Source organism: Arachis hypogaea, chromosome 6 (assembly GCF_003086295.3).
Source record: "Arachis hypogaea cultivar Tifrunner chromosome 6, arahy.Tifrunner.gnm2.J5K5, whole genome shotgun sequence".
Classification (NCBI taxonomy): Eukaryota; Viridiplantae; Streptophyta; class Magnoliopsida; order Fabales; family Fabaceae; genus Arachis; species Arachis hypogaea.
This window is the reverse complement of record NC_092041.1, coordinates 37,175,866-37,247,954: the sequence shown is the minus strand read 5'-3', so window position 1 is coordinate 37,247,954 and position 72,089 is coordinate 37,175,866.

Genomic DNA, 72,089 nt, shown 5'->3' with positions numbered 1-72,089 from the left:
TACGACGCGAGGTAAGGCTTAAATTAATTAGGGTGTTACAGTGCCCTTATTTTTTTTCGACAATCATAGCTTGATTTTCAAAGGTTTATTTGGCTTTTTGTTTATTTGTGGTGGCGTGTTTTCATCGTTTATAAAAGATTTAGGGTTTCATATATTATTCTGTTAGGATATGGGTTTTTGGTGCACGAAATTGTGATCACTACTTTTCACAACTCAAATAATCCCTAGTAATGGCCCCAAAGACTTGGTGCTCAATATCATGGCATAAACACAACTTCGCACAACTAACCAGCAAGTGCACTGGGTCGTCCAAGTAATAAACCTTACGCGAGTAAGGGTCGATCCCACGGAGATTGTTGGTATGAAGCAAGCTATGGTCACCTTGTAAATCTCAGTCAGGCAGACTCAAATGGTTATGGATGATATATGAATAAAACATAAAGATAATGATAGAGGTACTTATGCAATTCATTGGTGAGAATTTCAGATAAGCGTATGAAGATGCTTTGTCCCTTCCGTCTCTCTGCTTTCCTACTGTCTTCATCCAATCCTTCTTATTCCCTTCCATGGCAAGCTGTATGTTGGGCATCACCGTTGTCAATGGCTATAGTCCCGTCCTCTCAGTGGAAATATTCAACGCACCCTGTCACGGCACGGCTATCCAGCTGTTGGTTCTCGATCATGTCGGAATAGAATCCAGTGATTCTTTTGCGTCTGTCACTAACGCCCCACAATCGCGAGTTTGAAGCTCGTCACAGTCATTCAATCATTGAATCCTACTCAGAATACCACAGACAAGGTTTAGACCTTCCGGATTCTCTTGAATGCAGTCATCAATTCTAGCTTATACCACGAAGATTCCGGTTAAAGAACCCAAGAGATATCCACCCAATCTAAGGTAGAACGGAGGTGATTGACGGTCACACGTTCATAGGTGAGAATGATGATGAGTGTCACGGATCATCACATTCATCAAGTTGAAGAACAAGTGATATCTTGGAATAAGAACAAGCTGAATTGAATAGAAGAACAATAGTAATTGCATTAATACTCGAGGTACAGCAGAGCTCCACACCTTAATCTGTGGTGTGTAGAAACTCCACCATTGAAAATACATAAGAACAAGGTCTAGGCATGGTCGTGAGGCCAGCCCCCCAATGATCTAAGAACTAGATGTCCAAAGATGATCCTAAGATCAAAAATGATCCGAAGATGAAAAATACAATAGTAAAAGGTCCTACTTATAGGGAACTAGTAGCTTAAGAATTACAAAGATGAGTAAAAGACATAAAAATCCACTTCTGGGCCCACTTGGTGTGTGCTTGGGCTGAGCATTGAAGCATTTTCGTGTAGAGACTCTTCTTGGAGTTAAACGCCAGCTTTTGTGCCAGTTTGGGCGTTTAACTCCCATTCTTGTGCCAGTTCCAGCGTTTTACGCCAAAATTCTTGAGCTGATTTGGAACGCCGGTTTGGGCCATCAAATCTTGGGCAAAGTATAAACTATTATACATTGCTGGAAAGCCCAGGATGTCTAACTTCCAACGCCGTTGAGAGCGCGCCAATTGGGCTTCTGTAGCTCCAGAAAATCCACTTCGAGTGCAGGGAGGTCAGAATCCAATAGCATCTGCAGTCCTTTTCAGTCTCTGAATCAGATTTTTGCTCAGGACCCTCAATTTCAGCCAGAAAATACCTGAAATCACAGAAAAACACACAAACTCATAGTAAAGTCCAGAAAAGTGAATTTTAACTAAAAACTAATAAAAATATACTAAAAACTAACTAAATCCTACTAAAAACATACTAAAAACAATGCCAAAAAGCGTATAAATTATCCGCTCATCACAACACCAAACTTAAATTGTTGCTTGTCCCCAAGCAACTGAAAATCAAATAAGATAAAAAGAAGAGAATATGCAATGAACTCCAAAAACATCTATGAAGATCAGTATTAATTAGATGAGCGGGGCTTTTAGCTTTTTGCCTCTGAACAGTTTTGGCATCTCACTCTATCTTTTGAAATTCAGAATGATTGGCTTCTTTAGGAACTCAGAATCCAGATAGTGTTATTGATTCTCCTAGTTAAGTATGATGATTCTTGAACACAGCTACTTTATGAGTCTTGGCCGTGGCCCAAAGCACTCTGTCTTCTAGTATTACCACCGGATACATACATGCCACAGACCAATAATTGGGTAAACCTTTTCAGATTGTGACTCAGCTTTGCTAGAGTCCCCAATTAGAGGTGTCCAGGGTTCTTAAGCACACTCCTTTTGCCTTGGATCACAACTTTATTTCTTTCTTTTTCTCTTTTTCCTTTTTTTTTCCGTTTTTCTCCTTCTTTTTTTTCTTTTTTGTATTCACTGCTTTTTCTTGCTTCAAGAATCATTTTTATGATTTTTTAGATCCTCAGTAACATGTCTCCTTTTTCATCATTCTTTCAAGAGCCAACAATTTTAACATTCATGCACAACAGATTCAAAAGACATATGCACTGTTCAAGCATACATTCAAAAAACAAAAGTATTGCCACCACATCAAAATAATTAATCTGTTATAAAATCTGAAATTCATGCAATTCTTCTCTTTTTTTTTCAATTAAGAACATTTTTCATTTAAGAGAGGTGATGGATTCATAGGACATTCATAACTTTAAGGCATAGACACTAAGACACTAATGATCATAAGACACAAACATAGATAAACATAAGCATTAAATTCGAAAAACAAGAAAGTAAAGAACAAGGAGATTAAAGAACGGGTCCACCTTAGTGATGGCGGCTTGTTCTTCCTCTTGAAGATCTTTTGGAGTGCTTGAGCTCCTCAATGTCTCTTCCTTGCCTTTGTTGCTCCTCTCTCATGATTCTTTGATCTTCTTTAATTTCATAGAGGAGAATGGAGTGTTCTTGGTGCTCCACCCTTAGTTGTCCCATGTTGGAACTCAATTCTCTTAGGGAGGTGTTGATTTGCTCCCAATAGTTTTGTGGAGGAAAGTGCATCCCTTGAGGCATCTTAGGGATTTCATGATGAGTGGGATCTCTTGTTTGCTCCATCCTTTTCTTAGTGATGGGCTTGTCCTCATCAATGAGGATGTCTCCTTCTATGTCCACTCCAACTGAATAACAGAGGTGACAAATGAGATGAGGAAAGGCTAACCTTGCCAAGGTAGAGGACTTGTCCGCCACCTTATAGAGTTCTTGGGCTATAACCTCATGAACTTCCACTTCCTCTCCAATCATGATACTATGAATCATGATGGCCCGGTCTATAGTAACTTCGGACCGGTTGCTAGTGGGAATGATTGAGCGTTGGATAAACTCCAACCATCCTCTAGCCACGGGTTTGAGGTCATGCCTTCTCAGTTGAACCGGCTTCCCTCTTGAATCTCTCTTCCATTGAGTGCCCTCTTCATAAATGTCTGTGAGGACTTGGTCCAACCTTTGATCAAAGTTGACCCTTCTAGTGTAAGGATGTTCATCTCCTTGCATTATGGGCAAGTTGAATGCCATCCTTACCCTTTCCGGACTAAAATCTAAGTATTTCCCCCGAACCATTGTAAGCCAATTCTTTGGGTCCGGGTTTACACTTTGATCATGGTTCTTGGTGATCCATGCATTGGCATAGAACTCTTGAACCATTAAGATTCCGATTTGTTGAATGGGGTTGGTAAGAACTTCCCAACCTCTTCTTCTAATCTCATGTCGGATCTCTGGATATTCACTCTTTTTGAGTTTGAAAGGGACCTCGGGGATCACCTTCTTCAAGGCCACAACTTCATAGAAGTGGTCTTGATGCACCCTTGAGATGAATCTCTCCATCTCCCATAACTCAGAGGTGGAAGCTTTTGCATTCCCTTTCCTCTTTCTAGAGGTTTCTCCGGCCTTGGATGCCATAAATGTTTATGGAAAAACAAAAAGCAATGCTTCTACCACACCAAACTTAAAAGGTTTGCTCGTCCTCGAGCAAAAGAAGAAAGAAGAGAGTAGAAAAAGAAGAAATGGAGGAGATGGAGGTGGCTTTGTGGTTCGGCCAAAGGGTAGAGAAGTAGTGTTTAGGGTGTGTGAAAAGAAGGAGTGGAGATGGGTTTATATAGGGGTGGAGAGAGGGGTAGGGTTCGGTTATGAATGGGTGGGTTTGGGAGGGGAAGTGGTTTGAATTTGAATGGTGAGGTAGGTGGGGTTTTATGAAGGATGGATGTGAGTGGTGAAGAGAAAGATGGGATTTGATAGGTGAGGGGTTTTTGGGGAAGAGAGGTTGGGGTGATTGGTGAATGGGTGAAGAAGAAGAGAGAGGGTGGTGGGGTAGGTGGGGATCCTGTGGGGTCCACAGATCCTGAGGTGTCAAGGAAAATTCAACCCTGCACCAAGTGTTGTGCAAAAATGCACCCTTTGCCAATTCTGGCGTTAAACGCCGGGCTGGTGCCCATTTCTGGCATTTAACGCCAGTCTGGTGCCCCTTTCTGGCGTTAAACGCCCAGAATGGTGCCAGACTAGGCGTTAAACGCCCATTTGCTCCCTTGCAAGGTCTTCCTCCAGGGTGTGCTGTTTTTCTTTTTGTTTTTCATTCTGTTTTTGATTTTTCAATTGATTTTGTGACTTCTCATGATCATCAACCTACAGAAAACATAAAATAGCAAAAGAAATAGATAAAATATAATATTGGGTTGCCTCCCAACAAGCGCTTCTTTAATGTCAGTAGCTTGACAGTGGGCTCTCATGGAGCCTCACAGATACTCAGAGCAATGTTGGAACCTCCCAACACCAAACTTAGAGTTTGAATGTGGGGGTTCAACACCAAACTTAGAATTTGGTTGTGGCCTCCCAACACCAAACTTAGAGTTTGACTGTGGGGGCTCTTTTTGACTCTGTTTTGAGAGAAGCTCTTCATGCTTCCTCTCCATGGTGACAGAGGGGTATCCTTGAGCCTTAAACACAAAGGATTCTTCATTCACTTGAATGATCAATTCTCCTCTATCCACATCAATCACAGCCTTTGCTGTGGCTAGGAAGGGTCTGCCAAGGATGATGGATTCATCTATGCACTTCCCAGACTCTAGGACTATGAAATCAGCAGGGATGTAATGGTCTTCAACCTTTACCAGAACATCCTCTACAAGTCCATAAGCTTGTTTCTTTGAATTGTCTGCCATCTCTAGTGAGATTCTTGCAGCTTGTACCTCAAAGATCCCTAGCTTCTCCATTACAGAGAGAGGCATGAGGTTTACACTTGACCCTAAGTCACACAGAGCCTTCTTGAAGGTCATGGTGCCTATGGTACAAGGTATTGAAAACTTCCCAGGATCTTGTCTCTTTTGAGGTAATTTCTGCCTAGACAAGTCATCCAGTTCTTTGGTGAGCAAAGGAGGTTCGTTCTCCCAAGTCTCATTACCAAATAACTTGTCATTTAGCTTAATGATTGCTCCAAGGTATTTAGCAACTTGCTCTTCAGTGACATACTCATCCTCTTCAGAGGAAGAATACTCATCAGAGCTCATGAATGGCAGAAGTAAATCTATTGGAAACTCTATGGTCTCAGTATGAGCCTCAGATTCCCATGGTTCCTCTTTACAGAACTCATTGGAGGCCAGTGGACGTCCATTGAGGTCTTCTTCAGTGGCGTTCACTGCCTCTCCCTCCTCTCCAAGTTCGGCCATATTGATGGCCTTGCACTCTCCTTTTGGATTTTCTTCTGTATTGCTTGGAAGAGTACTAGGAGGGAGTTCAGTAATTTTCTTGCTCAGCTGTCCCACTTGTGCCTCCAAGTTTTTAATGGAGGACCTTGTTTCAGTTATGAAACTTTGAGTGGTTTTGATTAGATCAGAGACCATGGTGGCTAAGTCAGAGTGGTTCTGCTTAGAATTCTCTGTCTGTTGCTGAGAAGATGATAGAAAAGGCTTGCCATTGCTAAACCTATTTCTTCCACCATTATTGTTGTTGAAACCTTGTTGAGGTCTCTGTTGATCCTTCCATGAAAGATTTGGATGATTTCTCCATGAAGAATTATAGGTGTTTCCATAGGGTTCTCCCATGTAATTCACCTCTTCCATTGAAGGGTTCTCAGGATCATAAGCTTCTTCTTCAGATGAAGCATCCTTAGTACTGCCTGGTGCATTTTGCATTCCAGACAGACTTTAAGAAATCAAATTGACTTGCTGAGTCAATATTTTATTCTGAGCCAGTATGGCATTCAGGGTTTCAATCTCAAGAACTCCTTTCTTCTGATTTGTCCCACTATTCACAGGATTCCTTTCAGAAGTGTACATGAATTGGTTATTTGCAACCATTTCAATTAGTTCCTGAGCTTCTGTAGGCGTCTTCTTCAGATGAAGAGATCCTCCAGCAGAGCTATCCAAAGACATCTTGGATAGTTCAGAGAGACCATCATAGAAAATACCTATGATGCTCCATTCAGAAAGCATGTCAGAAGGACATTTTCTGATCAATTATTTGTTTCTTTCCCAAGCTTCATAGAGGGATTCTCCTTCCTTTTGTCTGAAGGTTTGGACTTCCACTCTAAGCTTACTCAATTTTTGAGGTGGAAAGAACTTTGCCAAGAAGGCATTGACTAGCTTTTCCCAAGAGTTCAGGCTTTCTTTAGGTTGTGAGTCCAACCATATTCTAGCTCTGTCTCTTACAACAAAAGGGAATAGCATAAGTCTGTAGACCTCAGGGTCAACCCCATTAGTCTTGACAGTGTAACAGATTTGCAAGAATTTAGCTAAAAAACTGATGAGGATCTTCCAATGGAAGTCCATGGAACATGCAATTCTGTTGCATTCGAGAAACTAACTAAGGCTTAAGCTCAAAGTTGTTTGCTCCAATGGCAGGGATAGAGATGCTTCTCCCATGGAAGTCGGGAGTAGGTGCAGTAAAGTCACCTAGCACCTTCCTTGCATTGTTGGCATTGTTGTTGTTTTTGGCTGCCATGGGTTCTTCTTCTCTGAAGAATTCTGTTAGATTCTCTACAGAGAGTTGTGCCTTAGCTTCTCTTAGCTTTTGCTTCAAGGTCCTTTCAGGTTCAAGGTCAGCTTCCACAAGAATGCCTTTGTCTTTGTTCCTGCTCATATGAAAGAGAAGAGAACAAGAAAATGTGAAATCCTCTATGTCACAATATAGAGATTCCTTGAGGTGTCAGAGGAACAGAAAAATAGAAGGAAGAGGTAGAAGAATTCTAACTTAGTGAGATAGAGTTCGAATTGTGCATCGAGGAGGAGTGGTACTTCATAAATAGAAGGATGTGAGAAGAGGGGAAAAGATTTTGAAGAAGATATGATTGAAAACTTTTTTGAAAAAGATGTGATTAAAAAGATATGATTGAAAAAGATATGATTTGAAAAACAATTTTAAAAAGATTTGATTTTAAAAAATAATGACTTGGCTAACAAGGAAAGATATGATTCAAACATTAAACCTTTCTCAACAGAAAAGGCAACATACTTGAAATGTTGAATCAAATCATTAATTGTTAGCAAGTATTTTTGAAAAAGGAAAGAAATTGATTTTGAAAAAGATTTGATTGAAAAGATATGATTTGAAAAAGATTTGATTTTGAAAAATTTTGAAAACCTGAAAAAAAATTTGATTTGAAAATAGAATCTTCCCTCTTGTGCCATCCTGGCGTTAAACGCCCAGAATGGTATCCATTATGGCGTTTAACGCCCAAAGCACTACCCTTTTGGGCGTTAAACGCCCAGCCAGGCACCCTGGCTGGCGTTTAAACGCCAATTTTTCCTTCTTCACTGGGCATTTTGAATGCCCAGCTTTTTCTGTGTAATTCCTCTGCTGCATGTACTGAATCTTCAGTTCCTTGTATTATTGACTTGAAAATAGAACCAAGATCAAATAAACAATGCATGTAAGACACCAAACTTAAAATGAGACTAGTGTCTCAATAAGAAACATAACATATTTTTGCTTTTTATGATTTTGTAAATTTTTTTTGTGCTTTTTCGAAAATTATATGAAAAAAGAAAATAAAGGTTTCAGAATTCTTAATGAGAATTCTAGGAATCATTGCAATGCTAGTCTAAGACTCCGGTCCAGGAATTAGACATGGCTTCACAGCCAGCCAAGCTTTCAAAGAAAGCTCCGGTCCAAAACACTAGATATGGCCAATGGCCAGCCAACCCTCAGCAGATCATTGCTCCAACAGCAAGATTGATAGAAATCAACAAGCTCTTGTGATGATAAGTTGAAACCTCGGTCCAATAAGATTAGACATGGCTTCACAGCCAGCCAGATTTCAACAGATCATCATGAAACTCTAGAATTAATTCTTAAAGAAATTCTGAAAAAAAATACCTAATCTAAGCAACAAGATGAACCGTCAGTTGTCCAAACTCAACAATCCCCGGCAATGGCGCCAAAAACTTGGTGCACGAAATTGTGATCACTACTTTTCACAACTCAAATAATCCCTAGTAATGGCCCCAAAGACTTGGTGCTCAATACCATGGCATAAACACAACTTCGCACAACTAACCAGCAAGTGCACTGGGTCGTCCAAGTAATAAACCTTACGCGAGTAAGGGTCGATCCCACGGAGATTGTTGGTATGAAGCAAGCTATGGTCACCTTGTAAATCTCAGTCAGGCAGACTCAAATGGTTATGGATGATATATGAATAAAACATAAAGATAATGATAGAGATACTTATGCAATTCATTGGTGAGAATTTCAGATAAGCGTATGAAGATGCTTTGTCCCTTCCGTCTCTCTGCTTTCCTACTGTCTTCATCCAATCCTTCTTACTCCCTTCCATGGCAAGCTGTATGTTGGGCATCACTGTTGTCAATGGCTACAGTCCCATCCTCTCAGTGGAAATATTCAACGCACCCTGTCATGGCACGGCTATCCAGCAGTTGGTTCTCGATCATGTCGGAATAGAATCCAGTGATTCTTTTGCGTCTGTCACTAACGCCCCACAATCGCGAGTTTGAAGCTCGTCACAGTCATTCAATCATTGAATCCTACTCAGAATACCACAGACAAGGTTTAGACCTTCCGGATTCTCTTGAATGCAGTCATCAATTCTAGCTTATACCACGAAGATTCCGGTTAAAGAACCCAAGAGATATCCACCCAATCTAAGGTAGAACGGAGGTGATTGACGGTCACATGTTCATAGGTGAGAATGATGATGAGTGTCACGGATCATCACATTCATCAAGTTAAAGAACAAGTGATATCTTGGAATAAGAACAAGCTGAATTAAATAGAAGAACAATAGTAATTGCATTAATACTCGAGGTACAGCAGAGCTCCACACCTTAATCTATGGTGTGTAGAAACTCCACCGTTGAAAATACATAAGAACAAGGTCTAGGCATGGCCGTGAGGCCAGCCCCCCAATAATCTAAGAACTAGATGTCCAAAGATGATCCTAAGATCAAAAATGATCCGAAGATGAAAAATACAATAGTAAAAGGTCCTACTTATAGGGAACTAGTAGCTTAAGAATTACAAAGATGAGTAAAAGACATAAAAATCCACTTCTGGGCCCACTTGGTGTGTGCTTGGGCTGAGCATTGAAGCATTTTCGTGTAGAGACTCTTCTTGGAGTTAAACGCCAGCTTTTGTGCCAGTTTGGGCGTTTAACTCCCATTCTTGTGCCAGTTCCGGCGTTTTACGCCAGAATTCTTGAGCTGATTTGAAACGCCGGTTTGGGCCATCAAATCTTGGGCAAAGTATGGACTATTATACATTGCTGGAAAGCCCAGGATGTCTAACTTCCAACGCCGTTGAGAGCGCGCCAATTGGGCTTCTGTAGCTCCAGAAAATCCACTTCGAGTGCAGGGAGGTCAGAATCCAACAGCATCTGCAGTCCTTTTCAGTCTCTGAATCAGATTTTTGCTCAGGACCCTCAATTTCAGCCAGAAAATACCTGAAATCACAGAAAAACACACAAACTCATAGTAAAGTCCAGAAAAGTGAATTTTAACTAAAAACTAATAAAAATATACTAAAAACTAACTAAATCCTACTAAAAACATACTAAAAACAATGCCAAAAAGCGTATAAATTATCCACTCATCAGTTTTAAACATGCTCTGTTTTTGCCTAATGAAACAAGGGAAAGTTATTTTTTTTACCATCCATGAAATGCAATCTATTTATTTTTGGGTTTTGACCATGTTCATTGAGTTAATGTGTACAATTTTTATTTCTGATGCAGATGGAAAATGTAATTGACATTATGTTCCATCATGGGGGTATCTTTAAGAAAATGAAGAAGAAAAGATGGTTTATTCTCCTGATAAGAAAAGTTGTTTAGGTGATATTGATGAAAATACATTAGATATTTTCTATATTAGGAATTACCATAAAGAGCTTGGGTATGATAAGATGAAGGAATGTTGGTGGCTTGTTCCGGGTAGGAGTCTAGAGGTTGTACTCAAGAGGTTAAACAATGAAGGAGAGTTAAAGGAGATGTGTTTCTTTGCTAAGAAAAATAATTGTCTGGTTGATGTGTTCATGGAGCATGAAGTGTCAACACCTGAGTTTCTGGAAGGAAAAAGGGTTGTGGTATATGTTGATGATCAAGTAGGAGATGTTGGTAAGGAAGCCAGGGTCATTCCAAACACTTCTACCCATACTTATCATAACTTGTCCCCTCCAGTTGCTGATCCTAAGCCCTGTGCTGATCCGAAACCAATTGTGGAGCCCAACCTTAAGTCCAAGAGCATATATTCTGTTCCTAAGAATCAAGAACCCACCAAAGCCAAAACTAATCCTAAGCCTGAGATAATCCCAAAACCCACACATAAATCAACACAATCCAAAACCAATCTGTCTAGGAAGTATTATCTGAGGTCTACTACCGTGAGCGTGAGACACTGTAGAAGATCTGTTGCAAAAGATAAGTCAGTAAAGGTTCCTGAAATTGTTCTATCTTCTGATGAAGACTTCTCTGATAACTATAAAAGTGCTAAAGATGAAGGTTATAATCCAGTTGGGGATGACAGCTCCTCTGATTCGATAGATTTGGTTAATGTTTCTTCCTCAAGAAGGAAGGATGTGAAATTAAGGAATGGTCCTACAGGTGCATCTGATAAGGGTAAGAAGAAGATAATAGTTGATGATGATGCATTTGTGGAAGATGTTTCAGATCAATAAGTTGATTTTGGGTTTGTGGTGGATGCAACCTTTGAAGACTATGATGCTTGTGATTCGGGAGCTGATTCTGATGGTGCAAATTCATGGCATTCGTTGGAGATAATAATCCAGCCAAACTCTGAAGATGAGCTGGATGAAGACGATGATTCTAATGAAGTTTTTCCAGTGTTTAGGGAGGGTGCAAGGTTTGGTGAATTGTACTTAGAAGTCGGAATGAAATATAATACCAAATGGGAACTATGGAGTCTTACAAGATTTGCCCAGAGGGAGGGTGCAAGGTTTGGTGAATTTACCTAAAGAACTTTTGCCATAAATGATTAACTATGGAGTCTTAAAAGATCACCTACAGCCACCATATAAGCCCTATTCCTGGCCAACCTTTATGAGAACATTCAGAACATAATAGGTCATTAGCACCCATGGTAAAAAGGAAGGCAGGGAACTAGGGAAGCTTCAAACAAAAAGGAGGAAGGATGCAGACAAAGGTAGTGCATCTAACAAGAAATCCAAGGCAAGCACTACATTGAAAAGACAATTAAGGCCATTTACTTGCAAATACTGTTTGCAAAAAGGTCAAACAAAGAGATGATGTCACAGAAAGAGAGCTGTAGATGCTAAAGCAGTTGCTGCAGTAGCAACAAAGGCTGCACAAGATTCTAAGGGTGCTAAGGATGCTGATCCCACTCCTATTATCAAAGATCTGCAAGCTAAGGTAGGAGCTGCCTTGGTTGAAATTGAAGTCCAACCCACTGAGATTGATCTCTCTCAGCCAACATACTCTGAACCCGAAGACACTCAAAAGGTGGGACTACATTTTCTCCAACTATCTTGATTACTTTATGTAACATTCATGTGTATCATAATTTATTTATTTACTATTTGCTTTATAGTGCTCATGTGTATCAGTATTTATTTATTTACTTATTGCATTACTGGTGCGCGAAATTGTGAACAATACTTTTTCACAACTCTCATAATCCCCGGTCATGAACCCCAAAAACTTGGTAGCTCAATACCATGGCATTACACAACTTCGCACAACTAACCAGCAAGTGCACTGGGTCGTCCAAGTAATAAACCTTACGCGAGTAAGGGTCGATCCCACGGAGATTGTTAGTATGAAGCAAGCTATGGTCATCTTGTAAATCTTAGTCAGGCAAACTCAAATGGATATGGTGATGAATGAAATAAACATAAAGATAAAGATAGAGATACTTATGTAATTCATTGGTAGGAACTTCAGATAAGCGCATGAAGATGCCTTCCCTTCCGTCTCTCTGCTTTCCTACTGTCTTCATCCAATCCTTCTTATTCCTTTCCATGGCAAGCTTAAGCAAGGGTTTCACCGTTGTCAGTGGCTACCTCCCATCCTCTCAGTGAAAGCGATTGCATATGCTCTGTCACAGCATAGCGGAATTCATCTGTTGGTTCTCAATCAGGCCGGAATAGAATCCAGTGATTCTTTTGCGTCTGTCACTAACGCCCCGCCTTCAAGAGTTTGAAGCACGTCACAGTCATTCAGTCATTGAATCCTACTCAGAACACCACAGACAAGGTTAGACCTTCCGGATTCTCTTGAATGCTGCCATCAGTTCTCGCCTATACCACGAAGATTCCGATTAAAGAATCCAAGAGATATTCACTAGAGCCTTGGTTACTTGTAGAACAGAAGTGGTTGTCAGTCACCTTGTTCATGGGTGAGAATGATGATGAGTGTCACGAATCATCACATTCATCAAGTTGAAGAACAAGTGATATCTTAGAACAAGAACAAGCGGAATTGAATGGAAGAACAATAGTAATTGCATTAATACTCGAGGTACAGCAGAGCTCCACACCTTAATCTATGGTGTGTAGAAACTCCACCGTTGAAAATACATAAGAACAAAAGTGATCATTGGTTTCGGCCCCGGAGAGGGAACCAGAAGAACCAAGATGAAAATACAATAGTAAAAGGTCCTACTTATAGAAAACTAGTAGCCTAAGGATTTACAAAGATGAGTAAATGACATAAAAATCCACTTCCGGGCCCACTTGGTGTGTGCTTGGGCTGAGCAATGAAGCATTTTCGTGTAGAGACTCTTCTTGGAGTTAAACGCCAGCTTTTATGCCAGTTTGGGCGTTTAACTCCCATTTTGGTGCCAGTTCCGGCGTTTAACGCTGGAATTTCTGAGGGTGACTTTGAACGCCGGTTTGGGCCATCAAATCTTGGGCAAAGTATGAACTATCATATATTTCTGGAAAGCCCAGGATGTCTACTTTCCAACGCCGTTGAGAGCGCGCCAATTGGGCTTCTGTAGCTCCAGAAAATCCACTTCGAGTGCAGGGAGGTCAGAATCCAACAACATCTGCAGTCCTTTTCAGTCTCTGAATCAGATTTTTGCTCAGGTCCCTCAATTTCAGCCAGAAAATACCTGAAATCACAGAAAAACACACGAACTCATAGTAAAGTCCAGAAAAGTGAATTTTAACTAAAAACTAATAAAAATATACTAAAAACTAACTAGATCATACTAAAAACATACTAAAAACAATGCCAAAAAGCGTACAAATTATCCGCTCATCACAACACCAAACTTAAATCGTTGCTTGTCCTCAAGCAACTGAAAATCAAATAAGATAAAAGAAGAGAATATACTATAGACTCCAAATTATCAATGAAACTTAGCTCCAAATTATATGAGCGGGACTAGTAGCTTTTTGCCTCCGAACAGTTTTGGCATCTCACTTTATCCTTTGAAATTCAGAATGATCGACTTCTTTAGGAACTCAGAATCCAGATAGTGTTATTGATTCTCCTAGTTAAGTATGATGATTCTTGAACATAGCTACTTATTGAGTCTTGGCTGTGGCCCAAAGCACTCTGTCTTCCAGTATTACCACCGGATACATACATGCCACAGACACATAATTGGGTGAACCTTTTCAGATTGTGACTCAGCTTTGCTAAAGTCCCCAATTAGAGGTGTCCAGGGTTCTTAAGCACACTCTTATTTTCCTTGGATCACAACTCTTATTATATATTTTTCGTTTTTCTTCTTTTTTTTTCCGTTTTTCACAGTTTTTTTTTGTATTCACTGCTTTTTCTTGCTTCAAGAATCATTTTTATGATTTTTCAGATCCTCAGTAACATGTCTCCTTTTTCATCATTCTTTCAAGAGCCAACAATTTTAACATTCATGAACAACAAATTCAAAAGACATATGCACTGTTTAAGCATACATTCAGAAAACAAAAAGTATTGTCACCACATCAAACTAATTAAGCTAGTTTTAAAGATGAATTTGAGATCCTGTACTTCTTGTTCTTTTGTGATAAAAACAGTTTTCATTCAAGAGAGGTGATGGATTCATAGGACATTCATAACTTTAAGGCATAGACACTAAGACACTAATGATCATAAGACACAAACATAGACAAACATAAGCATGAAAATTTCGAAAAACAAGAAAATAAAGAACAAGGAGATTAAAGAACGGGTCCACCTCAGTGATGGCGGCTTGTTCTTCCTCTTGAAGGTCTTATGGAGTGCTTGAGCTCCTCAATGTCTCTTCCTTGTCTTTGTTGCTCCTCTCTCATGATTCTTTGATCTTCTCTAATTTCATGGAGGAGAATGGAATGTTCTTGGTGCTCCACCCTTAGTTGTCCCATGTTGGAACTTAATTCTCCTAGGGAGGTGTTCAGTTGCTCCCAATAGTTTTGTGGAGGAAAGTGCATCCCTTAAGATGAATCTCTCCATCTCCCATGACTCGGAGGTGAAAGCTTTTGCCTTCCCTTTCCTCTTTCTAGAGGTTTCTCCGGCCTTGGATGCCATAAATGGTTATGGAAAAACGAAAAGCAACGCTTTTTACCACACCAAACTTAAAAGGTTTGCTCGTCCTCGAGCAAAAGAAGAAAGAAGAGAGTAGAAGAAGAAGAAATGGAGGAGAGGGAGATGGCTTTGTGGTTCGGCCAAAAGGGGAAAAAGTAGTGTTTAGGGTGTGTGAAAATGAAGGAGTGAAGAGGATAGTGGGATTTGATAGGTGGGGGGTTTTTGGGAGAGAGGTGTTGAGGTGATTGGTGATGATCCTGTGGGGTCCACAGATCCTTAGGGGTCAAGGAAAAGTCATCCCTGCACCAAATGGCATTCAAAAACACGTTTTGAGCCAATTCTGGCGTTAAACGCTGGGCTGGTGCCCATTTCTGGCGTTTAACGCCAGGTTCTTGCCCTTTCCTGGCGTTTAACGCCAGTCTGGTGCCCCTTTCCGGCGTTAAACGCCCAGAATGGTGCCAGACTGAGCGTTAAATGCCCAACTGCTAGCCTTACTGGCGTTTAAACGCCAGTGAGTTCTTCCTCCAGGGTGTGCTGTTTTTCTTTCTGTTTTTCATTCTGTTTTTGCTTTTTTCATTAATTTTGTGACTTCTTATGATCATCAACCTACAAAAGACATAAAATAACAAAAGAAAATAGTTAATTATAAAACATTGGGTTGCCTCCCAACAAGCGCTTCTTTATTGTCATTAGCTTGACAGAGGACTCTCATGGAGCCTCACAGATTCTCAGAGCCGTGTTGGAACCTCCCAACACCAAACTTAGAGTTTGAATGTGGGGGTTCAACACCAAACTTAGAGTTTGGTTGTGGCCTCCCAACACCAAACTTAGAGTTTGACTGTGGGGGCTCAATTTGGCACTGTTTTGAGAGAAGCTCTTCATGCTTCCTCTCCATGATGACAGAGGGATATCCTTGGGCCTTAAACACCAAGGATTCTTCATTCACTTGAATGATCAACTCTCCTCTATCAACATCAATCACAGCCTTTGCTGTGGCTAGGAGGGGTCTGCCAAGGATGATGGATTCATCCATGCACTTCCCAGTCTCTAGGACTATGAAATCAGTAGGGATGTAATGGTCTTCAATTTTAACCAGAACATCCTCTACAAGTCCATAGGCTTGTTTTCTTGAGTTGTCTGCCATCTCTAGTGAGATTTTTGCAGCTTGCACCTCAAAGATCCCTAGCCTCTCCATTACAGAGAGGGGCATGAGGTTTACACTTGACCCTAAGTCACACAAGGCCTTCTTGAAGGTCATGGTGCCTATGGTACAAGGTATAGAAAACTTCCCAGGATCTTGCCTCTTTTGAGGCAGTTTCTGCCTAGACAAGTCGTTCAGTTCTTTGGTGAGCAAAGGGGGTTCATCCTCCCAAGTCTCATTTCCAAATAACTTGTCATTTAGCTTCATGATTGCTCCAAGGTATTTAGCAACTTGCTCTTCAGTGACATACTCATCCTCTTCAGAGGAAGAATACTCATCAGAGCTCATGAATGGCAGAAGTAAGTCCAATGGAATCTCTAGGGTCTCATTTTGAGCCTCGGATTCCCATGGTTCCTCATTGGGGAATTCATTGGAGGTCAGTGGACGCCCAGTGAGGTCTTCCTCAGTGGCGTTCACTGCCTCTTCTTCATCCCAGAATTCGGCCATGTTGATGGCCTTGCACTCTCCTTTTGGATTTTCTTCTGTATTGCTTGGGAGAGTACTAGGAGGGAGTTCAGTAATTTTCTTGCTCAGCTGACCCACTTGTCCTTCCAAATTTCTGATGGAGGACCTTGTTTCAGTCATGAAACTTTGAGTGGTTTTGATTAGATCAGAGACCATTGTTGCTAAGTCAGAGGTATTCTACTTAGAGCTCTCTGTCTGTTGCTGAGAAGATGATGGAAAAGGCTTGCCATTGCTAAACCTATTTCTTCCACCATTATTATTGTTGAAACCTTGTTGAGGTCTCTGTTGATCTTTCCATGAAAGATTTGGATGATTCCTCCATGAGGGATTATAGGTGTTTCCATAGGGTTCTCCCATGTAATTCACCTCCTCTATTGAAGGGTTCTCAGGATCATAAGCTTCTTCCTCAGATGAAGCTTCCTTAGTACTGCATGGTGCATTTTGCATTCCAGACAGACTTTGAGAAATCATATTGACTTGTTGAGTCAATATTTTGTTCTGAGCCAATATGGCATTCAGAGTGTCAATCTCAAGAACTCCTTTCTTCTTACTAGTCCCATTGTTCACAGGATTTCTTTCAGAGGTGTACATGAATTGGTTATTTGTAACCATTTCAATCAGTTCTTGAGCTTCTGCAAGCGTCTTCTTCAAATGAAGAGAGCCTCCAGCAGAGCTATCCAAAGACATCTTGGACAGTTCAGAGAGACCATCATAGAAAATACCTATGATGCTCCATTCAGAAAGCATGTCAGAGGGACACTTTCTGATTAATTGTTTGTATCTTTCCCAAGCTTCATAGAGGGATTCTCCTTCCTTCTGTTTGAAGGTTTGGACTTCCACTCTAAGCTTACTCAATTTTTGAGGTGGAAAGAACTTTGCCAAGAAGGCATTCACTAGCTTTTCCCAAGAGTCCAGGCTTTCTTTAGGTTGTGAGTCCAACCATGTTCTAGCTCTGTCTCTTACAGCAAAAGGGAATAGCATAAGTCTATAGACCTCAGGGTCAACCCCATTAGTCTTGACAGTGTCACAGATTTGCAAGAATTCAGCTAAAAACTGATGAGGATCTTCCAGTGGAAGTCCATGGAACTTGCAATTCTGTTGCATTAGAGAAACTAATTGAGGCTTAAGCTCAAAGTTGTTTGCTCCAATGGCAGGGATAGAGATGCTTCTCCCATAGAAGTCGGGAGTAGGTGCAGTAAAGTCACCCAGCACCTTCCTTGCATTGTTGGCATTGTTGTTTTCGGCTGCCATGTGTTCTTCTTCCTTGAAGAATTCGGTCAGGTCCTCTAAAGAGAGTTGTGCTTTAGCTTCTCTTAACTTTCTCTTCAAGGTCCTTTCAGGTTCAGGATCAGGCTCAACAAGAATGCCTTTGTTTTTGCTCCTGCTCATAAGAAAGAGAGGATAACAAGAAAATGTGGAATCCTCTATGTCACAGTATAGAGATTCCTTGAGGTGTCAGAAGAAAAGAAAAATAGAAAACAGAAGGAGAAGAATTCGAACTTAATTAGATGGAGTTCGAATTGTGCATTGAGAAGGAGTGGTACTCCAATAATAGAAGGATGTGAGAAGAAGGGAGGTGATTTTCGAAAATTAAGTCAAAGATTTTGAAAACATTTTTGAAAAGCATTACTTAATTTTCGAAAATGAAAGTGGAAAAGAAATCAAGTGATTTTTGAAAAAGATTTTGAAATTAGAAATCAAAAAGATTTGATTGAAAACTATTTTGAAAAAGATGTGGTTAAGAAGATATGATTGGTTTTGAAAAAAAAATGTGATTGAGAAGATATGATTTGAAAAACATTTTAAAAGATTTGATTTGAAAAATTAATGACTTGCTTAACAAGAAAAGATATGATTCAAACATTAAACCTTTCTCAACAGAAAAGGCAACATACTTAAAATGTTCAATCAAATCATTAATTGTTAGTAAGTATCTTTGAAAAAGGAAAGAAATTGATTTTGAAAACATTTGATTGAAAAGATTTGATTTGAAAAAGATTTGATTTTGAAAAACTTTGAAAACTTGAAAAAAATTGATTTGAAAACAAAATCCTCCCTCTTGTGCCATCCTGGCGTTAAACGCCCAGAATGGTGCACATTCTGGCGTTTAACGCCCAATGCACTACCTTTTTGGGCGTTAAACGCCCAACCAGGCACCTTGGCTGGCGTTTAAACGCCAGTCTGTCCTTCTTCACTGGGCGTTTTGAACGCCCAGCTTTTTCTGTGTAATTCCTCTGCTGTATGTTATGAGTCTTCAATTCTCTGTATTATTGACTTGAAAAGACACAAATTAAAAATATTTTTGGATTTTTAATAATAAGGAATAATCAAAATGCAACTAAAATCAAATAACAATGCATGCAAGACACCAAACTTAGCAGTTTGTATACTGCTGACACTTAATAAAATGTGAATGCATATGAGACACATAAACGCTCAAGTCAAGAGAATTAAAAATCATAGTAATAAAATCATCAAGAACAACTTGAAGATTAATGAAGACACATGCATGAATGCAAAAAGAGCAGAAACATGCAATTGACACTAAACTTAAGATGAGACTCTAAACAAGAAATATTTTTGGATTTTATGATTTTATACTTTTTTTTTGTGTTTTTTTTTTCGAAAATTATGCAGAAAAAGAAAATAAAGGTATCAAAATTCTTAATGAGAATTCCAGGAATCATGCAATGTTAGTCTAAAGCTTTAGTCTAAAGAAATTAGACATGGCCGGCCAAGCTTCAGCAGGACATTGCACTCAAGAGCTAAATTGATGAAGATCAATCAGCTTTGGTGATGATAAGAACATCACCTTGAAACACTAGAATTCATTCTTAAGAACTCTGAAGAAAAATACCTAATCTAAGCAACAAGATGAACCGTCAGTTGTCCAAACTGAACAATCCCCGGCAACGGCGCCAAAAACTTGGTGCGCGAAATTGTGAACAATACTTTTTCACAACTCTCATAATCCCCGGTCATGAACCCCAAAAACTTGGTAGCTCAATACCATGGCATTACACAACTTCGCACAACTAACCAGCAAGTGCACTGGGTCGTCCAACTAATAAACCTTACGCGAGTAAGGGTCGATCCCACGGAGATTGTTAGTATGAAGCAAGCTATGGTCATCTTGTAAATCTTAGTCAGGAAAACTCAAATGGATATGGTGATGAACGAAATAAACATAAAGATAAAGATAGAGATACTTATGTAATTCATTGGTAGGAACTTCAGATAAGCGCATGAAGATGCCTTCCCTTCCGTCTCTCTGCTTTCCTACTGTCTTCATCCAATCCTTCTTATTCCTTTCCATGGCAAGCTTAAGCAAGGGTTTCACCGTTGTCAGTGGCTACCTCCCATCCTCTCAGTGAAAGCGATTGCATATGCTCTGTCACAGCATAGCGGAATTCATCTGTCGGTTCTCAATCAGGCCGGAATAGAATCCAGTGATTCTTTTGCGTCTGTCACTAACGCCCCGCCTTCAGGAGTTTGAAGCACGTCACAGTCATTCAGTCATTGAATCCTACTCAGAACACCACAGACAAGGTTAGACCTTCCGGATTCTCTTGAATGCTGCCATCAGTTCTCGCCTATACCACGAAAATTCCGATTAAAGAATCCAAGAGATATTCACTAGAGCCTTGGTTACTTGTAGAACAGAAGTGGTTGTCAGTCACCTTGTTCATGGGTGAGAATGATGATGAGTGTCACGAATCATCACATTCATCAAGTTGAAGAACAAGTGATATCTTAGAACAAGAACAAGCGGAATTGAATGGAAGAACAATAGTAATTGCATTAATACTCGAGGTACAGCAGAGCTCCACACCTTAATCTATGGTGTGTAGAAACTCCACCGTTGAAAATACATAAGAACAAAAGTGATCATTGGTTTCGGCCCCAGAGAGGGAACCAGAAGAACCAAGATGAAAATACAATAGTAAAAGGTCCTACTTATAGAAAACTAGTAGCCTAAGGATTTACAAAGATGAGTAAATGACATAAAAATCCACTTCCGGGCCCACTTGGTGTGTGCTTGGGCTGAGCAATGAAGCATTTTCGTGTAGAGACTCTTCTTGGAGTTAAACGCCAGCTTTTATGCCAGTTTGGGCGTTTAACTCCCATTTTGGTGCCAGTTCCGGCGTTTAACGCTGGAATTTCTGAGGGTGACTTTGAACGCCGGTTTGGGCCATTAAATTATGGGCAAAGTATGGACTATCATATATTGCTGGAAAGCCCAAGATGTCTACTTTCCAACGCCGTTGAGAGCGCGCCAATTGGGCTTCTGTAGCTCCAGAAAATCCACTTCGAGTGCAGGGAGGTCAGAATCCAACAGCATCTGCAGTCCTTTTCAGTCTCTGAATCAGATTTTTGCTCAGGTCCCTCAATTTCAGCCAGAAAATACCTGAAATCACAGAAAAACACACAAACTCATAGTAAAGTCCAGAAAAGTGAATTTTAACTAAAAACTAATAAAAATATACTAAAAACTAACTAGATCATACTAAAAACATACTAAAAACAATGCCAAAAAGCGTACAAATTATCCGCTCATCAATTACATTGTTGTTACCTGAATCAAATCAGATGCTTCCAGCAAGACCTAAAAAGCTGGCAACTAGAAGAAGATCATCTCTTCCAACAATTTCTGCAAATTTGGATCTAATGCAGGGAACCAGTTTAGCTATAGCTTCAAGATTGGAAAACATGCTGAAGTTTATACCAACTCCGAGATTTAAGCCACCAAGGAAAAAATAATGATGTTTCTTAAAAATATACACTTTCTGATGTTAGCTAGTTATTTTTAAATGTGAGTCTATTTTTATTTTGGAGAACTATTATGACAATGGTCATAGGCAAGGGTGATGATCTACTTTTGATGTTTGCTTGTTGTTATTATATTTGCTTTGTCAATTTAGTAATATAGAAAACACTCAAGACCTTAAAAATATGCATACTATGGTATTTTGATAAATTATATATATGGTAGTGCGTTAATTAGACCATATGGTAATCCTGTCTACAATTTTTTTTTTGTAAGTATTAACATCAAACGTATCCACATCAAATTTTAGAACACAATAGGCCAAATCTTTTCATCCAATTATCTCCAAATTTTTTCATTCATGATAGTTATTATGAGGAATACACTTGTATAATTCATGTCATGCTCAAACTTTGAACAACAACATTAACACAAAAATAACAACTAACAACAACACTAAACACATGGCTTGAATTAACACTTTCTGAGTTCTCACAATTGCTTCCACTTTTCCTAGCCTCCAGGCCAAGTTCATTTTCAATTCACCCACCTCATCATCATCTTTCCAAACCACATCTTCTTGTTTAGAATCTGCCCAAACAAATAACCCACACCATCTCTTTCTATTAGTCTACAATAATCCAGAAAATGGTCATATCAATTTGGAACATAGACACAGCAACTATATATAAATGTAACCCACTTACATTATAATTAGGAAACCCAAAAAAGGGCTTGTTAGGATGCCTTTTAGTCCCTGACTACCTAAGGATGGGGAGACATCCACATCCACACCACTCCGTCACCTTTTTAGGCCTAGTTCGCACTGATGTTCTTGTCCAGTTCCTGGTTGAAGAGGAGCGGCTGAAACTCCCTACTGCGTGACTAGTACCACCCATCATTTGTCACAAGAAGAAGAAGGAGAAGAAGAAGAAGAAGAAGAATGAAGAGGAGAAGAAGGAGGAGGAGAAGAAGAAAAAGAAGGAGAAGAAAAAGAAGAAGTGGAAAAAGAAGATGAAGAAGATAGGGTTCACATTGGGTTTAGGGTTTTCAAATGGGGGTAAGGACTATATTGGAGCAAATTCACCAAATGTCCACGTCATATAGCCGTTTCCACATCCACCGTGGCAGCCACTTGCCAGATCAGCACTCCGATTCACTGACTTAGGCTGGAAATAGGCTTGGGGACTTTTATGGAGCCCGTAATTCAATCTGGAGGACTAAAATAGTGCAATCAAAAACCCAAGGATGAAATTGGTTCAGGGGCCCAATTTGAGGGACCATTTTGGAGATTTAGTCTATTATGACATTTTTATTCTAAATTTTGATTGTGAGGATTGATCGTTGGTCTAAATCAGCATTCATCTCTCTATCATATCTCTAAAATTCTATCAATCATAAAATGCCATTTATCTCAATCATGACAAACTACATAATTAGCTTAATTCAAAGATTTCTGCATTAAATTTTAACCAATGCTATTCATAACACCTATTATGTGTAAAGCATATCTAAAAATCTATCAATCAAAGATAAACATTTATCTCATTCATAATAATCTACAATATTTAGTCTAAATCCAAAGATTTCTACATCAAATTTAAAAGTGTCCCTAATTTATATATTAAAAAAATTCAAACTTTGACAACGTAATATAAAAGCCTATTTCTTAATATATTAAAGTTATCCTAAGCTGATAACTACTAAATAACCAACTAACAACTATGATATAGTTACTATATACATACTAAGATATGATATAATAAACAAAAAAAATTAACTTAAGTTTTAACTTGGACATCAGTATAACCCGCGATATGTCTGTCTTCATTTAAATGGTTGATATCGTTATTGTGAGTTATCACGACAAAAACACTTTTTTTTATTCATTCTTTTTCTTCTTTTTTCTTTCTCTTTTCTCTCAATTCCACCAAACTTCAAAATTTGCCAAATAATTTTAGGGTAATGCGCAGGGCCGGAATTACTTGCGTTGTTATATAGTGGTCCCAGCTATTTTGCAGTTAACACTTGTATTATTATGTGAGAGTCGTTGTTTTTTTATTGCGCTGGCATAGTCTACACAATAGCTTTTTTTCCTATTGCATAGACCTTAAATAGTCAATGCTTACGAAATTAAAGATAATGTTTAAAATGATAGAAAATTAAAAAACTAAACAAATGAATAAATATAATTTTTTTTTGTTTTATATAAGAAACCTGATAAATGAGACATAAATAACTAATTTTTAAAAACAGGAGTTTAACATCTAACAAGTAGAAATTATCAGCATCACTTGGCGAATCCAAGAATTTTACAAAGAGATAGGAGAAAACTATAAGCTTGTATATCAAAGATTATATCATATATTTAGTAACGTTGGTTTCTTTTATTATTTTTAACAAAAAGTTTCAAGTGCTATATCAAAATTGAAGTTTTCCTAAAAGAGAAACATATTTTAATATCATGAACAACTAAATGTAATTTTAAGAAATTCATTTATATCAGAGTATTTTTCGCACAAAACCGTAATTTTTATCCTTCATTATTATAAATAATATAAGATAAATAATATAGATTAGTTTTTCTAATACGTTTGATATATTATTTAAAATAAATTTGTGAATACAATATATAAAGTATATTTCTATTAATAAATAATTTACTTAATACGTTTTATTTTAATATAGATAATGTTAGAGGACAACATAATTTATTATTTTTTATTATTATTTAATTATTAATAATTAAAAATATTAGCTAAAATTATGTGGTTAGATTGCTAGACTAAAAATATTAGATTATTGACTAATTAAGTACTGGCTAATACAAAATAAAAAAGTTGATCTTTAAGTTTTTCTCTTTTAATATCATAAAAAATAAATAAATTTTTATGTGATTCATTTTATGTATATATTTTCTTATTACATTTAGTTAGAATTGTTATAAAAGTTAAATTATTCTTTATACGATAATAGATATAAAAATTAAGAGAAAAATTAAATTATTATTTATATAATAATAGATGTAAAAATGAAATTATTCTTTATATGATAATCAAAGTTCTAAAAATTGGTTCAAATTGTCTGGTTGAACCGATCAAACTGTAAACCAGTGAGAATGTAACACTATTATTATCAGAATATCACGTTTCCGGCTGTGCCACTCTGATAATGAGGATATTACGACGATTTTTGTATATTTAATAATAAAATAGGAACCTCTATCTCGAAACCGTATCACTGTTTTCGTTTGAAAAACCGAAAATACTTTTTCTTTTTATAAACATACATAGATACAAATCACAACACTTATATATATATATATATATATATATATATATATATATATATATATATATATACATACAAGACTTCTTATAGAAGTAACAATAAATATTACATGCGTAAATTTTATTACAATCACGACTCCTATCCCTCTTACAAAAATATAATAACCATGGTGAGGCAAAAGAATAACTAAGCTAATACAACAACATCACAGAACCCAAAACGCAGTAATCTCTTCATAAATTTCTACGTCCGTCCTGAAAAGAGAAGTCTGTAGGGGGTGAGAACCTAACCACACGATCTCATTATAAGAGTTTTAGAATTGTCATAAGAGGATATATAAAAGAAAAAAAATAGGTTTCAATCGCAGTGATCATCGTTTGTCTTATAAACCTTTATGAAAATCAACAATTAATTATCAAAAACCCAAATTTATATTTTAATTATAAAAACTCCAGTCAAACGTAATATCTCATAATATTTCACTTAAATACCAAAGAACCATTCTAACCAAACTTACCAATAATTCATCCAATCGAAGCCTCCAACCCAAAACATAGTCAACCACGACCTCTGGCCCAAAACATTATCAATCACGACCTCCGGCCTAACACATCATCAACCACGGCCTCCAACCCAAAGCATAATCAAATCACAGTAATTCGAACTAACCAATCACAATCACAAGTAATGAAGTTCAAACACAATCAAGAGCAATTACAGCAAGCATTGCAATTAGCAGTTAAGCAGAATTATTCACATAGGCAAACCAAATATAATATGCACACCCAAAAAGGTCACATAGATGTATATGATGTATGCCTGTCCTACTGGGCATGAGCTCACATGTCAGTTAAACTGTCAGAACCCGACACATCTAGTAGCTAACTCGGATATCGTCTCTCTATTACATATACACACTCTTGGGATAAAGTACCCGCCACACTCTTGGGATATAGTGTCCGATATCTTTTCTGGGACATAATGCTCTCACACTCTTAGGATATAGTACCCGTCACACTCTTGAGATATAGTATCTGTCACGCTCTTGGGATATAGTGCTCTTCACACTCTTGGGATATAATGCTTGCAATACTCCTGGGATATAGTGCCCGCCACACTTCGGAAACAAAGAAAGTACGATACAACAAAAGGGAAACAGATCATACACAACCAAGATCACAAGCAAAATTGCAACTTAATATAATCATTTCTCAATCAAACCTCATCATAATCACAATCACCATCCATCAGGGATATAGTGCCCAGGAAATTCTTGGGATATAGTGTCTGGCACACTCTTGAGATATAGGGCTCAGCACACTTTTCAACCATAATCGTTATCATTATCAAACTCATCATTTACATAATCAAAATCAAGAATAATCAAGATCATAAGCAAAATCGCAAATTAATATAAACATTTCTCAATCAGACCTCATCATGTTCATAATCACCATTTATCAGGGATATAGTATCCAACACACTCTTGCGATACAGTGCCCGGCAGACTTTTCAAATAATAATCATTTTATAGGCTAACGAACCAAACTTCCATAATCCTCAATTTTAATTTAAAGTATTTTCACGGTCTTCAACCATCATCTTAAAATTAAATGAGTTAAAATCATAAACTAATTTTTCAAATTAACAAAAATTATAGAACCCATTTTTGTTTAACCTTAAATAATCAATCTCATTACTTGAGTTCATTAAAATTCTTAAATAAAAACTCTTTAATTTGAATCAATCAAATTAACTAATTTTTGAGTTAATCAAGCTTTCAAAACTGATTTAATTTCATTCTTAAGCTAAAAACATTCACAAAAGACTCAAAAAAACCTTTATTCTTAAATACACACTTACATTACTTTATTTTTCGTTAAAATCTTCAAAACGTCACTCTTTAATTCATATTAATTCAATAAAACTCATTTATGTTCAATTAAATTCCCAAATCATAATTAACCAAACTGATATCAAGTCATTTTTAACATCAAATTATTTTCAATATCAAGAAAACCAGTTCAACAAAGTCAACCAACAAACCAGAATGTCCAACCTTCTCAAATAGTCAATATATAACTCAATTAGGCAAACAATTACATTCATCTAAAGCAACTCAGTTCAATTCATAAGACTCACATAATCATAAAAATATTTTTCATATCAATATCAACTTGTAACAATTCATGATAATAAAACAGTTTTAAGAAAAAGTCCCTACTTCAAAAAGTCAAAACCCATAAGCCACATAATGTGTTAAGACCATTATTCTTCTAGTCCTCAATAGCGGCAGCTGCAACCACAGTTCTATACTACTTTTGTAGTAATAGCAGCAACTTTAATCGCAACATGCAATGACCAGAATTCGACTCTACATTTCCAAAATCTCAAAATCTTTAAAAAACCATAACAAAATACTGATTCCAAGGATTTTGAAATAAAAACGCTTACTGTAACTAAGGAGGAACGGCTGAACTGGACAGTAGTAGCTCGACAGTGGTTCTGGTGGCTATAGCCACAGCGACGAAGTCTCAATAGAGCCAGAATTGAAGAAGTGGCAAGCTCAAAGCAATTTCGGCGGCTATAGACATGGCGGCGACAACGCATGGCAGCACGAGCACGAACGATAGTGATGGCGAGCCCGGCAATGATGACGGCATGACTTCCTCCCATCCATCGCGATCTGCTCCTCCGGTGATGGCGTGCACGTCGACGGCTTCCCAACGACGATGAGGACGAAGCATAAATGGCGGTGACGAGGTGTGGCTTGAAGGAGGGGACTCCTCCTCCTCTCCCTCGCGTCACATCTCTCTCTCTCTCTCTCTCTCTCTCTCTCTCTCTCTCTCTCTCTCTCTCTCTTCCTCCTCTTGGTTTGATGATGACAGCGACAGTGGGCACTGTCTCCTTCCTCCTTCCTCTCTTCCCTTCTTCCTTGAGCTCTCCCCTTCTCTTTATCATTTTCTCTTTTCTTTTTCTTTTCTAGCCATTAGGGGAAAAGGGGTTGGCGGCCAGGTTTTGGTGAGGATAAGTGGGTGTTGTGTTGTGTTGTGTGAAGGCTAAAGTGGTATGGGTAGAAATTAGGGTTCGTGTAGAGTAAGAATTTTAATAAAAATAAAAGGATAGAGTAATAATTTTAATTGTTTTAATTGCACTGATGTTGTAACACCCTACCATATAGAGTCTTATACTTAAGTCATAAAATAGAAATGACAAGGTATTACGACCTCTAAAAATAAAATTTAGTATACATAGTAGTGTGAACAACGTTTATAACGAGGAGCCTTTGAAGAAAAGGAGTAAAACAAAATCATAAATTGAAAAACACAACACTTCGATCGATAACGTAACATAACGGATAAAGGATAAGCTAACACAAGAGTATATATACAAAAGAGTGCCAAAAACACGAATATCAAAACTCAAGATCTGGTTGTGAAGATAACCAGTCCGAGTATAAAGTATATATATATATATATATATATTTTAAAGTTAGGAACCGAAAAGAAATCCAAAAGACGAATTACAAAAACCTGTTCTCCAAAACAACCTCTAAGAGGAGTCATCACAGTATGTATTATTTAGTGGAGATAAAAAGTATCTAAGCAAAAACATGAAACCAAAGTAAAATCCCGAGAACCAAAGATCTTCGCTAATCCAGAAGTCTCCAGCATACTTCAGCGAGAAGCCTCACGTCCTACATCTGAAAACCACAAAATCCGCATGAGTGAGAACCGGAGGTTCTCAGTATGGTAACAGTGCCCACATATCTAACATGTAATGTCCTGGGAAAGTCGAAGGCAATCCTAGAACTTCCAAGAGATAAATCAAAGCTTATAAACAGACTAAACCATAAATGGCAACTGACTAAAGATCTTCAGTCTTTCTATTACTTCCCTTTCTAAATCCTTCAGACCTCCCAACCGCCAGCAGTAATATAATATGGCAAACATAATTATATCAGACAAGGAGATATACAAATAAGAAACAGATATGGCATTTAGACAAGTAGCAAGTAATACGCAGTCAATTAGGCAATTCCAAACAATTCACATAATATGCATATGATGAATGCCTATCCTAATGGCTGATGAGTCTTATTTGTCAGTTATAAAGACAACCCGACAAGTCCTGGTTGCTAACCATTGGACTGTTCCTCTGTTGTGCATCCCCAACTCAAGTTATACTCAACAAAAATCATAATTCATATCCAACACCCTCACTCGTGTATATTCACGGGGGCGAGCTCATCCGGAACTTTCACATTTTCCGGCCACACTTACGACATAGGGTCAGTAGAGTATCGAGTCTCCACCTGGAGCACGTGGTAGCTGATGTGTGGAAAACGATCCAACACAAAACTCACCGGCAATTGTACCGGGTCGCATCAAGTAATAAAACTCACGGGAGTGAGGTCGATCCCACAGGGATTGAAGGATTGAGCAATTTTAGTTTGGTGGTTGATTTAGTCAAGCGAATCAAGTTTTGGTTGAGTGATTTTGTATCCAACAGTAAGTAAATGACAGAAAATGTAAAGGGGAAGGGAAGAATTGCAGAAATTAAAGAAAACTGAAAGTAAAAGAGCTGAATCTTAAAGAACAAGAAATTAAATGACTGAAGCTTAAAGTGCAAGAAATGTAAATTGCAGTAACTTAAAGTGCAAGAAATATAAATTGCAGAAATGAAAAGGGATTTGAGGACTGGGATTTCAGAATTCAAGCAAGGTAAATTAAATTGCAACAATTATCAGAGCAAGAGATGATTTGAATTTTGTTAAATCTCAAGCAGAAAGGGAAATTAAATTACAGCAGGGGTTCACAGAAGAACCAAAAGGAAAATGGGATCTCAGGACTCCAGAGACTAGATAGCAAAGTCTAGATCTCAATTGCCTTCCCAGATCCAAATTCACAAAGCAATTAATAAGAAATAAAAGAAGAAGTAGTAAAGGAAATTGGATTCAATTCAATTATGCAGTGATATAATCAAAAGGATCTTAAATGGAGATTGAGACAGAAATTCCTCAATTCTTCACATCCAAGATTCAAACAAGAAAAGTAAAAATGCTCATTCAAGAACGAGGAAGAAGAGAGATCAATTCTCCTCCCCAATTCCCTGAAATCTCAGTTCCTAGCTCTCAATGAAGTCTCCAAATTCAAAAATCAAAAGAAGGTTCAAAAGTCAAAAGTGAAAAGAAAGGTCCTAATTACATCAAACTATCTCCTATTTATACACTTTCTATTCTTGGATTTTGGAATTTGGATGGGCTTTTGATTTGGTGAAGAAATGAATTTAATTGGATTCTTAATCCAATTTCAGCCCATGAGGAAGTAGCTCCCAGGAGGCTGCCCTGCCATTGTGGAGGGCAGGGCAGGAGATGGTGCGTGCAGTCCTTGTTGCGTGCGTGTTTGGTGCGTGTGATGCTGCAGGATGCTGCCCTGCCCTTGTGGAGGGCAGGGCAGAGTTTTCTTTGTGCGCCAGATTATGCCCGCGCGCGCTGCTGCTGGCCGAGACTCCCTTGGTGCGTGCCAATCTTATGTGATGGCCGTGCATCACAAAATGCTGCCCTGCCCTTGTGGAGGGCAGGGCAATGTGCCAAAGGTGAAGTCCCAAGTTCGAAACCTGGTGGAGGCACACGCTACTTCTTTTCTTTGGTTTTCTTGGTACCAAAGTCATGCTTAGTTCCTTGCTTCCTCATGGTGCCGTGTTCGATCCAGGGAGAATGAAAGCAAGCTAATTTTAGCTTGATTTTATTGTGCTTGAGCGCTACTCCTTTCCTCCTTGTCCTTGGGTTCGAAACCCATAGGAAGCATTATGAAGCAATTCCTTTTGAATTTTTCTTGGTTGAAGCCCGATATTGCTCTTGAGGAGGGCAGGGCAGAGTTTTTACTCTCTTTGATTCTTAGCATCAAATTGTGCTCCGCCCTTGTTGTGGGCAGGGCAGTGATGCTTTTCAAGGTTTGGCTCATAATGTTGCTCTCCTGGAGGGCAGTGTGCCCTTGTGGAGGGCAATGTTTGCTTCCTCCTTCTATGCGCCACAATCCTTCTTCCCTTGGACCACGCTTTCTTAAGCCACGTTTTTCCTCTTTTCTTCCTTTCTTCACCTACAAGAAACCAAAACAACCACTCAAAGTATCTCTAAACTCATAAGGTTTATAATTCATTAAAAATCAATTAATTCTTGCTTAAACCTCATGGTTTAGCATCAATTTTATGGTGGTTGCTTGATTTAAAGAAGTTGTGCATTTTCATTCCAAATTGCTTACTTAAGATACAAGAAAGTGCATAAGGCTAATAAAACAAGTGAAATTAGCTTGAAAAATGGGTATATGATGGCCTGTCATCAGTAGCTAGCCATGACTTTCTCCCAGGAAAACCCGTATCTCAGATAGTGGAAGTACAACATTCACATTTCATTCAATAAGCATATATGCAATCATACTCAGCCATAATTCAATAATGGCTCCGCCGTAATTTGGCAATAACTCAGCCATCCGGCTTATAATTCAATCCATAACCAGCTAATTCATTAACAAATATAGCCTTTCGGCTCATGGCATATGAAGCACTTCCAATGCCATCCTCCGTATCTCATACAATCATCTTTGATCATCATTGATCATTAATTCTCCCTTTTATTCATTCATTAGTTACCACATTCCCTAGCTCCTTTCCCACTGCTAGGCATATCGTAATAATTTAAGACATAAGAGGTGAGATCGGAGCCTTAGAAGTATGAAATTTGGCTTTGAAAACTTAAAAATCAACCTTGGGGTGAAAACAGCGTCACCCGTGCATGTCGCCCACGCGCAAGCGTGGAAAGCCAAAAAAGTATAGTGACGCGTATGCGTCGCCCACGCGTACGCGTGGATGGGAGAAAAGCCAAGTGACGCCCGCACGTTAGCCACGCGTACGCGTAGGTGTGTTTTATGCCCCACACACAAAGCCAGCGCAATTCTCGCACAACTCTCAGGAATTTGTATGGACAATTAGAGTAGCACATTGACACGTACGCGTCACCCACGCTTACGACAGGCATAACTTCTCTGTTGCAAATCCAATCTTCCGACGGGGATAACTTCTTTGTTTCAAACCATTTTTCACCCGTTCTTTGAAGGGCATAAACATCCCGTATCCAATTTTATTTCTAAATAAGTTTGGCACAAATTGGGGATCCGGAGTCCAAGTTATGCTCCATCAAAGTATACCCAAAAACCACATTTTCATACAAAACCACAAGGTGCCATTTTCAAACAAACCAAATCCAACCCTTTTTACAATCAACCAAAACATACCAAAAATCAACCTCAAGCCTCATCAACTTATACATTAACATTTTTATCAAATTCACAAACCACCATCCTACCATTTTAACCCATTTCAATCAAATAACCCAATTTCAAACAAATTATCATGTCATATATTCTTCCTCATCCCAATTTCCAACAACACCATTTTCAATCAACCATCATTAGATACAATCAATATCATCTCCACCATGAACATGGTATCACTCACAATTGAACCTCAACCAATCATCAAATATATCAAACCATGCATATCTCTCATGCATCATACCATCAAAACATCAATATTCATAATCACATATATGACCACAGAATGTATCTCAACCATTCGACAACATCAACAATTCAATTCCTATCTTAGGACCTCTAGCCTAAGTTTTCACACCACATTACATTTTAGATACAGAAAACCGAGACCATACCTTAGCCGCTTTCCCCGCTGAACCCAGAGCACTTCCAAATCACTTTTTCACAAGCTCTCAAGGTCTCAACATCTCCAAGAATAGATTTTTGGCACACCAAAGCCCTTTTCCAAGCTTTCCAAAATCTCAATCAAGCTTCAATATTCACATACACACTACCTAAGCCAGAATTATCATACCCAAGCACAAAAACTCAATATCCAAACATCATAGACCAACACATTCTAATAGGGTTGAGAATCTTACCACACCCTAGGATCAAAGAGATAAGATTAACCTTCTCCTTCAAGCTAGTTGGATCCCACAACATCAAAGAGCCCAAAATCTCAACACTTTTTTCTCCAAAAATTTGAATTTAAGGGCTGAGAAACTAAACTAAAATTGTGGCTTACCTCAAGAAAAAAATAGTAGGTTTTTGTAGAGCTCGTCGCGCTGAACGTGTGGTCATAAACGGTTTGCCAATCGGAGCTCTGGATCAAAAGTTATGGTGACTTGAAGATCAAATGAGAGTTGAAACTTTGGAAGAGTGTTCTTCCCTCATTCTTTGTAATTTCCAGCGTGTTTGAGGTTTAAGGGAGGAGAGAGAGTGCTATTTTTAGGGTTTTCGGTTTAGTTTGGTTGGCCAAGGACCCAATATAGGTCCGGTTGGCCCGGTTTGGTCCGTTCGGTCCAGTCTTGGGCCGATTTCTATAAAATTGGTATCGAAATTCTCATTTCAATATCCTCTATCATATTAAACCATAAAAATCACACTTTTTAGCTTTCTAGAATAAATTCTAATTTATGGGTTAATTAGTCATTAATTAACCGGGTTTTACACTCTACCCACCTAATTGGGAATTTTGCCCACAAAATTCGAATTCAATTACCTGAGAATAAGTGCGAGTAATCAGTTCGCATCTCCGACTCAAATTTCCAAGTGTGTTTCTCAATACCGGCTCAACTCCATGCCACTTTGACTAACGAAACCTCTTTTCCACGCAACCGTTTGATACTCGTATCGTCAATTCTGACCGCAGCCACTGGAAGCGTCAGATCCTCTTTTAACTGAACAGATTCAGGTTCTAACACATGGCCAGCATCAGGAGTATACTTCCGAAGCTGTGATACGTGAAATACGTCGTGCAGGTTCGAAAGGTGGGGTGGTAGAGCCATCCGATACGCCACCGGTCCAACTCTCTCCAGGATCTGAAACGGACCAATGTACCAAGGATTCAGCTTTTTCGCTTTAATTGCCCTACCTACTCCTGTGGTTGGAGTAACTTTTAGGAAAACATGGTCTCCTTCCTCAAATTCCAAGCGCTTCTGCCTCTAATCGGTATAACTCTTCTAACGACTCTGCATAGTAAGCATCCTATCTCGAATTTTCTTGACTTATTCAGTGCTCTCATCTATCATCTCCAGCTCCAACAAGCCTTTCTCCCTAGCCTCATGCCAGCATAGCAGAGATTGGTATTTCCTCCCATACAGAGCCTCATACGGAGCCATTCCAATGCTCTCATGGTAGCTATTATTGTACTCAAACTCCATTAACGGCATATATCGATCCCAACTTGTCGACTGATCCAGAACACAAGCCCTCAACATATCTTCTAAGGTTTGGATCTTCCTCTTGGGTTGACCATCTGTTTGAGGATGGTAAGCTGTGCTCAGGCTTAATCGGATTCCGAAAGCTTTCTGAAATGCACCCTAAAACCTCGAAGTGAAACAAGGCTCTCTATCGGAGATTCTAGTAAAAGGTACACCATGAAGTCTCACAATCTCTTTTATGTATAACTGTACTAGCTCCTCAAGGGTGTAATTCATTCAAATGGGTAAAAAGTGAGCTAACTTCGTCAGTCGGTCCATAATTACCCAAATAGCTTCAAAACCGGCCCTAGTCCTTGGCAATCCCGACACAAAGTCCATCGAAATGCTTTCCCACTTTCATTGTGGAACCTCTAAAGGTTGCAACGTCTCGGAAGGTCTCTGGTGTTTGATCTTTACTTTTTGACAGGTTAAACACTTTGAAACATGTTCCACCACATCATTCTTCATACTCAGCCACCAAAACATCGCCTTTAGATCATGGTATATCTTAGTACTCCCTGGGTGAATAGAGAATCCGCTCTTATGAGCTTCCTTTAAGATATCTTGCCGCAAAGTGCCAATATCTGGCACAATGATCCTACCCTTAAATCTCCATAACCCATCTTGATCTTCCGACACTCTCCACTGCTTCCTTTCCTCAATAGCTGGTAACACCTTCGATAACGCGTCATCATTTTTATGAGCCTTTAGAAGTTCGGATTTAAAATCACTTGAGATCTGTAATCGACTCAAACACAGAGTTCCAGACACTTCTTGAACACCAATTTTCAGACTCTCAAATTCCTTGAGCAACTTCTCTTCTCGAAGCATCATCCAAGCAGCATACAACGACTTCCGACTTAACGCATCTGCCACTACATTCGCCTTCCCCGGATGGTAATTCAACTCAAAGTCGTAGTCATTCAGTAATTCCATCCACCTCCTCCGCCGCATATTAAGTTCTTTCTAATCAAAGAGATATTTCAAGCTCTTGTGATCAGAGAAAACTTGGAACATAACACCATAGAGGTAATGCCTCCACACCTTTAGTGCAAACACAACCGCAGCAAGCTCCAAATCGTGTGTAGGGTAATTAACTTCAGGAGGTCTCAACTACCGTAAGGCATACGCCACCACATTACGATGCTGCATTAGCACGCACCCTAGACCCTTCAGTGAGACATCATAGTACATGTCAAATGATTTATTTGGTTGAGGTAACACCAATACAGGCGCGGTGATTAACTTTTGCTTTAACGCCTGAAAGCTCTCCTCACACTCAGGAGTCCAAACAAATGGCGGGTCCTTGCGGGTTAACCTTGTCAATGGCAAAGCTATCTGCGAAAAGGCTTTGATGAATCTTCGGTAATAGCCAGCTAAGCCCAGAAAACTCCTTATCTCAGTTACAGAGGTTGGTCGCCCCCAATCCATTACTGCCTCCACCTTAGATGGGTTTACTGCTATCCCCTGTTTACTCACCACGCGACCTAAAAACCTCACCTCACTCTTCCAGAATTCACATTTAGATAGTTTTACGTAGAGTTTCTTTTCCTTTAGTATCTGCAATACGGTCCTCAAGTGTTCCGCATGTTCTTCTTCAGTTTTAGAGTAAATCAGTATGTCATCAATGAACACAACAACGAATTTATCCAGAAATGGACGAAAAACTCTGTTCATATAATCCATAAACACTGCAGGAGCATTTGTCAATCCAAAAGATATTACAGTGTACTCGTAATGACCATAACGAGTCATGAAAGCGGTCTTAGGGATATCCTTACCCCTCACCCTTATCTGGTGATAACCGGATCACAAATCGATCTTGGAGAAAACCGCGGATCCTTATAACTGATCCATCAGATCATCAATCCTCGACAATGGGTACTTATTCTTTATTGTGACCTTGTTCAGCTGCCTATAATCAACATAGAGCCGTATACTCCTGTCTTTCTTCTTTACCAGTAACACTGGCGTGCCCCACAGAGAAACACTTGGTCAAATAAAGTTCTTACCCAACAGATCTTTTAACTGAGACTTTAGCTCAGCCATTTCTAGCGGTGACATCCTATAAGGAGCACTCGAGATTGGTCCAGCCCCAGGCACTAACTCAATAGCAAACTCAACCTCTCGGTTAGGTGGAAATTCATCAATATTGTTGGGAAACACCTCTGGAAACTCACACACAACCAAAATTTGCTCCAATCTTTGATCATCACCCGAAACACCCGCGGTTAACAACAGAACACCCTGACATTTGGTCCCAGAATAATTCACCATCATAGAATTCAAGTAATAACTATTCAATACAACCGGCCCTTCTGTATCTTCCGGCAGAAAGTACACCTATTTTGCAGAACAATCGAGCAGGAAATGATTCTCAGATAACCAGTCTAATCCCAAGATAAGATCTAGACTGATCATCGGCAAGCAAATTAAATCATGGACAAAATCACGTTGCTTGACCCTAAATGAAACTTACGGGCATCCTCGCTGGTGCACGAAATTGCAATCACACTTTTGCAGTCCGCATAACTAACCAGCAAGTGTACTGGGTCGTCCAAGTAATACCTTACGTGAGTAAGGGTCGATCCCACGGAGATTGTTGGCTTGAAGCAAGCTATGATTATTTTATTATTCTTAGTCAGGATATCAATTATGATTATCAGTTTGAATTACTAAAAAAATTTAAAAGAGCGTGAAATAATTACTTGTTGTTCAATAATGGAGAATACATTGGAGTTTTGGAGATGCTTTGTCTTTTGAATTCCTATAACATAATATTCCTCTCATGCAAAAGTGCAAAGTTCCTTCTATGGCAAGCTCTATGTAGGGTGTCACCGTTGTCAATGGCTACTTCCCATCCTTTCAGTGAAAATGGTCCAAATGCTCTGTCACAGCACGGCTAATCAGTTGTTGGTTCTCGATCATGTTGGAATAGAATCCACTGATTCTTTTGTGTTTGTCATCACGCCCAACACTCGCGAGTTTGAAGCTCGTCACAGTCATCCAATCCCAGAATCCTACTCGGAATACCACAGACAAGGTTTAGACTTTCCGGATTCTCATGAATGCCGCCATCAATTCTAGCTTATACCACGAAGATTCTGATTAAGGAATCTGAGAGATACTCATTCAATCTGATGTAGAATGGATGTGGTTGTCAGACACACATTCATGGATTGAGGAAGGTGATAAGTGTCACAGATCACCACCTTCTCCATAGTTAAGCGCGAATGAACATCTTAGATAGGGACATGCATGTTTGAATGGAAAAACATAAATAATTGCATTAATTCATCGAGACGCTGCAGAGCTCCTCACCCCCAACAATGGAGTTTAGAGACTCATGCCATCAAAGAGTAAAAAATTTAGATCTAAAAATGTCATGAGATTCAAAATAAGTCTCTAAAAGTTGTTTAAATACTAAACTAGTATCCTAGGTTTACAGAAAATGAGTAAACTAAGATAATTGGTGCAGAAATCCACTTCTGGAGCCCACTTGGTGTGTGCTGGGGCTGAGACTTAAGCATCTCACGTGTCTGGGCTGTTTCTGGAGTTGAACGCCAGGTTGTAACCTATTTCTGGCGCTGAACTTCAACTTACAACCTGTTTCTGGCGCTGAACGCCAGACTGCAACATTGAACTGGCGTTGAACGCCAGTTTACGTCATCTATCTTCACGCAAAGTATAGACTATTATATATTTATGGAAAGCCCTGGATGTCTAATTTCCAACCAAATTGAGAGCGCGCCAATTGGACTCTTGTAGCTCCAAAAAATCTATTCCGAGTGCAGGGAGGTTAGAATCCAACAGCATCAGCAGTCCTTTTTCAGCCTAAATCAGATTTTTGCTTAGCTCCCTCAATTTCAGCCAGAAAAAACTTGAAATTATAGAAAAACACACAAACTCATAGTAAAGTCCAGAAATATGAATTTTGCCTAAAAAATAATAAAAATTATACTAAAAACTAACTAAAACATACTAAAATCTACATGAAATTACCCCCAAAAAGCGTATAAAATATCCGCTCATCACAACACCAAACTTAAACTGTTGCTTGTCCTGAAGCAACTAGATAAATAAAGTAGGATAAAAAGAAATTAAGAAGCAATAATATCTCAGAGTTTCAAGTGAAGCTCAGATTCTAATTAGATGAGCAGGACTAGTAGCTTTTTGCTTCTGAATAGTTTTGGCATCTGATGAGCGGATAATTTATACGCTTTTTGGCATTGTTTTTAGTATGTTTTTAGTACATTTTAGTTAGTTTTTAGCATGTTTTTATTAGTTTTTATTTAAAATTCACTTTTCTGGGCTTTACTATGAGTTTGTATGTTTTTTTATGATTTCAGGTATTTTCTGGCTGAAATTGAGGGACCTGAGCAAAAATCTGATTCAGAGGCTGAAAAGGATTGCAGATGCTGTTGGATTCTGATCTCCTTGCACTCGAAGTGGATTTTCTAGAGCTACAGAAGTCCAATTGGCGCGCTCTCAATTGCGTTGAAAAGTAGACATCCTGGGCTTTCCAGCAATGTATAATAGTCCATACTTTGCCCGAGATTTGATGGCCCAAACTGGTGTTGCAAATCAGCTTCAGAATTCCCAGCGTTTAACGCCGGAACTGGCACAAAAATTGGAGTTAAACGCCCAAACTGGCACAAAAGCTGGCGTTTAACTCCAGAAAAAGTCTCTACACATGAAATCTTCAATGCTCAGCCCAAGCACACACCAAGTGGACCCCGGAAGTGGATTTTTACGTCATTTACTCATTTTTGTATATCCTAGGTTACTAGCTCACTATTAATAGGACCTTTTGGACATTGTATCTCTACCTCATGACACTTTACACGTTTCATATTGTATCTTCTACGGCATGAGTCTCTAAACCCCATGGTTGGGGGTGAGGAGCTCTGCTGTGTCTTGATGGATTAATGCAATTACTACTGTTTTTCATTCAATCACGCTTGCTTTCATTCTAAGATACCACTTGTTCTTCAACCTAATGAATGTGATGATCCGTGACACACATCATCATTCTCACCTATGAACGTGTGCCTGACAACCACCACCGTTCTACTTTCGATCGAGTGTGTATCTCTTGGATTCTTTAATCAGAATCTTCGTGGTATAAGCTAGAATTGATGGCGGCATTCAAGAGAATCCGGAAGGTCTAAACCTTGTCTATGGTATTCTGAGTAGGATTCAAGGATTGAATGACTGTGACGAGCTTCAAACTCCTGAAGGCTGGGCGTTAGTAATAGACGCAAAAGAATCACTGGATTCTATTCCAACCTGATTGAGAACCGACAGATGATTAGCCGTGCTGTGACAGAGCGCGTTGAACATTTTCACTGAGAGGATGGGAGGTAGCCATTGACAACAGTGAAACCCTACATACAACTTGCCATGGAAGGAGACTTGCGTGCTTGAAGAAGAAGACAGTAGGAAAGCAGAGATTCAGAAGATAGAGCATCTCCAAAACCTCAACCTATTCTCCATTACTGCAAAACAAGTATTTATTTCATGTTCTTTTACTCATCACAATTAAACGTAAGAATTATTGATCTCCTGACTAAGAGTTACAAGATAACCATAGCTTGCTTCAAGCCGACAATCTCCGTGGGATCGACCCTTACTCACGTAAGGTATTACTTGGACGACCCAGTGCACTTGCTGGTTAGTTGTGCGGAATTGCAAAAGTGTGATTGCAATTTCATGCACCAAGTTTTTGGCGCCGTTGCCGAGGATTGTTCGAGTTTGGACAACTGACGGTTTATCTTGTTGCTTAGATTAGGACTGTTTTATTTTTGTTGGTTTAGAGTCTTTTATTTGAGTTTAGTTTCATATTTTAAGTTTGGTGTCAATTGCATGATTTTGTTTTCTTTTAATTTTTCGAATTTGCATGTCCTTAGTCTTTTCTTGATCTTTAAAAATTCTAAGTTTGGTGTCTTCTTTGTGTTTTCCTTTAAAATTTTCGAAAATTTGTGCTTGGTTTTCTAAAAATTTTAAGTTTGGTGTCATATTGTTGTTTTTCTCTTTCCTCATTTCAAACAAAAAAAAATCAATCAAATCTTTTTCAAAATAATTTTCAATCATATCTTTTTAATTGATTACTTAATTTAGTTTTCAATTTGCTTTGATTTTATTCTCTTTTGGTTTTCGAATTCTTATTTTATTCTCTATTTATTTTATTTTATTATTTTCGGTTACTTTTAAAAAAATTAAAAATAAAAAAAATTAAAATAATATCCGCATCATCTCCCTTTCTCCATCATGGACCTAAGTGGAATTGAGCAGTCCAGAAGGACTCTGGGGTCATATGCTAACCCCATTACAGCTGCATATGGGAGTAGCATCTGTATACCTCCCATTAAAGCAAGCAGCTTTGAGCTAAATCCTCAACTCATTATCATGGTGCAGCAAAATTGCCAGTATTCCGGTCTTCCACAGGAAGAACCTACTGAGTTTCTGGCACAATTCTTACAAATTGCTGACACAGTACGTGATAAAGAGGTGGATCAGGATGTCTACTGTTTCCATTTGCTATAAAAGATCAAGCTAAGAAGTGGTTGAATAACCAACCTACAGCAAGCATAAAGACATGGAGACAGTTATCAGACAAATTCCTGAATCAATTCTACCTTCCAAAAAGGATGACACAGCTAAGGCTGGACATCCAAGGCTTTAAACAAAAGGATAATGAATCCCTTTATAATGCCTGGGAGAGGTACAGAGGTATGCTAAGAAAATGCCCCTCTGAAATGTTTTCAGAGTGGGTACAGTTAGACATCTTCTACTATGGGCTTACAAAAAAAGCTCAGATGTCTCTAGACCACTCAGTTGGTGGATCTATACATATGAGGAAGATGATTGAAGAGGCTCAAGAGCTCATAGATACTGTTGCTAGAAATCAACATCTATACTCAAGTAGTGAGTCCTCTACAAAAGAAGAGGCTATGGCAGTAACTACTGATCCTAATCCTTAAGAACAGATTGTTGAGCTTATTCAGCAATTACTCCTGATGACAAAACAGTTAGCAGAAATTAAAGAGATGCTCCAAGAAACCAAAATTGCTAACAAGAATATAAAATCATAGTTGAATCAGACAAAATAGCAGTTATATAAACGGATAACAGAAGAATGCCAAGCAGTTCAACTGAGGAGTGGAAAGGCATTGAATAGCACTGCTCAAAGTGGCAAAAAGTCAAGAAAGGAACAACTGACAGAGGATAACCAAACCACTGTCCAAAATCCCTCCGAGGACAGTAAGAGCCCAGAGAGGAATACTCCTGGCGTTCAAACGCCAGAAAGGGGGGAAAAGTTGGCGTTAAACGCCCATTCCTTGCCCAATTCTGGTGTTCAAATGCTAGAAAAGGGGGAAAAGTTTGCGTTAAACGCCCATTCCTCACCCAATCCTGGCGTTCAAACGCCAATAAGGAATTAGACACCTGAGAGTGCTTATAGTAACCCCTCTAAAAAGGCTTCTCCAACCACCTCTGTAAGGAATAAACCTGCAGCAACTAAGGTTGAAGAATATAAAGCCAAGATGCCTTATCCTCAGAAACTCCGCCAAGTAGAAGAGGATAAGAAATTTGCCCGCTTTGCAGACTATCTAAGGACTCTTGAAATAAAGATTCCGTTTGCAGAGGCATTTGAGCAAATACTTTCTTATGCTACGTTCATGAAAGAGATCTTAAGTCATAAGAAGGATTGGAGAGAAACTGAAAAAGTGTTTCTCACTGAAGAATGCAGTGCAGTCATTCTGAAAAGCTTACCAGAAAAGCTTCAAGATCTAGGAAGCTTTATGATACCATGCACATTAGAAGGTGCTTGCACCAAGACAATCGTATATGACCTTGGAGCAAGTATCAATCTAATACCTGCATCCACTATCAGAAAGCTTGGGTTGACTGAAGACGTCAAACCAACCCGGATATGTCTCCATCTTGCTGATGGCTCCATTAAATATCCATCAGGCATAATTGAGGACATGATTGTCAAGGTTGGGACATTCGCCTTTCCAACTGACTTTGTAGTGCTGGAAATGGAGGAGCACAAGAGTGCAACTCTCATCCTAGGAAGACCTTTCCTAGCAACTGGACGAACTCTTATTGATGTACAAAAAGGGGAAGTAACCCTGAGAGTCAATGAGGATGAGTTCAAGTTAAATGCTGTCAAAGCTATGCAGCATCCAGACACATCAAATGACTGCATGAGCGCTAACATTATTGACTCTTTGGTGGAAGAGATCAATATGACTGAAAGTCTAGAATCAGAGCTAGAAGACATCTTCAAGGATGTTCAGCTTGATCAGGAGGAACTAGAGGAAATAAAAGAATTTTTGAAAATTCCTCAGGAAGAGGATAAGCTCAAACCACTACCACCATCCCTAAAGTATGCATTTCTGGGAGAGGGTGACACTTTTCCAGTGATCATAAGCTCTGCTTTAAATTCACAGGAAGAGGAAGCACTAATTCAAGTGCTAAAGACACACAAGACAGCTCTTGGATGGTCCATAAGTGATCTTAAGGGTATTAGCCCAGCAAGATGCATGCACAAGATCCTATTGGAGGATAATGCCGAACCAGTGGTTCAACCACAAAGGCGGCTAAATCCAGCCATGAAGGAGGTGGTGCAGAAAGAGGTCACTAAATTACTAGAGGCTGGGATTATTTATCCTATTTCTGATAGCTCCTGGGTGAGCCATGTCCAAGTTGTCCCCAAGAAGGGAGGCATGACAGTGGTTCATAATGAAAAGAATGAACTGGTTCCTACAAGAACAGTTACAGGGTGGCGTATGTGTATTGATTGCAGAAGGCTCAATACAGCCACCAGAAAGGATCATTTTCCTTTACCATTCATAGACCAAATGCTAGAAAGACTAGCTGCTCATGATTATTACTGCTTTTTGGATGACTATTCAGGTTACAACCAAATTGCAGTAGATCCTCAAGACCAAGAGAAAACAGCATTCACTTGCCCTTCTGGCGTGTTTGCCTACAGAAGAATGACTTTTGGCCTGTGTAATGCACCTGCAACTTTTCAGAGATGCATGTTATCCATCTTCTCTGATATGGTGGAGAAGTTCCTAGAAGTCTTCATGGATGACTTCTGATGAGCAGATATTTTATACGCTTTTTGGGGGTAATTTCATGTAGATTTTAGCATGTTTTAATTAGATTTTAGTAGAATATTATTAGTTTTTAGGAAAAAATCATATTTCTGGACTTTACTATGAGTTTGTGTGTTTTTTTGTGATTTCAGGTATTTTCTGGCTGAAATTGAGGGACCTGAGCAAAAATCTGAGTTAGGCTGAAAAAGGACTGCTGATGCTGCTGGATTCTGACCTCCCTACAATTGGCGCGCTCTCAATGGCGTTGGAAAGTAGACATCCAGGGCTTTCCAGCAATATATAAAAGTCCATACTTTGCGCGAAGATAGACGACGTAAACTGGCGTTCAACGCCAGTATCATGCTGCTGTCTGGTGTCCAGCGCTAGAAACAGGTTACAAGCTGGAGTTCAACGCCAGAAACAGGTTACAACCTGGCGTTGAACGCCCAAAATAGCCCCAGGCACGTGAGAAGCTTAAGTCTCAACCCCAGCACACACCAAGTGGGCCCCAGAAGTGAATTTCTGCACTATCTATCATAGGTTACTCATTTTCTGTAAACCTAGGTTACTAGTTTACTATTTAAACAACTTTTAGAGATTTACTTTGCACCTCATGACATTTTAGATCTGAAATTTGTACCTTTTGGCAGCATGAGTCTCTAAACTCCATTGTTGGGGGTGAGGAGCTCTGTAGCGTCTTGATGAATTAATACAATTACCTTTGTTTTCCATTTAAACACGCTTGTTCCTATCTAAGATGTTCATTCGTGCTTAAACATGAAGAAGGTGATGATCCGTGACACTCATCACCTTCCTCAGATCCATGAACGTGTGCCTGACAACCAGCTTCGTTCTACATCAGACTGAATGAGCTTCTCTTAGATTCCTTAATTAGAATCTTCGTGGTATAAGCTAAAATTGATGGCGGCCACTCTTGAGGATCCGGAAGGTCTAAACCTTGTCTGTGGTATTCTGAGTAGGATTCAAGGATTGAATGGCTGTGACAAGCTTCAAACTCGCGATTGCTGGGCGTGATGACAAATGCAAAAGGATCAATGGATCCTATTCCAACATGATCGAGAACCAACAGCTGATTAGCCGTGCTGTGACAGAGCATCTGGGCCATTTTCACTGAGAGGATGGGAGGTAGCCACTGACAATGGTGACACCCTACATACAGCTTGCCATGGAAGGAGCCTTGCGTGTGGAAAAGGATTTCAAGAAAGAGTTTAAGTTCAGAGGACAAAGCATCTCCAAAACCCCAACATGTTCTTCATTAATAAAGTAACAATTACTTATTCTAAACACTTTTACTTCTTACAATTAAATCCAAATAACCTTATTGGCATCCGGACTAAGATTAATAAAATAAACATAGCTTGCTTCAAACCAATAATCTCTGTGAGATCGACCCTTACTCACGTAAGGTATTACTTGGACGACCCAGTGCACTTGCTGGTTAGTTGTGCGGATTGCAAAAGTGTGATTGCAATTTCGTGCACCAAGTTTTTGGTGCCGTTGCCGGGGATTATTCAAGTTTGAACAACTAAAGGTTTATTTTATTTCTTAGATTAGGAATAATTTATTTTTGTTACTATAGAGTCATTAAATTCTGATAGGATAATTTCTTTTCAAAAAAAAAAATTTCAAAAATATTATTTTTCTTTATCAATTTTTAATTTCTTTTCGTGAGTATAGTGTCTTGTTCAAAGTTTGGTGTTAATTGCATATTTTATATTTTTCTTTAAATTTTCGAACTTGTGTTCTTTGTTCTTCATTGATCTTCAAGTTGTTCTTGTTTATTTTTCTTGTTTGATCTTGAGTTTTTCTTGTTTTGTGTCTTTTCTTGTTTTTCTTGTGCTTTTTCAAAACATTAACTTTCAAAAATTATACTTTTATCCATAAAAATAATACATCTTTAAAATACGTTACATTTTTAGCTCAGTTGGTTATAGCGTTGGCTTATGTTCTTGGCAATTGGGCATCTTCTTTTTAAAATCTTTTTTTAAAAATAATTTTTCTTAATTTAATCTTGTGCCAAACTTTAAGTTTGGTGTTTTATTGTTAATTTTTCTTCAATTTTCGAAAATTTAGTGAAGTTTTCTAAAAATTTTAAGTTTGGTGTTCTTTCTTTTGTTCTTGTGTTCTTGTGAATCTTCAAGGTGTTCTTGAGTTTTTCTTGTGTTTTGATCTTAAAATTTTTAAGTTTGGTGTTCCTTGGTGTTTTCCCTCCAAAATTTTTGAAAATAAGGAGCATTAGATCTAAAAATTTTAAGTCTTGTGTCTTTTGTGTGTTTTTCTCTTTCATCATAAAATTCAAAATTCAAAATATATATATATATATATATATATATATTCTAACTAATTTTAAACTACATTTTCGAAAATTTTATATAAAAATTCAGATTTCAATTTCAAAATTTTTCAATTCTTATCTTTTTAATATATATTTTATTATCTTTTTAAAAAATTTTATCCTAACCACATTCTCCTTTTCCTCAAATTTTTCGAAAATCTTCAAAAAAAAAATATTTTCATTTTTTTATTTTATTTCGTTTTTATTTGCTTTATTTTTATTTTATTTTATAAAATAAATTTTTATAAAATAAATAATATCAACATACATACCATCTCCCTTGCTCCATCATGGAACTAAGCGAAAATGCACTACTGCTTCATATGGGAGTAGTATCTGTATACCCTCCATTGGAGTTAGTAGCTTTGAGTTGAATCCTCAGCTCATTATCATGGTGCAGCAAAGCTGCCAGTATTCTGGTCTTCCACATGAAGAACCTACAGAGTTTCTGGCACAATTTTTACAAATTGCTGACACAGTACATGATAAGAAAGTAGATCAGGATGTCTACAAATTATTACTGTTTCCATTTGCTGTAAAAGATCAAGCTAAGAGGTGGTTAAATAACCAACCTAAAAACAACATAAAAACATGGAAACAGTTGTCAGAAAAATTTCTGAATCACTATTTCCCTCCAAAACGGATGACACAGCTAAGGCTAAGCATTCAAGGCTTCAAACAAGGAGATAATGAATCCCTTTATGATGCTTGGGAGAGATACAGAGAGATGCTAAGAAAATGCCCCCTCTGAGATGTTTTCAGAGTGGGTGCAATTAGACATCTTCTACTATGGGCTTACAGAAAAAGCTCAGATTTCTTTAGATCACTCAGCTGGTGGATCTATACATATGAGAAAAACAATTGAAGAAGCTCAAGAGCTTATTGATACAGTTGCCAGAAATCAGCATCTGTACCTAAGCAGTGAATCTTCCATGAAAGAAGAAGGTAAAACAGTAACTGCTGAACTCAGTCTTGTGAATCAGGCTAATGAATTCAATTAGCAATTAGATTTTCTAACCCAGCAGCTAGCCGAATTCAAGGAGATACTACATGAAACAAGAATGGCTAACAGGAATATGGAAGTACAGTTAAAGCAAACAGAAAAGCAACTGTCAAAACAAATAGCAGAAGAATGCCAAGCAGTTCAATTAAGAAGTGGGAAAACATTAAATACCTCACTTCAAAGCAGCAGGAAGCCAAGAAATGAGCAAATGGCTACTCAAAATCCCTCTGAGGACAATCAGAGCCCAGAGAGGAATAATGCTAGCGCTAAACGCCCAGACCATGCTCATTCCTGGCGTTCAACGCCAGAAATAAGCATGAATCCGGCGTTGAACGCCCAAAGGGAGCATAGTTCTGGCGTTCAGACGCCAGTAACAGATAAGGAGTTGGCGTTTAACGACACTCCAGCTTCCACCCCTGGCATTCAAATGCCAGTGGGGGATCAGTCACATACAAGTGCTGATAACAACCCTTCTAAAAAGGCCTCCCAACCCACTTATGTAGGTAATAAACCTGCAGCAACTAAGGTTGAGGAATATAAAGCCAAAATGCCTTATCCTCAAAAACTCTGCCAAGCGGAACAGGATAAGCAATTTGCCCGCTTTGCAGACTATCTCAGGACTCTTGAAATAAAGATTCCGTTTGCAGAAGCACTTGAGCAAATACCCTCTTATGCTAAGTTCATGAAAGAGATCTTAAGTCATAAGAAGGATTGGAGGAAAACTGAAAAAGTTTACCTCACTGAAGAATGCAGTGCAGTTATCCTGGAAAGCTTACCTGAGAAGCTTAAGGATCCCGGAAGCTTTATGATACCATGCACATTAGAGGGTACTTGTACCAAGCAGGCTCTGTGTGATCTTGGGGCAAGTATCAACTTAATACCTGCATCTATTATCACAAAGCTTGGTTTGAATGAAGAAGTCAAACCGACCCGGATATGTCTTCAACTTGCTGATGGCTCCATTAAATACCCATCAGGCATGATTGAAGACATGATTGTCAAGGTTGGGCCATTTGCCTTTCCTACTGACTTTGTGGTGCTGGAAATGGAGGAGCACAAGAGTGCAACTCTCATTCTAGGAAGACCTTTCCTAGAAACTGGCCGAACCCTCATTGACGTCCAAAAAGGGGAAGTAACCCTGAGAGTCAATGAGGAAGAGTTCAAGTTGAATGTTGTCAAAGCCATGCAACATCCAGACACCCCAAATGACTGCATGAGTGTTGATATCATTGACTCTCTGGTAAGAGAGGTCAATATGGCTGAGAGTCTCGAATCAGAGTTAGAGGACATCTTTAAAGATGTTCAACCTGATTTGGAGGAATCAGAGAGAATAATAGAACCTCTGAAAATCCCTCAGGAAGAGGAAAAACCTCCCAAACCCGAGCTCAAACCATTACCACCATCCTTGAAATATGCATTTCTGGGAGAAGGTGATACCTTTCCTGTAATCATAAGCTCCACCCTAGAGCCACAGGAAGAGGAAGCACTAATTCAAGTGCTAAGGACACACAAGTCAGCTCTTGGGTGGTCCACCAGTGATCTTAAGGGCATTAGCCCAGCCAGATGCATGCACAAGATCCTATTGGAGGGTGACGCCAAGCCAGTGGTTCAACCACAAAGGCGGCTGAATCCAGCCATGAAGGAAGTGGTGCAGAAGGAGGTCACTAAATTACTAGAGGCTGGGATTATTTATCCTATTTCTGACAGCCCCTGGGTGAGCCCTGTCCAAGTTGTCCCTAAGAAAGGTGGCATGATAGTGGTTCACAATGAAAAAATAAACTGGTTCCTACAAGAACAGTTACAGGGTGTCGTATGTGTATTGATTATAGAAGGCTCAATACAGCCACCAGAAAGGATCATTTTCGTTTACCATTCATAGACCAGATGCTAGAAAGACTAGCTGGTCATGAATACTACTGCTTCCTGGATGGATATTCAGGTTATAATCAAATTGCAGTAGATCCCCAAGATCAAGAGAAAATGGCATTCACATGTCCATCTGGAGTATTTGCATACAGAAGGATGCCATTTGGCCTGTGCAATGCACCTGCAACCTTTCAGAGGTGCATGCTCTCAATTTTCTCTGATATGGTGGAAAAATTTCTAGAAGTCTTCATGGATGACTTTTTAGTATTTGGAGACTCATTCAGCTCCTGTCTTGACCATCTAGCACTTGTTCTAAAGAGATGCCAAGAGACTAACCTGGTTTAAAACTAGGAAAAATGTCACTTTATGGTGACTGAAGGAATTGTCCTTGGGCACAAAATTTCGAACAAGGAAATAGAGGTGGATCAAGCTAAGGTAGAGGTAATTGAAAAATTACCACCACCTGCCAATGTTAAAGCAATCAGAAGCTTTCTGGGGCATGCAGCATTCTATAGGAGGTTTATAAAGGATTTTTCAAAAATCGCCAAACCTCTGAGCAACCTGCTAGCTGCTGACACGCCATTCGTCTTTGATAAGGAGTGTCTGCAGGCATTTGAGACTCTGAAAGCTAAATTGGTCACAGCACCAATCATTTCTGCACCAAACTGGACATTGCCATTTGAACTAATGTGTGATGCCAGTGACCATGCCATTGGTGCAGTGTTGGGACAAAGGCATGACAAGCTTCTGCACGTCATTTACTATGCCAATCGTGTTCTAAATGACGCACAGAAGAACTACACAACCACAGAAAAAGAGCTACTTGCAGTGGTTTACGCCATTGACAAATTCAGATCCTATTTAGTAGGATCAAAAGTGATTGTGTACACTGATCATGCTGCTCTTAAATATCTACTCACAAAGCAGGATTCAAAACCCAGACTTATAAGATGGGTGTTGCTTCTACAAGAGTTTGATATAGAAATAAGAGACAGAAAAAGGACAGAGAATCAGGTAGCAGATCACCTGTCCCGAATAGAACCAGTAGAAGGGGCGTCCCTCCCTCTTACTGAGATCTCTGAAACCTTTCCGGATGAGCAACTCTTTGCCATTCAGGAAGTGCCATGGTTTGCAGATATTGCAAACTACAAGGCAGTTGTAACATCCCTTCCAGCAAAATACCTTGCTTAAGTCAGGGTATTTCTACTAGAAAGAACATTACGTAACCTTCTCTAGTATTAACTACTTAATTATCGAGCCTTTGTATCGAGTTCGCGTCTTAGTTTTAAGAAAATTCCAGAAAATTTTGTTTTTTTTTTATTCATTAAAGTCATAATTCAAACATTTACAAATAATAATAGTCACATAAATATTATTGATAATAATTCTTGTACAAAAGAAACCAAATAAAACTCAAATACAATATACCAAACCTACCCCTCTATATGAAATAAAATCTCAAGGGACAATCAGCGAGGGGACTCTACCAGACCAATTAAAACCATAAAGAAAACCTACTAATCGCTCGCAGTTTCAAATTGCGTCTTCAAACCTGTGTCACTGAAAGGGTGGAAATTTGGGGGTGGGAACCAAACCACATGTTCTCAATAGAGGTAGAGAATGCCGTGAAAGTAAAAAATAAAGCGCAAATAGTTAATTTCATCCAGAGACATCTAAAAGAAAATTAACCTCTTTTAAAAGCATTAGTTAATTATTTAAAATCCTAGACCCACATTTTCTTTATAAAACTCGTAAAAGTTTCCTAGACTGTATGAATGACCAACCTGTTCCAAGCATAGGTTCATTAAGTCTATGCTGAACCAGTTTGATTTTTCATACTTTACTAGACCTTAACATAAAAGAAGTTACCTACGCGGTATAAATGATCATCCTGCTCCAAGCATAGGTTCATTAAGTCTATGCTGAACCAGTCAGATACTTTATACAAAACTATACCTCAAAAGTACCACTCACGGCCTCAGGCCCAAACAACTCAATCAACATCCAATCACTACAATCCAAACAATCAGTTACAAACACAGGTAATGAGGTTCAAACACAATCAAGAGCAATTATATCAAGTATAGCAATTAGCAGTTAAACAGGATTATTCATTTAGGCAAACCAATTATAATATACACACCCAAACAATGTCACATAGATGCATATGATGAATGTCTAGTCCTAGTACAGGCCATGAGCTCATGTGTCGGTTAGCACCTGCATTCCCGACATTTATCCGGTCACGAGTTCCCGATTTCCCGGATACGATTTTCCATTCAAATAAATGCGCATATAATTATTAGCAGCTCTATTGAGACAGCCTCTACTTTCTACTCGCAGGAAATATACTCTTGGGAACGGAAAATTGCTATAGGTATCCTAGTTTCCCTACAGAAGCTCTTGTGAATGGAAAATTACTATAGGTATCCTAGTTTCCGTACAGAAGCTCTGGGTTGCATTAAGCAACTAATATATATCAAATATAGCTCTGGGTTGCATCAAACAACTAATATATATATAACTATCTCTTGGGTTGCTTCAAGCAACAGATAACCATACAATAAGTACTTTACTCTTTCCTTCTTCTTTCATAATTGCAAATACGCAAGCGGGATTAGACCCACGCCCTTGCCAACAATCTCTTAAACCAAATAATCTTTTCTCAAAAGAATCATTGAAGTTATTATCATTAAATAAGCCTTAAATATTTATTTTGATTAAGTCCTTATACTTTTATAAAAATTCGGGCATAATCTCCTTTAAAAATAGGACTTAGCCACCCTTACGGGTCCCAACCAAACAATTTACCAAACACTTTTCAACCTTTCCAATATCAATTGAATTCAGAAACAAGCAAATTCCAACATTGAGTCAGCCATATAACGCTAAGGTTCATCTTTAATTTTATGAACTCATAACTCTCACTCAAGCATTCTCAACACCTTATCTTCTTTTCTGTTTTTAATATAGCAAATGAACTCGAAATTGTGCAAACTTTATGTCCAGGCGTTCCTCTTGAGATAAGCTTTCTAACAAACCAAAGATCATAATTTTCTGGTTTCTCTAGCCTTAGGAATAAAGGAAAAACCGAGACTGCTCTGTAGTGCGTAAAACCAGAAAAACAGCAGCAGCATGTGACATTCAAAATTCAATATAAAATCCAAGTTAAATCCAATGACTTTGAAAATTAATACAGTTCAACTTCACTCATCCAAGTTTCTTTTGGTTTCAGGTCAATATCATTTTTAATGAAGAAGTTATATAACCTAGAAGCTGACTAATTTTCTGCAGAATTCTGTTTTAAAAGTTAATGAACTTATCTTCTTCCAAGTCCCATAACTTACTCATTAAAACATGGATAGCCCTGAAATTTAAGTCACATATGCTAAACATACTTAGTTTTCACTCCCAATTGGTTGCACCTCAATATCATTCCAGATTCAAAAATTATAAAGCCTCAAAGTTACTGACTTAGAAAACAAAGCCTGACTTTTACTGCATAATACATCTTTCTTTGAAAATCCAAATCTTTAAAACCACAACTCTAACAATTCTAAATTTTTATAAAATTAAAGTGTTAAAACCAAAGTTTCATTTAAAATTGGTTCCATTTCAAAATGCAAACTCGAGAATTTCTAATAGAGGAAACAAGTTGTTGCTGTGTTAAACGCTCAGCAGAAAAAACCAGATTTGACATCCATAATTCAAAAATTCACCATAAACCATAAACTTAGTGAAAAAGTCTCAAATTTATCAGTCCAGTTCCCTATATTCGCAAGCTCAATCTGGACTTGGTCCCACGCAATTCTGATAATCGCAGAAATAGTTAATAGTTTTTCAAAGTTTCCGGCTTCCTTTAAAAATAATGCAGAAAATCAAGTTTTACATTTTAACTTTGAAAAGTCATAACAAGTTCTATAATTAATTCAAACTTCTCAAAATTGAGTCTCAACAACAACTTTTATTATACTTTACTCAGCCTTTACTCTTATACCATTTCGATTATCGTTGAATAACTGATTCACTTCCAAAGTCACTTTTTAATTTCAAAAATCAGATTTTCAGCAATCTATTTAGTATTCAAAATCCAACCCTTCAAAACCCCTCAAAACCAATTCCAAACCAACCACCAACCAAGTTCCTTAACATTACAATATACCAAATAACAACTCAATGGCAACAAATCCAACATAACCCATTAAAATTCAGGAATTCTCAACAATTAGTCATCAAACAATTCCCAGTCCACACAATCAATCAATATCACTAATCAACAATTCCAAATCACAATCCCAACCATTCCAATTACAATTTCAGCCACAATTCAATATTCACATAGTCAATCAATTACTCACAGGTATTAAATCTATTTGAAATTATTCAATAAACCTTGTAGGCATTCTTAAATTAAAATCGTTTTAAACCCCCTACCTCGATGTCGCAATCGCATACTTTAACGTCACAACTCTCTTCTCTTTTAGTTTCAGGGCAGCAGCGGTAATTCTCACGCAACCGCAACCGGAACAGCAACAACATTAGTCTTCGCAGTACTGACAATGGTTGCAGTAAAATAGAGGATTCAAATTGGATAGGAATCAAAAGCAATTTCAGCTCTAGGGATTTAAGACAAAGCAAGAACTAAGATAGAATTAAAACCAGAACATGGCAACCACGGCAGTGACAAAACAAAACATGTAAATAGATCAACCCTAAGGAGAAGATAAGACCAGTACCCAGATAGCAAATTCAGAATCAGTAACAGCTCCAACCGTCCCTTGGCAGTACCAGCTTTAATACTCGACCTAATTGTAGCAGGAAATAGGAGCCAAAAAGGGGCTGAGCAACAAAGATATAGGCAACCATGATTAAAACAAGCACATGGAAGAGAAACAAAGTATAATCAGAGTAAGGGTGAGAATGTTACGGTTTAAAAAATGGGAAAATTGGAATCAGAACAAAGAGGAGGATACTGGCTTAATTAAGAGTTGGTGGCGGCAGCTTGCTTCCTTTGATGACAAGCTCCACCCACGGTAGCTCCAGAAATCAAAAGAGCAGAGGTTAGAAGCAGGAACCGCCGTTCCTGTAGCAGCTCCAATCTCTTTTCTCTGTCATTCTTCCTCTTCTCCTCTGCCCTAAATGGCGTTGATAGTGGCAAGGAGAGCTTCAGCGACAATGACGAGGCACCGTGGCAACGCTACCTTCTCCCTCGATCGCGCACGTCTCTCTATTCTTCGTGGTGCTTCCCTGATCCCTCTTCTCCCTTTCCTCAGTTTCTCGTTTCCCCTTTGCTTCTTTTCTGTTCCCCCTTTTTTTTTCTTCTGTGATATGTATTGCGTATATGTGGTAGGAGTTTAACCGTGAATGAGTGGTGAGGAAACAATAAGCGTGGCCCAATAACTCATAAACGAGTGTGAAGTACGTGTGTCGGTACGTGATTGGTCAGTGAGTATACGTGTTAGATAATAACGGTACGTATAAAGTAAGAAACATAAAACTAGGAAAAATATATATATATACAAGTAACATAAATTTTATAAAGTACTTGAGATAGAATAACAATTTAAGATTCAAATATAATACTATCAAGATTACTTTCAAAACGCATAAGATTTTATCTATCAATCTATTAACGAGCTCAAATAGTTATTTCTAATTTAAATTATAAAACAAGCATACTAATCACATTTTATAAAATATAGTTTAAACTCAATACGAATTATTCAAATTAAATGATATAACTTTTTATTATTTTTCTATCACCGAAACTTTAATTTCTATTTACAAAATATCTAATTATAATAAAATTACTTAAACTTTAAGTATTTATAAAAATCTATTTAATCATTTCTAATAAATTAATCTCTAAAAGCTCAAACTAATAAAATAAACCATAATTCATTCATAATAGAAGTTTCTTAAATTTAATTATATAACACTTTCATTACTGAATTCTAATTTGAAATTATATAAAATAACCAATTATAAGAATTTACACAAAAATATTAATTAATAAAACTAAATTAATTACTCTTAATTGATTAATTTATAAAATAAGATATCAAATTAATAAAATAAATCGTAGCCTTTTCAGAATAAAAGTTACTTGAATTAAATTATACAATTCTTTCTTATTTTTCAATTACTAAAATTATACAAAATATTCCATTATATAAAATTACTTAAGAATCTTAATTGATTTAAAATGAAAGTATCTCCGAATCTATTTAATTATTTCTAATAAAATAATTTCTAAAATTATAAAGTTTAAACTTAATAAAATAAAATCACAATTTATTCATAATTAGATTTTCAAAAATGCGGGATGTTACAGCAGTGAGGTTCATACCCAAAGAGTACAGTAGGCAGCAATCAAAGAAATTGATCACAGATGCAAAGTACTATCTTTGGGATGAACCATATCTCTTCAAGAGATGTGCAGACGGAGTAATCCATAGATGTGTGCCTAAGGAAGAAGCACAGAAGATCCTATGGCACTGCCATGGATCACAGTATGGAGGACATTTTGGAAGTGAGCGAACAGCCACAGAAGATCCTACTCTCTATAAAGATTCCCGAGTGTTTGTACTTAATTGTGACAGTTGCCAAAGATATGGCAATCTGCCTCACAGTTATGCCATGCCTCAACAAGGGATCTTGGAAATTGAGTTGTTTGATGTATGGGGTATTGACTTCATGGGACCTTTCCCACCATCATACTCAAACACTTATATTCTGGTGGCAGTGGATTATGTATCCAAATGGGTGGAGGCTATTGCAACACCCACTAATGACACTAAAACAGTGTTAAAATTCCTCCAGAAACACATCTTCAACAGATTTGGTACCCCTAGAGTATTAATCAGTGATGGAGGCACTCATTTCTGCAATAAACAGCTTTACTCTGCTTTGGTTCGTTATGGAGTTAGCACAGGGTAGCTACTCCATATCACCCACAAACTAATGGGCAAGATGAAGTCTCAAATAGAGAACTCAAAAGAATCCTGGAATGGACTGTAATTAACCGTAGAAGGGATTGGGCAAGAAGCTTGGATGATGCTCTGTGGGCATACAGAACAGCATTCAAGACCCCTATAGGGACCTCTCCATACCAGCTTGTGTATGGAAAGGCATGTCACTTGCCAGTGGAACTGGAACACAAGGCCTACTGGGCAACCAGATTCCTAAACCTTGATGCCAAGTTAGCTGGAGAAAAACGATTGCTCCAGTTAAATGAGCTAGAGGAATTTAGACTCAATGCTTTCGAGAATGCAAAAATTTACAAAGAGAAAGCGAAAAGATGGCATGATAAGAAATTGTCATCCAGAGTCTTTGAGCCGGGGCAGAAAGTTCTGCTATTTAATTCTAGGCTCAAATTATTCCCCGGGAAATTAAAATCCCGGTGGAGAGGTCCATATGTGATTACAAGTGTATCACCATATGGATACGTAGAGCTTCAGGATAATGAATCTAACAAAAAGTTCATTGTTAATGGACAGAGAGTTAAACATTATCTTGAAAGCAATTTTGAGCAAGAATGCTCAAAACTGAGACTTGATTAAAAGCTCAGTAATAGTCCAGCTAACGACATTAAAGAAGCGCTTGCTGGGAGGCAACCCAGCCATTCACAAAATTTCATTTTATTTGTTTTTGCTAATTAATTGATTTTTACAGGTATATGTCAAAGTATCTTCAAGGTAAAATAGCAATTGCTTGAATTCACAGAGTTACAGGGAATTTGGGAGCTCACTGGCGTGAAAAAGGCCAGTAAGAAACGTTTTGGGCGTTGAACGCCCAAAAGAAGCATCCACTGGGCGTTCAACGCCAGTAAGGATAGCCATTTGGGCGTTAAACTCCAGAAAGGAGCATCTTCTGGGCGTTGAACGCCAGAAAGGAGCATTTTCTGGGCGTTGAACGCCAGAAAGAAGCTCCTTCTGGGCGTTTAACGCCAGAATTTCAGCATCCTGGGCGTTTAGAAAAACGCCCAGTAACAAAGGACTTCCTGGCGTTCAACGCCAGAAAGAAGCAACAGCTGGGCATTGAACGCCCAGGAGAAGCAACAATTGGGCGTTAAACGCCCAAAACATGCAGCAGTTGGGCGTTTAACGCCAGAATGGTGGGGAAGAGGTAAAATTCGTTTTTCTTAACAAATTTTCTAATTTTTATGTTTCAATTCATGATTTCTTGCATAAACATGTTTTCAAAATATCATCCTTCAATTCCAAAATTTTTAATCCTAATTTCTAAAAACCCTAATTTCTAAAATCCCTTTTTCAAAAATATCAAATGTAGCTTCATACATAAACATAAACCTTTTTCCAATCCAATCCAACTCTTTTTCCAATTTCAAACTTAATTATCTTTTAAAATCTTTTTCAAATTATAAATTTCAAATTTATTCATATCTTTTTAAATTATATCCTTTTCTTGTCATATTTATCTTTTATAAATCATATCTTTTATCTTATATCTCTTTTTTATTTTCGAAAACCCACCCCCCTCCCTTTATATCCACTTTCGGCGCCCCTCTCATCATCCACCATTCGAAACTTGCTCTCCTCCTATCCCTTTTCTCTCTTTTCTTTTGCTTGAGGACAAGCAAACCTCTAAGTTTGGTGTGCTTATCCGTGATCACAAAAACATACTCACTTTGATCATGGCCCCTAAAGGAAAACAACCCAACCCAAGAGGCAAGAAAGAGAATATTCCAAAGCCACTTTGGAATCAAGGGAAGTTCTTAACTAAAGAACATTCAGACCATTACTACAAAATAATGAGTCTAAGATCAGTGATCCCGGAAGTCAAGTTTGATCTGAAAGAAGATGAATATCCGGAGATCCAAGAACAAATTCGAAACAGGAACTGGGAAATCCTAGCTAATCCTGAAACGAAAGTGGGAAGGAACATGGTTCAGGAGTTCTATGCTAATCTATGGCAGACAGACAGGCAACTGAAAGATGACCCAGACTCCTTTAATAGGAGAATGATGAGGGTAAATAAAGGCTTGGACAAGATTCTAGAGGATATATGCATCCCTGAAGCCAGGTGGACCACTAGCACAACTGGCATCCCAAATCAACTCAAAAGAGAAGATCTCAAACCAGCAGCCAGAGGCTGGCTGGATTTCATTGGGCATTCTATATTGCCCACCAGCAACCGTTCTGAAGTTACTATTAAAAGAGCAGTGATGATTCACTACATCATGTTGGGAAAAGAAGTAGAAGTCCATCAACTGATCTCGTGTGAACTATACAAAATAGCAAACAGGAATTCCAAGGATGCCAGATTGGCCTATCCCAGCTTAATTTCTATGCTCTGCAGAGATGCTGGAGTGAAGATGGGAATAACAGAGTATATCTCAGTTGAGAGGCCAATCACTAGAATATCAATGGACAGACAACAGTTGCAGGATGATCCAATCAAGAGGAGAGCACAGGAAGTCCTCCCAGAACTTCCTCAATTCGAATATTGGGAACACCTTGAGGCATCTATCTCCAAATTGCAAGAAGCTATGAACCAAATAAAGGAAGAACAGAACAATCAAAGTAGCATGCTTTACAAACTGCTTAAGGAACAAGAAGAGCAAGGGCGTGATTTAAGGGAGCTGAAGCGCCAGAAATTAATCCTTGAAGGCCCAAGCACCCCACAGATCAGAGGAACATCCACTTCTCAAAACACAGGTTGTTGAGTTCTAATTTTAGCTTTAACTCTGTGATAGTGTTATTATAGAAATTTACCTTAGGAGATATATAGAGTAGTAGTAGTAGTTAGCATATCTATTATGGTTTTATTCCCAATTAAAGTTATAATATATTTTTCTCATCATCATCAGACATGAATAAAATAGTAGATTTTTAGAATAAAGAAGTAATTATATTTTTCGAGTTCTTAATAATAAAAAAAATTATAATTAATTATATGTGGTGGCAATACTTTTTGTTCTCTGAATGAATGCTTGAACAGTGCATATTTTATCCTGAATTTTACAAATATTGGCTCCTGAAAGAATGAGGAACACGAAAAATATTATTGATGATCTGAAAAATCATGAATTTGATTCTTGAAAAAAAACCAACAAAAAAAATTACAAGGAATCATTGGATTAAGAAAAGGATCCAAGGCTTTGAGCATCAGTGGATAGGAGGGCCCAATGAAGTAAATCCAGGCCTAAGCGGCTAAATCAAGCTGTCCCTAACCATGTGCTTGTGGCATGCAGGTCCAAGTAAAAAGCTTGAGACTGAGTGGTTAAAGTCGTGATCCAAAGCAAAAAGAGTGTGCTTAAGAGCTCTGGACACCTCTAACTGGGGAATTTAGCAAAGCTGAGTCACAATCTGAAAAGGTTCACCCAGTCATGTGTCTGTGGCATTTATGTATCCGGTGGTAATATTGGAAAACAAAGTGCTTAGGGCCACGGCCAAGACTCATAAAGTAACTGTGTTCAAGAATCAATATACTACACTAGGAGAATCAATAATACTATCTGAATTCTGAGTTCCTATGGATGCCAATCATTCTGAATTTCAAAGGATAAAGGGAGATGCCAAAACTGTTTAGAAACAAAAAGCTACTAGCCCCGTGGTGGACGAAATTGTGATCACTACAACTTCGCACAACTAACCAGCAAGTGTACTGGGTCGTCCAAGTAATAAACCTTACGCAAGTAAGGGTCGATCCCACAGAGATTGTTGGTATGAAGCAAGCTATGGTCACCTTGTAAATCTTAGTCAGGCAAACTCAAATGATTATGAATGATGAATAAAACATAAAGACAAAGATAGAGATACTTATGTAATTCATTGGTAGGAATTTCAGATAAGCGTATGGAGATGCTTGGTCCCTTCCGTCTCTCTGCTTTCCTACTGTCTTCATCCAATCCTTCTTACTCCTTTCCATGGCAAGCTGTATGCAAGGGTTTCACCGTTGTCAGTGGCTACCTCCCATCCTCTCAGTGGAAATGTTCAACGCACCCTGTCACGGCACGGCTATCCAGCTGTCGGTTCTCGATCATGTCGGAATAAAATCCAGTGATTCTTTTGCGTTTGTCACTAACGCCCCACAATCGCGAGTTTGAAGCTCGTCACAGTCATTTGATCATTGAATCCTACTCAGAATACCACAGACAAGGTTTAGACCTTCCGGATTCTCTTGAATGCCGCCATCAGTTCTAGCTTATACCATGAAGATTCCGGTTAAAGAATCCAAGAGATATCCACCCAATCTAAGGTAGAACGGAGGTGGTTGTCAGGCACACGTTCATAGGTGAGAATGATGATGAGTGTCATGGATCATCACATTCATCAAGTTGAAGAACAAGTGATATCTTAGAACAAGAACAAGCGGAATTGAATAGAAAAACAATAGTAATTGCATTAATACTCGAGGTACAGCAGAGCTCCACACCTTAATCTATGGTGTGTAGAAACTCCACCGTTGAAAATACATAAGAACAAGGTCTAGGCATGGCCGTGAGGCCAGCCTCTAAATGTGATCAAAAGATCTAAAGTGATCAAGAGATTCCAAAGATCCAAAGATGAAAATACAATAGTAAAAGGTCCTACTTATAGAGAACTAGTAGCCTAGGGTTTACAGAGATGAGTAAATGACATAAAAATCCACTTCCGGGCCCACTTGGTGTGTGCGTGGGCTGAGCATTGAAGCATTTTCGTGTAGAGACTCTTCTTGGAGTTAAACGCCAGCTTTGGTGCCAGTTTGGGCGTTTAACTCCCATCCTTGTGCCAGTTCCGGCGTTTAACGCTGGGAATTCTTATGGTAACTTTGAACGCCGGTTTGGGCCATCAAATCTTGGGCAAAGTATGAACTATCATATATTTCTGGAAAGCCCAGGATGTCTACTTTCCAACGCCGTTAAGAGCGCGCCAATTGGGCTTCTGTAGCTTCAGAAAATCCACTTCGACTGCAGGGAGGTCAGAATCCAACAGCATCTGCAGTCCTTTTTAGTCTCTGAATCAGATTTTTGCTCAGGTCCCTCAATTTCAGCCAGAAAATACCTGAAATCACAGAAAAACACACAAACTCATAGTAAAGTCCAGAAAATTGAATTTTAACTAAAAACTAAAAAAATATACTAAAAACTAACTAGATCATACTAAAAACATACTAAAAACAATGCCAAAAAGCGTATAAATTATCCGCTCATCACAACACCAAACTTAAATTGTTGCTTGTCCTCAAGCAACTGAAAATCAAATAAGATAAAAAGAAGAGAATATGCAATGAATTCCAAAAACATCTATGAAGATCAGTATTAATTAGATGAGCGGGGCTTTTAGCTTTTTGCCTCTGAACAGTTTTGGCATCTCACTCTATCCTTTGAAATTCAGAATGATTGGCTTCTTTAGGAACTCAGAATCCAGATAGTGTTATTGATTCTCCTAGTTATGTATGATGATTCTTGAACACAGCAACTTATTGAGTCTTGGCCGTGGCCCAAAGCACTCTGTCTTCCAGTATTACCACCGGATACATACATGCCACAGACACATAATTGGGTGAACCTTTTCAGATTGTGACTCAGCTTTGCTAGAGTCCCCAATTAGAGGTGTCCAGGGTTCTTAAGCACACTCTTTTTGCCTTGGATCACAACTTTATTTCTTTCTTTTTTTTCGTTTTTCTCCTTTTTTTTCTTTTTTTTTGTATTCACTGCTTTTTCTTGCTTCAAGAATCATTTTTATGATTTTTCAGATCATCAGTAACATTTCTCCTTTTTCATCATTCTTTCAAGAGCCAACATTCATGAACCACAAATTCAAAAGACATATGCACTGTTTAAGCATACATTCAGAAAACAAAAATATTGCCGCCACATCAAAATAATTAAACTGTTATAAAATTCAAAATTCATGCAATTCTTCTCTTTTTCAATTAAGAACATTTTTCATTTAAGAGAGGTGATGGATTCATAGGACATTCATACTTTAAGGCATAGACACTAAGACACTAATGATCACAAGACACAAACATAGATAAACATAAGCACTAAAATTCGAAAAACAGGAAAATAAAGAACAAGGAAATTAAAGAACGGGTCCACCTTAGTGATGGCGGCTTGTTCTTCCTCTTGAAGATCCTATGGAGTGCTTGAGCTCCTCAATGTCTCTTCCTTGTCTTTGTTGCTCCTCTCTCATGATTCTTTGATCTTCTCTAATTTCATGGAGGAGAATGGAATGTTCTTGGTGCTCCACCCTTAGTTGTCCCATGTTGGAACTCAATTATCCTAGGGAGGTGTTTAGTTGCTCCCAATAGTTTTGTGGAGGAAAGTGCATCCCTTGAGGCATCTCAGGGATTTGATGATGAGCGGGGTCTCTTGTTTGCTCCATCCTCTTCTTAGTAATGGGCTTGAGGTCATGCCTTCTTAGTTGAATCGGCTTCCCTCTCTCTTCCATTGAGCGCCCTCTTCACAAATGACTGTGAGGACTTGGTCCAACCTTTGATCAAAGTTGACCCTTTTTGAGTTTGAAAGGGACCTCGGGGGTCACCTTCTTCAAGGCCACAACTTCATAGAAGTGGTCTTGATGCACCCTTGAGATGAATCTCTCCATTTCCCATGACTCAGAGGTGGAAGCTTTTGCCTTCCCTTTCCTCTTTCTAGAGGTTTCTCCGGCCTTGGATGCCATAAATGGTTATGGAAAAACAAAAAGCAATGCTTTTACCACACCAAACTTAAAAGGTTTGCTCGTCCTCGAGCAAAAGAAGAAAGAAGAGAGTAGAAGAAAAAGAAATAGAGGAGATTTAAATGGCCTTGTGGTTCGGCCAAAGGGAGAGAAAGAGTGTTTAGGTTGTGTGAAAATGAGGGAGTGAAGATGGGTTTATATAGGGGTGGGGGGAGGGTTATGGTTCGGCTATGGGAGGGTGGGTTTGGGAGGGAAAGTGTTTTGAATTTGAATGGTGAGGTAGGTGGGATTTTATGAAGGATGGATGTGAGTGGTGAAGAGAAAGATGGGATTTGATAGGTGAGGGGTTTTTGGGGAAGAGGTGTTGAGGTGATTGGTGAATGGGTGAGGAAGAAGAGAGAGAGTGGTGGGGTAGGTGGGGATCCTGTGGGGTCCACAGATCCTGAGGTGTCAAGGAAAAGTCATCCCTGCACCAAGTGGCGAGCAAAAATGCTTTTTGTGCCAATTCTAGCGTTAAACGCCGGGCTGGTGCCCCTTTCTGGCGTTTAACGCCAAGTTCTTGCCCTTTTACTGGCGTTTAACGCCAGTCTGGTGCCCCTTTCTGGCGTTAAACGCCCAGAATGGTGCCAGACTGGGCGTTAAATGCCCATCTGCTAGCCTTACTGGCGTTTAAACACCAGCAAGATCTTCCTCCAGGGTGTGCTATTTTTCTTTCTATTTTTCTTTCTGTTTTTGCTTTTTCAATTGATTTTGTGACTTCTCATGATCATCAACCTACAGAAAACATAAAATAACAAAGGAAAATAGATAAAATATAACATTGGGTTGCCTCCCAACAAGCGCTTCTTTAATGTCAGTAGCTTGACAGAGGGCTCTCATAGAGCCTCACAGATGCTCAGAGCAATGTTGAAACCTCCCAACACCAAACTTAGAGTTTGAATGTGGGGGTTCAACACCAAACTTAGAAGTTGGTTGTGGCCTCCCAACACCAAACTTAGAGTTTGACTGTGGGGGCTCTGTTTGGCTCTGTTTTGAGAGAAGCTCTTCATGCTTCCTCTCCATGATGACAGAGGGATATCCTTGAGCCTCAAACACAAGGGATTCTTCATTCACTTGAATGATCAATTCTCCTCTGTCAACATCAATCACAGCCTTTGCTGTGGCTAGGAAGGGTCTGCCAAGGATGATGGATTCATCCATGCACTTCCCAGTCTCTAGGACTATGAAATCAGCAGGGATGTAATGGTCTTCAACTTTTACCAGAACATCCTCTACAAGTCCATAAGCTTGTTTTCTTGAGTTGTCTGCCATCTCTAGTGAGATTTTTGCAGCTTGCACCTCAAAAATCCCTAGCTTCTCCATTACAGAGAGAGGCATGAGGTTTACACTTGACCCTAGGTCACACAAGGCCTTCTTAAAGGTCATGGTGCCTATGGTACAAGGTATTGAAAACTTCCCAGGATCTTGTCTCTTTTGAGGTAATTTCTGCCTAGACAAGTCATCCAGTTCTTTGGTGAGCAAAGGGGGTTCATCCTCCCAAGTCTCATTGCCAAATAACTTGTCATTTAGCTCCATGATTGCTCCAAGGTATTTAGCAACTTGCTCTTCAGTGACATACTCATCCTCTTCAGAGGAAGAATACTCATCAGAGCTCATGAATGGCAGAAGTAAGTCCAATGGAATCTCTATGGTCTCATTTTGAGCCTCAGATTCCCAGGGTTCCTCATTGGGGAACTCATTGGAGGTCAGTGGACGTCCATTGAGGTCTTCCTCAGTGGCGTTCACTGCCTCTTCCTCCTCTCCTAATTCGGCCATGTTGATGGCTTTGCACTCTCCTTTTGGATTTTCTTCTGTATTGCTTGGAAGAGTACTAGGAGGGAGTTCAGTAATTTTCTTACTCAGCTGTCCCACTTGTGCCTCCAAATTTCTAATGGAGGACCTTGTTTCAGTCATGAAACTTTGAGTGGTTTTGATTAGATCAGAGACCATGGTTGCTAAGTCAGAGGTGTTCTGCTTAGAACTCTCTGTCTGTTGCTGAGAAGATGATGGAAAAGGCTTGCCATTGCTAAACCTGTTTCTTCCACCATTATTGTTGTTGAAACCTTGTTGAGGTTTCTGTTGATCCTTCCATGAGAGATTTGGATGATTTCTCCATGAAGGATTATAGGTGTTTCCATAGGGTTCTCCCATGTAATTCACCTCTTCCATTAAAGGGTTCTCAGGATCATAAGCTTCTTCTTCAGATGAAGCCTCCTTAGTACTGCTTGGTGCATTTTGCATTCCAGACAGACTTTGAGAAATCATATTGACTTGCTGAGTCAATATTTTGTTCTGAGCCAATATGGCATTCAGAGTATCAATCTCAAGTACTCCTTTCTTCTGATTAGTCCCATTGTTCACAGGATTCCTTTCAGAAGTGTACATGAATTGGTTATTTGCAACCATTTCAATTAGTTCTTGAGCTTCTGTAGGCGTCTTCTTCAGATGAAGAGATCCTCCAGCAGAGCTATCCAAAGACATCTTGGACAGTTCAGACAGACCATCATAGAAAATACCTATGATGCTCCATTCAGAAAGCATATCAGAGGGACACTTTCTGATTAATTGTTTGTGTCTTTCCCAAGCTTCATAGAGGGATTCTCCTTCCTTCTGTCTGAAGGTTTGGACTTCCACTCTAAGCTTACTCAATTTTTGAGGTGGAAAGAACTTTGCCAAGAAGGCATTGACCAGCTTTTCCCAAGAGTTCAGGCTTTCTTTAGGTTGTGAGTCCAACCATATTCTAGCTTTGTCTCTTACAGCAAAAGGGAATAGCATAAGTCTGTAGACCTCAGGGTCAACCCCATTAGTCTTGACAGTGTCACAGATTTGCAAGAATTCAGCTAAAAACTGATGAGGATCTTCCAATGGAAGTCCATGAAACTTGCAATTCTATTGCATTAGAGAAACTAATTGAGGCTTAAGCTCAAAGTTGTTTGCTCCAATGGCAGGGATAGAGATGCTTCTCCCATAGAGGTCGGGAGTAGGTGCAGTAAAGTCACCTAGCACCTTCCTTGCATTGTTGGCATTGTTGTTGTTTTCGGCTGCCATGGGATCTTCTTCTTTGAAGATTTATGTTAGGTCCTCTACAGAGAATTGTGCCTTAGCTTCTCTTAGCTTTTGCTTCAAGGTCCTTTTAGGTTCAGGATCAGCCTCAACAAGAATGCTCTTGTCTTTGCTCCTGCTCATATGAAAGAGAAGAAAACAAGGAAATACGAAATCCTCTATGTCACAGTATAGAGATTCCTTGAGGTGTCAGAGGAAAAGAAAAATGGAAGACAGAGGTAGAAAATTCGAATTTATCAAGAAAGATGGAGTTCGAATTGTGCATTAAGGAATAGTGTTAGTCCATAAATAGAAGGATGTGAGAAGAGGGGAAGTAATTTTCGAAAATTAAGTAAAAGATTTTGAAAACATTTTGAAAAACACTAATTGATTTTCAAAAACCAAGAGTGGAAAAGAAATCAAGTGATTTTTGAAAAAGATTTTGAAATTAGAAATCAATAAGATTTGATTGAAAACTATTTTGAAAAAGATGTGATTAGGAAGATATGATTGGTTTTAAAAAGATGTGATTGAGAAGATATGATTTGAAAAACATTTTTAAAAAGATTTGATTTTAAAAATTAATAACTTGGCTAACAAGAAAAGATATGATTCAAACATTAAACCTTTCTCAACAGAAAAGGCAACATACTTGAAATGTTGAATCAAATCATTTAATTGATAGCAAGTATCTTTGAAGATGGAAAGAAATTGATTTTGAAAAAGATTTGATTGAAAAGATATGATTTGAAAAAGATTTGATTTTGAAAAACTGTGAAAACTTGAAAAAAATTCTTCCCTCTTAGGCCATCCTGGCGTTAAACGCCCAGAATGATGCACATTCTGGCGTTTAACGCCCAAAACTCTACCCTTTTGGGCGTTAAACACCCAGCCAGGCACCCTGGCTGGCGTTTAAACGCCAGTCTGTCTTCTTCACTGGGCATTTTGAACGCCCAGCTTTTTCTGTGTAGTTCCTCTACTGTATGTTCTGAATCTTCAATCCTCTGTATTATTGACTTGAAAAGACACAAATTAAAAATATTTTTGAATTTTTAATAATAAGAAATAATCAAAATGCAACTAAAATCAAATAACAATGCATGCAAGACACCAAACTTAGCAGTTTGTATACTACTGACACTAACAAAATGAGAATGCATATGAGACACATAAACACTCAAGTCAATAAAATTCAAAGATCAGAGCAATGAAATCATCAAGAACAACTTGAAGATTAATGAAGACACATGCATGAATGTAAGAAGAACAGAAACATGCAATTGACACCAAACTTAACATGAGACTAGAGTCTCAATAGGAAACATAAAATATTTTTGGTTTTTATGATTTTGTAAATTTTTTTGATTTTTCGAAAATTAAGTGGAAAGAAAAAAAAAGATATCAAAATTCTTAATGAGAATTCCAGGAATCATGCAATGTTAGTCTAAAGCTTCAGTCTAAAGAAATTAGACATGGCTGAACAAGCTTCAGCAGGACATTGCATTCAAGAGCTAAATTGATGAAAATCAATCAGCTTTGGTGATGATAAAAACATCACCCTGAAACACTAGAATTCATTCTTAAGAACTCTGAAGAAAAATACCTAATCTAAGCGACAAGATGAACTGTCAGTTGTCCAAACTCAACAATCCCCGGAAACGGCGCCAAAAACTTGGTGCTATTGCCGGATCAGAAATTTGGCACTGATTTTACCGGACCAAAAGCTTGCCGAAAACTCGAACAATCCCCGGCAACGGCGCCAAAAACTTGGTGGACGAAATTGTGATCACTACAACTTCGCACAACTAACCAGCAAGTGTACTGGGTCGTCCAAGTAATAAACCTTACGCGAGTAAGGGTCGATCCCACAGAGATTGTTGGTATGAAGCAAGCTATGGTCACCTTGTAAATCTTAGTCAGGCAAACTCAAATGATTATGAATGATGAATAAAACATAAAGACAAAGATAGAGATACTTATGTAATTCATTGGTAGGAATTTCAGATAAGCGTATGGAGATGCTTGGTCCCTTCCGTCTCTCTGCTTTCCTACTGTCTTCATCCAATCCTTCTTACTCCTTTCCATGGCAAGCTGTATGCAAGGGTTTCACCGTTGTCAGTGGCTACCTCCGATCCTCTCAGTGGAAATGTTCAACGCACCCTGTTACGGCACGGCTATCCAGCTGTCGGTTCTCGATCATGTTGGAATAAAATCCAGTGATTCTTTTGCGTCTGTCACTAACGCCCCACAATCGCGAGTTTGAAGCTCGTCACAGTCATTTGATCATTGAATCCTACTCAGAATACCACAGACAAGGTTTAGACCCCTTCCGGATTCTCTTGAATGCCGCCATCAGTTCTAGCTTATACCACGAAGATTCCGGTTAAAGAATCCCAGAGATATCCACCCAATCTAACGTAGAATGGAGGTGGTTGTCAGGCACACGTTCATAGGTGAGAATGATGATGAGTGTCACGGATCATCACATTCATCAAGTTGAAGAACAAGTGATATCTTAGAACAAGAACAAGCGGAATTGAATAGAAGAACAATAGTAATTGCATTAATACTCGAGGTACAGCAGAGCTCCACACCTTAATCTATGGTGTGTAGAAACACCACCGTTGAAAATACATAAGAACAAGGTCTAGGCATGGCCGTGAGGCCAGCCTCTAAACATGATCTAAAGATCTAAAGTGATCAAGAGATTCCAAAGATCCAAAGATGAAAATACAATAGTAAAAGGTCCTACTTATAGAGAACTAGTAGCCTAGGGTTTACAGAGATGAGTAAATGACATAAAAATCCACTTCCGGGCCCACTTGGTGTGTGCCTGGGCTGAGCATTGAAGCATTTTCGTGTAGAGACTCTTCTTGGAGTTAAACGCCAGCTTTGGTGCCAGTTTGGGCGTTTAAGTCCCATCCTTGTGCCAGTTCCGGCGTTTAACACTGGGAATTCTGATGGTAACTTTGAACGCCGGTTTGGGCCATCATATCTTGGGCAAAGTATGGACTATCATATATTGCTGGAAAGCCCAGGATGTCTACTTTTCAACGCCGTTGAGAGTGCGCCAACTGGGCTTCTGAAGCTCCAGAAAATCCACTTCGAGTGCAGGGAGGTCAGAATCCAACAGCATCTGCAGTCCTTTTTAGTCTCTGAATCAGATTTTTGCTCAGGTCCCTCAATTTCAGCCAGAAAATACCTGAAATCACAGAAAAACACACAAAATCATAGTAAAGTCCAGAAAAGTGAATTTTAACTAAAAACTAATAAAAATATACTAAAAACTAACTAGATCATACTAAAAACATACTAAAAACAATGCCAAAAAGCGTATAAATTATCCGCTCATCACCCCGCTCATCTAAATTAGAATCTGAGCTTCACTTAAAACTCGGAGATTTTATTACTCCTTAAATTTTTTTTATCCTATTTTATTCATCTAGTTACTTGGGGACAAGCAAACCTCTAAGTTTGGTGTGCTTATCCGTGATCACAAAAACATACTCACTTTGATCATGGCCCCTAAAGGAAAACAACCCAACCCAAGAGGCAAGAAAGAGAATATTCCAAAGCCACTTTGGAATCAAGGGAAGTTCTTAACTAAAGAACATTCAGACCATTACTACAAAATAATGAGTCTAAGATCAGTGATCCCGGAAGTCAAGTTTGATCTGAAAGAAGATGAATATCCGGAGATCCAAGAACAAATTCGAAACAGGAACTGGGAAATCCTAGCTAATCCTGAAACGAAAGTGGGAAGGAACATGGTTCAGGAGTTCTATGCTAATCTATGGCAGACAGACAGGCAACTGAAAGATGACCCAGACTCCTTTAATAGGAGAATGATGAGGGTAAATAAAGGCTTGGACAAGATTCTAGAGGATATATGCATCCCTGAAGCCAGGTGGACCACTAGCACAACTGGCATCCCAAATCAACTCAAAAGAGAAGATCTCAAACCAGCAGCCAGAGGCTGGCTGGATTTCATTGGGCATTCTATATTGCCCACCAGCAACCGTTCTGAAGTTACTATTAAAAGAGCAGTGATGATTCACTACATCATGTTGGGAAAAGAAGTAGAAGTCCATCAACTGATCTCGTGTGAACTATACAAAATAGCAAACAGGAATTCCAAGGATGCCAGATTGGCCTATCCCAGCTTAATTTCTATGCTCTGCAGAGATGCTGGAGTGAAGATGGGAATAACAGAGTATATCTCAGTTGAGAGGCCAATCACTAGAATATCAATGGACAGACAACAGTTGCAGGATGATCCAATCAAGAGGAGAGCACAGGAAGTCCTCCCAGAACTTCCTCAATTCGAATATTGGGAACACCTTGAGGCATCTATCTCCAAATTGCAAGAAGCTATGAACCAAATAAAGGAAGAACAGAACAATCAAAGTAGCATGCTTTACAAACTGCTTAAGGAACAAGAAGAGCAAGGGCGTGATTTAAGGGAGCTGAAGCGCCAGAAATTAATCCTTGAAGGCCCAAGCACCCCACAGATCAGAGGAACATCCACTTCTCAAAACACAGGTTGTTGAGTTCTAATTTTAGCTTTAACTCTGTGATAGTGTTATTATAGAAATTTACCTTAGGAGATATATAGAGTAGTAGTAGTAGTTAGCATATCTATTATGGTTTTATTCCCAATTAAAGTTATAATATATTTTTCTCATCATCATCAGACATGAATAAAATAGTAGATTTTTAGAATAAAGAAGTAATTATATTTTTCGAGTTCTTAATAATAAAAAAAATTATAATTAATTATATGTGGTGGCAATACTTTTTGTTCTCTGAATGAATGCTTGAACAGTGCATATTTTATCCTGAATTTTACAAATATTGGCTCCTGAAAGAATGAGGAACACGAAAAATATTATTGATGATCTGAAAAATCATGAATTTGATTCTTGAAAAAAAACCAACAAAAAAAATTACAAGGAATCATTGGATTAAGAAAAGGATCCAAGGCTTTGAGCATCAGTGGATAGGAGGGCCCAATGAAGTAAATCCAGGCCTAAGCGGCTAAATCAAGCTGTCCCTAACCATGTGCTTGTGGCATGCAGGTCCAAGTAAAAAGCTTGAGACTGAGTGGTTAAAGTCGTGATCCAAAGCAAAAAGAGTGTGCTTAAGAGCTCTGGACACCTCTAACTGGGGAATTTAGCAAAGCTGAGTCACAATCTGAAAAGGTTCACCCAGTCATGTGTCTGTGGCATTTATGTATCCGGTGGTAATATTGGAAAACAAAGTGCTTAGGGCCACGGCCAAGACTCATAAAGTAACTGTGTTCAAGAATCAATATACTACACTAGGAGAATCAATAATACTATCTGAATTCTGAGTTCCTATGGATGCCAATCATTCTGAATTTCAAAGGATAAAGGGAGATGCCAAAACTGTTTAGAAACAAAAAGCTACTAGCCCCGTGGTGGACGAAATTGTGATCACTACAACTTCGCACAACTAACCAGCAAGTGTACTGGGTCGTCCAAGTAATAAACCTTACGCAAGTAAGGGTCGATCCCACAGAGATTGTTGGTATGAAGCAAGCTATGGTCACCTTGTAAATCTTAGTCAGGCAAACTCAAATGATTATGAATGATGAATAAAACATAAAGACAAAGATAGAGATACTTATGTAATTCATTGGTAGGAATTTCAGATAAGCGTATGGAGATGCTTGGTCCCTTCCGTCTCTCTGCTTTCCTACTGTCTTCATCCAATCCTTCTTACTCCTTTCCATGGCAAGCTGTATGCAAGGGTTTCACCGTTGTCAGTGGCTACCTCCCATCCTCTCAGTGGAAATGTTCAACGCACCCTGTCACGGCACGGCTATCCAGCTGTCGGTTCTCGATCATGTCGGAATAAAATCCAGTGATTCTTTTGCGTCTGTCACTAACGCCCCACAATCGCGAGTTTGAAGCTCGTCACAGTCATTTGATCATTGAATCCTACTCAGAATACCACAGACAAGGTTTAGACCTTCCGGATTCTCTTGAATGCCGCCATCAGTTCTAGCTTATACCATGAAGATTCCGGTTAAAGAATCCAAGAGATATCCACCCAATCTAAGGTAGAACGGAGGTGGTTGTCAGGCACACGTTCATAGGTGAGAATGATGATGAGTGTCATGGATCATCACATTCATCAAGTTGAAGAACAAGTGATATCTTAGAACAAGAACAAGCGGAATTGAATAGAAAAACAATAGTAATTGCATTAATACTCGAGGTACAGCAGAGCTCCACACCTTAATCTATGGTGTGTAGAAACTCCACCGTTGAAAATACATAAGAACAAGGTCTAGGCATGGCCGTGAGGCCAGCCTCTAAATGTGATCAAAAGATCTAAAGTGATCAAGAGATTCCAAAGATCCAAAGATGAAAATACAATAGTAAAAGGTCCTACTTATAGAGAACTAGTAGCCTAGGGTTTACAGAGATGAGTAAATGACATAAAAATCCACTTCCGGGCCCACTTGGTGTGTGCGTGGGCTGAGCATTGAAGCATTTTCGTGTAGAGACTCTTCTTGGAGTTAAACGCCAGCTTTGGTGCCAGTTTGGGCGTTTAACTCCCATCCTTGTGCCAGTTCCGGCGTTTAACGCTGGGAATTCTTATGGTAACTTTGAACGCCGGTTTGGGCCATCAAATCTTGGGCAAAGTATGAACTATCATATATTTCTGGAAAGCCCAGGATGTCTACTTTCCAACGCCGTTAAGAGCGCGCCAATTGGGCTTCTGTAGCTTCAGAAAATCCACTTCGACTGCAGGGAGGTCAGAATCCAACAGCATCTGCAGTCCTTTTTAGTCTCTGAATCAGATTTTTGCTCAGGTCCCTCAATTTCAGCCAGAAAATACCTGAAATCACAGAAAAACACACAAACTCATAGTAAAGTCCAGAAAATTGAATTTTAACTAAAAACTAAAAAAATATACTAAAAACTAACTAGATCATACTAAAAACATACTAAAAACAATGCCAAAAAGCGTATAAATTATCCGCTCATCACAACACCAAACTTAAATTGTTGCTTGTCCTCAAGCAACTGAAAATCAAATAAGATAAAAAGAAGAGAATATGCAATGAA